This window comes from Procambarus clarkii, chromosome 83, assembly GCF_040958095.1.
Source record: "Procambarus clarkii isolate CNS0578487 chromosome 83, FALCON_Pclarkii_2.0, whole genome shotgun sequence".
NCBI classification, from domain to species: Eukaryota; Metazoa; Arthropoda; class Malacostraca; order Decapoda; family Cambaridae; genus Procambarus; species Procambarus clarkii.
The window spans coordinates 19,408,423-19,480,511 of NC_091232.1; the positions used below are offsets into that span (position 1 = coordinate 19,408,423).

At 41.5% G+C, this 72,089-nt stretch overlaps 1 protein-coding gene and 1 non-coding gene across 2 annotated transcripts; both read left to right on the forward strand.

The window, feature by feature from the left end:
• Window positions 1-19,623: 19,623 nt before the first annotated feature.
• LOC138358468 (coiled-coil domain-containing protein 42-like) lies at window positions 19,624-42,415 on the forward strand. The gene is made up of 2 exons (XM_069316462.1): window positions 19,624-19,726; window positions 42,078-42,415. Exons 1-2 carry the CDS (start codon window positions 19,624-19,626, stop codon window positions 42,413-42,415), a joined length of 441 nt encoding a protein of 146 aa, XP_069172563.1.
• A 4,314-nt stretch (window positions 42,416-46,729) lies between these two features.
• Window positions 46,730-46,918, forward strand: LOC138358498 (U2 spliceosomal RNA). Its single transcript, XR_011225425.1, has one exon. It is a non-coding gene; the product is annotated as a U2 spliceosomal RNA (small nuclear RNA).
• Window positions 46,919-72,089: the final 25,171 nt, after the last annotated feature.

Consider the following 72,089-nt stretch of genomic DNA (forward strand, 5'->3'; position numbering starts at 1 on the left):
TTGTCAGCCCGAAGTATCAGCAAGATAGAGCCTGCTGTCACTTCTCGAGGGGCTTTTGAATAGCTGTGTTGCAAATGCCACTTGATGAACAATAACGTAACCATTCGCTGTGGTGTAACTTAGTCTGTGATATTTTTCTTTGATTTGCAATATTGCGTCATCAGTGGGCACACCTGTGTTCAGGTTAGTTCAGTATGCAGCCTCACAGCAAGGGTTGCTATTTAGCTGTTTGTTATCGTGCCACTGGATGGACATTAACGTAACGTAAACTCGGTAATGTAGTAGTTAGTCTCTTGTTATTAATAAATTGTTATGTTATAGAAAACGGTCTTTGATGTCAACCCTTCAACCATATTATTCCACCATATTTCTGCATATTACGATTAAATGTTGATGTGATCTTGATATGGCGGCTGTTCTTGGGAATTCGAATTCCAATTCATAGCGCCACATCAAATATAAATATTTGATTGTGAGAACCCGTCGGTTACCCTTTATTAGTTTTAACGTCCTGTTTAACTAGGAGGAACCAGTGGCCTATTGTGGACAGGTTTTCACCCCTGGTGATGGAGACCTGGCGGTTTGCTCCCGCTTTTCCTTTTTCTATTGGACTCATGCTTAACTGCCGTAAGCAGCCTTTAAACTTGTAGTCCACCTCCTAAGGGAGGTAGGCGTAGAAAAAAATCTCACAGTAGGATGATCGCCTTTGCAAAGCAAACAGCATGGTGTCTCTGACGTGCTGATAGAATAATGGTGATCAGCTGAACAGAAGCTACACTTCTAAATACTCTGGTTACATTTGCTGGTGGAGTGGGTGTACTCGTAGCACCGGAGGCACTGGTTGACCATGTGGAAACGTTCCATCTTCACACGGAATGGAGGAATGTGAATATCGAAGCTGTAAACACCATTTCTGGTAGCCAGAGTAGCCGAATCAATGGTCTGGAAGGTATGCTTCAAGGAGCAATATCTGTTGAAGAAGTTAGCTTTATGGAGCTGTAAGCCCGGGTTGGATTCAGTAAAGTCGGTCATGAATGCGCTTTCATCTGCTAGATCTTTATCAGCGATCCATTGGCTGAGATCGTGAACAATAACAGAGCGTGCAGCCAGGTACTGACGTGGGAAATTGAGACGGAGGTGATGTCTGAGAAAAGTGGAGATGTAGAACAGAACTTTGTCATCTTCCTCATCACTATAAAAGTAGCAGAGGATGTCCGTGCTTTCCTGTCTGATGTCGTTAGGTGTCACTCCCGCAACTTTTTAAATACCTTCAGGAGGGATGTCTTGGAGAACGGGTGCTCGTCAAGGAGCGTTCCCCGGATCCTGTAGCGTTTGTGGCCCATGGTGAACTTCCTGGTGGCCGATGGGTCTCTCTCTCAAAGACTACACGTCACTGGAGATGGCCTCCCGTCTCTACCCGGCATAAAACACCAAGTTAGGAGTGGGGTCTGACCATCTAGAGAGACGCAAGTCTTCTGCCAATTATTTACCCACCCTGCAGCGCTAGGTGCGAGAGCGATCGTGATCTGTGATGTGATCGTGATCTGATCTCCTGGAAGGAGAGGTATTTAAATTTTCTATATTTAAATTCTTTTTAGTTTTATTTTAATCTCATAATTTATTTTGTAAACAATCGTCAGACTGTATGTATTAAGTTGTAAGTACAGACATAAATACGTTTGGTATTCTGTAAGTTCGTGACGCAGCCATCACGTTTTCTCCATAGTGAATGGAGGAATTAAATACGATTCTTTCTGTTTCGGATAAATCTAACTTAATTCTATTTGGTAAATTACACACAGCAACGAAAAGTATCTTTATCTGGTGTATACTTAATTAATTAAATGATATATACATTAAATTGAACGGGGGAGGGGGGAATTTTTCCACAGCTTGCAACATAACATACTTATAGCATAACACAATACTCCACGATTAAAACATATCGCACGACATCCTATATTGAATATATAAAACTGAACATATGGTGTCACGCATTACAAAAATCATATGATGCCCCAAAACAAACTTCACATATTATATCAAACAATACACCACCTTAATCTGTGATTTTCACTGACTGTTGGCTGTATTATAACTGCTTGATAATTGTTATTGGTTTAGCTTACATGACTGCCAGACCCAGCATTGATCATTATCGTCTTGTACCGTGTATGGGTACTGTTGATACGAATCTGTATGATCTGGGATGGGTTGATTAGATAGGATCACTCCTGTTGCAAGATCCCACATTTTTTAATTGGTTCCAACTACCCTCCTCACTCGTCTGGGTGACTTGTAATTGGTACTGATCTGTTCTTATTTAAGGAATTATCACAGTTGTTGGTTTAACAGAATCTACAGGAGGCGATGAGTTAAACTCCAGTACTAGACCTCTCATTAATTTTCCTCATGCAGAAGGTATGAGATTTATTCCTTGCATTCTCTTTTTCGAGAGAAAGTAATTGTTGTAATAGTCAGATCCACCAGAACACCAGTGTCCTTGATGTAGTTAGAATGGACTTACAGTTCATCCAAATTTCACCCCATTTTTTCGAAGATGTCTTGCGGTCGCCCAAGACCGCATGACGTGTAGATCAGACAGGATTTTGTCAACAACAATGGCATACACCAGTAGTGTGTACCTACCAAGACGGACATATGGCTTCCCCCACACCATAAGCCTGGAGTCCTGAATTAGTAAGAAACAAAGAAATGTTTAATGTTACCTGAGTAATGGGGGATTAATTTAATGCCTTCTGTCACCCCCATTGGTGATGAATGTCTAATGGAAGTTTTTATCAAACAACTTTCTAATATTTTTCGACTCTTTTATGACTAATTAATTATGTTTGTTGAAAGGTTTCAACTGCATTAGCCTTGAACAACAAGGCATTATTATTATTTTTTTGTATTATTATTTTCTACCACAAACGTGGCCACACATTTACAATGCTAACCACATATATACATTTGTTTCTGTCCTCCATGGACAGGGTTAGAGATGTGTTAAACATATAGTTCAAGGGTTTATTGAACAATCAACCACAGAAGGTGATTTGGTGCTTTTAAAATGCTAAGCTAACCTACATACGTAAATACATAGATACACAGATTTACGTATGCCCTACATAAAGGGTTCGCTGTGTCTTTTACATAGTGTCATTAATGTGCATTTACAAAGGTGAAATGTAATTCTGATCAGCTTCCATATGTACTTTATACACATACATATACATACACACACACACATATATATGTACACATACATATATACATATATACACATGCATTCACATACATTTGTCTCTTTTACTCTGACAGAGTGAGATAGCTGATAGAGAAACTAGTGTGCAATTAAGCACTTAATCACTGAAGGTGATGAAGGTGATTTTACAAGCTCAGGTTATATAGTTACATCACATACATACATTATATAATTGATACATTACATGGTTAATCTTGGGTACAAGTCCAATCTATCATCAAGTGTTCCAGTACTCATATAGTAATTACACAGTTCAGCATACCTTAGCCCACGAGGGCGAAAGTCAGTCAGTATGGGACATTCAACAATATAATGTTCATGAGAGTGCATGTTTTCTCTTTCACAAAGTTGACACATTGTGTACAAGACATTTGGGTTTTGAGAAAGCTGCCAGATACGTCTATATCCCAGGCGTATTCTGGCCACTATAACATCACATTGCCGGGTTCTTGTTCTATTAGTCCCATATGTGAATGTCTCCTCACAATATCTATCATAATATTTAATGCTACAACTTTCAGGTCTTTATGAATTTGTTAGGTCGGTGAGATCTTCATTAGATATTTGTTTAAGTATTCTCTTTGTCACTGCTAATGAAACACCCATATCAATATCTACCACTGGTTTTCTGCAGGCTGTCTTTGCAAGCATATCAACAGTGTTATGCCTTAAGATGCCAACATGTGATGGTATCCATAGGAATTTAATTTCAAATCTGTTTTCTACTATTAATATTATTGTCTACCTTACAGTATTTGCTGTAAGGTAGCACCAGCATATTCACACTTGCTGTGTCATAAGTTGGCAAGCATCTAGTGCCCCGTAGCAAGTGCTGTACACGACTGATATGGTTTGATAATCTGGGTAGGTAAAGCCTCTGTATATTGAATGGTCCTGCTTGTAAAACAAATAGTTCCATCCAACTGTGGCACTAACTGGAGACTCAAGCTTCCAGTGTACGGATAAAACAACAGGTAAAGATTGGAACACACGAGAGTTTCCCATGCTACCTTGCTTCCCTTTAAAATGTGCTGCCTTAGGATTGTAGTTAGCGTGGGTTTGTCAGGGGTCACCTGACTGAGTTTGTCATGTGGCTTAATTTTGTCAAAGGTTCGCAAGATTGATAGCTGGTTTTAGACACTTTAGCTTTTCTCTCTGGGTAAGAAACGCTTTATTAAGGTGTGAGCAAATAGTTGTTAGAATGTCAGTAGATACTTTTCACTGTATAATTAGTTTTAAAAACCTCTCAGCTTCAATTGTGTTGATATATGTACAGAGGGAACTTAATAATGACTCCACCTCAAAACGAAAACTCTGTATGGACTCTGCAATGTTGGTTGGTGGAGGCAAGTCTAGCAGGTGGAAAGTAAGATGGTCATAAATAGTTAAGCATTATTATGTTTCCACCTTAGTAACTTGATTATTTTATGGTGACTATCATCGATGTGGTTTATATTTACTATCACAGACTTAACTTCCACTTCCAGAGGCTCTTTCAAGTAGGTAAACTTAGTTATATTACTTATGTTAGTTTGGGAATTATATATGTGGAGGGATTCCCCAAATTCCTTCCAGTTTCGCCAAGTTTCTTTTCAACGGTGGTTAAATTAGATGTGGGGAGGATTTACATTCTGTTATGCTTTAATATTATTTAATTTATGGAACTTGGCTTGGACATTATCCTTATACTGAGCCAAGTTGTATAGAATATGATCTAACTGAGTAGTTACTGACTTGTCAACTGGGACTTTCTTCATATAGTTTGCAGCTGCATGGTTCACTTCCTGGAACATGTTTTGTGCTACTTGTGAATTACTGTCCAGTAACGCAAGACTCATTTTATGATCAGTTGCTAACTGTTCGCACTTATGTAATTACCATGTCAAGTGGCCCTTAACCCATCAGTGTAACAAATAGGTGGGGGATGAGGCTCGTTACATATAAATAAGATAAAGCTGAATTGTGAGTACTCGTCTCCTCGAGCACTCGCCCAAGTTCCTGTACAGTGACGGACTGGGTCTAAAAATAATGGCTGCCAGGAGACAAAGGGGCCACCCACAACTATTAGGCGGTCATTTAATTTTATAAGAAAAAATACGTAAGTGGGAAAAGGTACAATCATTTTTTTTTAATTAAATGTATAATTTTTAGTAATTATATTGCGCTCTGGTTGTCACTCCAGGTGAAGCGAACTCTGCAAACTAAGTCTGATTCTGGTCTGTCTTCCTGGCTACCGGCTATCCTTCTCTGTCTCTTAGTAATATGGACTTAGAGTCCATATGTATATATATATATATATATATATATATTAGTATATTTTGGTAGCAGTCTTTCCTGTAGACATATATTATTAAATATGACCGAAAAAGTAAGATTAATAATTCTAACACGAATTTTCTCAATCTTTCGTACATTACGCTTCACTGTTGGAGGTAAATCAAAAATCACTTCTCCAAAATTCATTTTTATTTCTAGTCTGATGCGACACGGGCGCGTTTCGTAAAACTTATTACATTTTCAAAGACTTCACAAATACACAACTGATTAGAACTTACGTATCTCTGATTTTATATCTACATTTGAGTGAGGTGGGAGGGGTGATGTGGCATTAACACAAGACAGAACAAGAGGGGATATTAATAGGGTATTAAAAGTATCAACACAAGACAGAACAGAAACAATGGGTATTCAATAGAAGTGTTTGTAGAAAGCCTATTGGTCCATATTTCTTGATGCTTCTATATTGGAGCGGAGCCTTGAGGTGGGTAGAATATAGTTGTGCAATAATTGGCTGTTGATTGCTGGTGTTGACTTCTTGATGTGTAGTGCCTCGCAAACGTCAAGCCGCCTGCTATCGCTGTATCTATCGATGATTTCTGTGTTGTTTACTAGGATTTCTCTGGCGATGGTTTGGTTATGGGAAGAGATTATATGTTCCTTAATGGAGCCCTGTTGCTTATGCATCGTTAAACGCCTAGAAAGAGATGTTGTTGTCTTGCCTATATACTGGGTTTTTTGGAGCTTACAGTCCCCAAGTGGGCATTTGAAGGCATAGACGACGTTAGTCTCTTTTAAAGCGTTCTGTTTTGTGTCTGGAGAGTTTCTCATGAGTAGGCTGGCCGTTTTTCTGGTTTTATAGTAAATCGTCAGTTGTATCCTCTGATTTTTGTCTGTAGGGATAACGTTTCTATTAACAATATCTTTCAGGACCCTTTCCTCCGTTTTATGAGCTGTGGAAAAGAAGTTCCTGTAAAATAGTCTAATAGGGGGTATAGGTGTTGTGTTAGTTGTCTCTTCAGAGGTTGCATGGCTTTTCACTTTCCTTCTTATGATGTCTTCGATGAAACCATTGGAGAAGCCGTTATTGACTAGGACCTGCCTTACCCTACAGAGTTCTTCGTCGACTTGCTTCCATTCTGAGCTGTGGCTGAGAGCACGGTCGACGTATGCGTTAACAACACTCCTCTTGTACCTGTCAGGGCAGTCGCTGTTGGCATTTAGGCACATTCCTATGTTTGTTTCCTTAGTGTAGACTGCAGTGTGGAAACCTCCGCCCTTTTCCATGACTGTTACATCTAGAAAAGGCAGCTTCCCATCCTTTTCCGTCTCGTAAGTGAAACGCAGCACGGAACTCTGCTCAAGTGCCTCCTTCAGCTCCTGCAGATGTCTGACATCAGGTACCTGTGTAAAAATGTCGTCAACATACCTGCAGTATATGGCCGGTTTCAAGTTCATGTCGCCTAAGACTTTTTGCAGAGATACGTAAGTTCTAATCAGTTGTGTATTTGTGAAGTCTTTGAAAATGTAATAAGTTTTACGAAACGCGCCCGTGTCGCGTCAGACTAGAAATAAAAATGAATTTTGGAGAAGAGATTTTTGATTTACCTCCAACAGTGAAGCGTAATGTACGAAAGATTGAGAAAATTCGTGTTAGAATTATTAATCTTACTTTTTCGGTCATATTTAATAATATATGTCTACAGGAAAGACTGCTACCAAAATATACTAATATTAAAGTTCACGACCCAGCAGCAAGGAATCAAGCCTTCACGATAAAATATCGCCAGGATTTGATTCGTGATCAGATATACAAGGCAGAGAATGAAATCAAAGACAACAAAACGCAACTACTTCATGCTACAAACGAGTGGAGAAATAGCAACATCGACCATAGTATCCGTACCCGCATTGAACAACACCTCGACATCCTCACAGACCAACATCACCTCAGCACTGAAACAAGGATTATCAAGAAACTAACAACATTATATGGAGGACCTATGGCAATTCCACGACCAAGAGATGGCTTCCTGAACCTTGCAGGAATTAACCTCACTGAGGATCAAGTCACTCTCCTAAATCTGGGCATAAACTGTCATGTTATGTCCAGACCGAGTGAAATGGCCCGGAAAGTAGAGTTGGAAATTCTGTTGGACGACATATTCGACCTCGAGACACAAAAGAAGGTCACTACCAAAGATACCTTACAAGCAGAACTTATTGCAGAAGGAGGAAAGAATCGAGGCAACTACAGAAGCACCATACTGTCCCCCGAGCTTAAAGCAGCAGCTAAAAGCCTTCGTGAGAACAAGGAGATAGTTGTCAGGAGAGGTGACAAGTCGCCAATATATGTCATTCTTAAAAAAGACGAATATCTGGCGAAAATGAACATCATACTTTCTGACCAAACTAAGTTCCAAAGGGTAACGAAGGACACTACAGCCGAATTAAAAGCAAAGGTCAACAAACTGATCGAAACTGTGAACGCCAAGAAATCCGGACTCCACCTGCCAAAGATCATTGGGGAATATAAACCTGGATATGCGTATGGAAATGTCAAGACGCACAAGCCTGGAAACCCACTTCGGCCAATCATTAGCCAGATACCCACACCCACGTACAGACTGGCGAAGCGACTCAACGGCCTGCTGACTCCTTATGTTCCTTGCGCCTTCAGCCTGAAGTCTCCAAAGGAATTTGTGGACTTACTGCGGGGCACACGGGCCACAGGGATAAGAGCCTCGTTGGACGTAGAATCGCTGTTTACCAACGTACCTGTGGACGAGACAATCGGAATGATAGCCGACAGAGTGTATCGTGATCCAGCCTGTACTCCTCTTGACATGCCAGAAAGTATTCTGAGGAAACTACTCCAAGCTTGTACTAAAGAGGCACCCTTCTTGAGCCCGGATGGGCACATGTATAAGCAAGTAGATGGGGTCGCCATGGGTTCTCCCCTAGGTGTCCTGTTTGCAAACTTCTACATGGGTACCATCGAGCAAAAAGTCTTAGTCGACATGAACTTGAAACCGGCCATATACTGCAGGTATGTTGACGACATTTTTACACAGGTACCTGATGTCAGACATCTGCAGGAGCTGAAGGAGGCACTTGAGCAGAGTTCCGTGCTGCGTTTCACTTACGAGATGGAAAAGGATGGGAAGCTGCCTTTTCTAGGTGTAACAGTCATGGAAAAGGGCGGAGGTTTCCACACTGCAGTCTACACTAAGGAAACAAACATAGGAATGTGCCTAAATGCCAACAGCGACTGCCCTGACAGGTACAAGAGGAGTGTTGTTAACGCATACGTCGACCGTGCTCTCAGCCACAGCTCAGAATGGAAGCAAGTCGACGAAGAACTCTGTAGGGTAAGGCAGGTCCTAGTCAATAACGGCTTCTCCAATGGTTTCATCGAAGACATCATAAGAAGGAAAGTGAAAAGCCATGCAACCTCTGAAGAGACAACTAACACAACACCTATACCCCCTATTAGACTATTTTACAGGAACTTCTTTTCCACAGCTCATAAAACGGAGGAAAGGGTCCTGAAAGATATTGTTAATAGAAACGTTATCCCTACAGACAAAAATCAGAGGATACAACTGACGATTTACTATAAAACCAGAAAAACGGCCAGCCTACTCATGAGAAACTCTCCAGACACAAAACAGAACGCTTTAAAAGAGACTAACGTCGTCTATGCCTTCAAATGCCCACTTGGGGACTGTAAGCTCCAAAAAACCCAGTATATAGGCAAGACAACAACATCTCTTTCTAGGCGTTTAACGATGCATAAGCAACAGGGCTCCATTAAGGAACATATAATCTCTTCCCATAACCAAACCATCGCCAGAGAAATCCTAGTAAACAACACAGAAATCATCGATAGATACAGCGATAGCAGGCGGCTTGACGTTTGGGAGGCACTACACATCAAGAAGTCAACACCAGCAATCAACAGCCAATTATTGCACAACTATATTCTACCCACCTCAAGACTCCGCTCCAATATAGAAGCATCAAGAAATATGGACCAATAGGCTTTCTACAAACACTTCTATTGAATACCCATTGTTTCTGTTCTGTCTTGTGGTGATACTTTTAATACCCTATTAATATCCCCTCTTGTTCTGTCTTGTGTTAATGCCACATCACCCCTCCCACCTCACTCAAATGTAGATATAAAATCAGAGATAAGTAAGTTCTAATCAGTTGTGTATTTGTGAAGTCTTTGAAAATGTAATAAGTTTTACGAAACGCGCCCGTGTCGCGTCAGACTAGAAATAAAAATGAATTTTGGAGAAGTGATTTTTGATTTACCTCCAACAGTGAAGCGTAATGTACGAAAGATTGAGAAAATTCGTGTTAGAATTATTAATCTTACTTTTTCGGTCATATTTAATAATATATATATATATATATATATATATATATATATATATATATATATATATATATATATATATATATATATATATATATATATATATATATATATATATATATATATATATATATATATATATATATATATATATATATATATGTTTCATTGAATATGACCGCATATTCTGTATTTATTATTTTCTGGTTTAGGGCTTCTATCCCTCTAACTATTTTCTTAGCATCAGGGCTTAATTGGAATAGGAGTTCTCCAAAACTCATTTTCGTACTTTTAAGGTGAAGAAAAGAAGTGATTTACTATAGAGTGTATTACACTTATTTGTATAATTTGCACGACGTTTCGAACCTCCATGGTTCATTCTCAAGTGAACAGATCTTACAATACTAGTTGATTTTATACCCGCATTAGGTCAGGTGATAATACAATGAAGGTGAAAAACATGGGGGGATACATAAGGGATAAACATAGGGGCTGCAGAAGGCTTATTGGCCCATACGAGGCATCTCCTATCTAAACACAAAGATTAATCCAGTGTAATTGGCCTGTTATGTTGGACATTGTCTTCTGTGTTGGCATCGATATGTTCTTGTCTTGTCCTTACTCTCATGGTGGGTAGAGTAAATAGTTCCGTGATTTGGGTGTTCATGGTAGGTCGCTCTATTCTTATGTGAATTGCCTCAAGAATTTGTAATCTTCTTGAATCTTGGGTTTTGTCTATTATGCAAGTATTCTTGTTCAACATTTCTCTTGTTAGAGTAATGTCATGGGCTTGTCTCATGTGATTCCTAGGGGCACCAGATTGAAGATGGCATGTCAAACGCCTCGTCAGCTTGGTCGACGTCATACCTATGTACTTACATTGAAGGTTACATCCTTCGTGGGGGCAAGTGTACATGTATACAACGCTTGACTGCTGTAGAGGGTTCTCCGTCGGCTTCGGGCTGTTTTTGATAAGGAGTTCGGAAGTCTTCTTGGTTTTGTTGAATATTATCAGGTTTATGTTTTGGTTAGGAGTAGTGCTTTTTACTCCTTTACGGATTATTTCTTTCATTATTCTTTCCTCTTTTATATGTTCACTGTGCATGGTTGATTTGTAATATAATTTTATTGGGGGTGTTGTGGTTTCTGTTCTAGGTTCTGAATTATATCAACGGTCCAAGTGTCTTCTTATAGCAGCGCTGTAAGAAGCGCTGCTATAAGAAGACACTTGGACCGTTGCAACCTCTGAAGAGACAACTAACACAACACCTATAACCCCTATTAGACTATTTTACAGGAACTTCTTTTCCACAGCTCATAAAACGGAGGAAAGGGTCATGAAAGATATTGTTAATAGAAACGTTATCCCTACAGACAAAAATCAGAGGATACAACTGACGATTTACTATAAAACCAGAAAAACGGCCAGCCTACTCATGAGAAACTCTCCAGACACAAAACAGAACGCTTTAAAAGAGACTAACGTCGTCTATGCCTTCAAATGCCATCTTGGGGACTGTAAGCTCCAAAAAACCCAGTATATAGGCAAGACAACAACATCTCTTTCTAGGCGTTTAACGATGCATAAGCAACAGGGCTCCATTAAGGAACATATAATCTCTTCCCACAACCAAACCATCGCCAGAGAAATCCTAGTAAACAACACAGAAATCATCGATAGATACAGCGATAGCAGGCAGCTTGACGTTTGCGAGGCACTACACATCAAGAAGTCAACACCAGCAATCAACAGCCAATTATTGCACAACTATATTCTACCCACCTCAAGACTCCGCTCCAATATAGAAGCATCAAGAAATATGGACCAATAGGCTTTCTACAAACACTTCTATTCAATATCCATTGTTTCGTGTTCTGTCTTGTGTTGATGAAATTAATACCCTATTAATACTCTTGTTCTGTCTTGTGTTGATGAAATTAATACCCTATTAATGCCACATCTTGTTCTGTCTTGTGTTAATGCCACATCACCCCTTCCACCTCACTCAAATGTAGATATAAAATCGGAGATGCGTAAGTTCTATTCAGTTGTGTATTTGTGAACTAAAGTCTTTGAAAATGTAATAAGTTTTACGAAACGCGCTCGTGTCGCATCAGACTAGAAATAAAAATGAATTTTGGAGAATTGATTTTAGATTTACCTCCAACAGTGAAAAGAAATGTATGAAAGATTGAGAAAATTCGTGTTAGAATTATTAATCTTAAAAAATTAAGACCCTTAAAAGAGATGGTAATTTCGGAGTATTTTATATACACCAAAGATCACCACCTCCCAAGAGCACTAGAGCAAGTGAGGGGTCATTTATATGTTTATTTCATCAAGTCCCTGTTAATATGGGAAGAACACTGTGTCTATGCTTAAGGCACAACTCTCCTAAACACGAGAGTGAAGTATACAACTTTAGAACACTTTCCCACCAGGAGACTCGAACCCTCGCCAGCACAGAAGCCTTCCAGCAACTGGCATAACAGGTACGCCTTAACCCGCTCCACCACCTGCTCAGACCCTTAAAAGACATGGTAATTTCGGAGTATTTATATACACAAAGATCACCACCTCCCAAGAGCACTAGAGCAAGTGAGGGGTCATTTATACGTTTATTTCATCAAGTCCCTGTTAATATGGGAAGAACACTGTGTCTATGCTTAAGGCACAACTCTCCTAAACACGAGAGTGAAGTATACAACTTTAGAACACTTTCCCACCAGGAGACTCGAACCCTCGCCAGCACAGAAGCCTTCCAGCAACTGGCATAACAGGTACGCCTTAACCCGCTCCACCACCTGCTCAGACCCTTAAAAGAGATGGTAATTTCGGACTATTTATATACCCCAAAGATCACCACCTCCCAAGAGCACTAGAGCAAGTGAGGGGTCATTTATACGTTTATTTCATCAAGTCCCTGTTAATATGGGAAGAACACTGTGTCTATGCTTAAGGCACAACTCTCCTAAACACGAGAGTGAAGTATACAACTTTAGAAAACTTTCCCACCAGGAGACTCGAACCCTCGCCAGCACAGAAGCCTTCCAGCAACTGGCATAACAGGTACGCCTTAACCCGCTCCACCACCTGCTCAGACCCTTAAAAGAGATGGTAATTTCGGAGTATTTATATGTATATAAATACTCCGAAATTACCATCTCTTTTAAGGGTCTGAGCAGGTGGTGGAGCGGGTTAAGGCGTACCTGTTATGCCAGTTGCTGGAAGGCTTCTGTGCTGGCGAGGGTTCGAGTCTCCTGGTGGGAAAGTGTTCTAAAGTTGTATACTTCACTCTCGTGTTTAGGAGAGTTGTGCCTTAAGCATAGACACAGTGTTCTTCCCATATTAACAGGGACTTGATGAAATAAACGTATAAATGACCCCTCACTTGCTCTAGTGCTCTTGGGAGGTGATATATATATATATATATATCTATATATATATATATATATATATATATATATATATATATATATATATATATATATATATATATATATATATATATATTATATATATATATATGTCGTACCTAGTAGCCAGAATGCACTTCTCAGCCTTCTATGCAAGGCCCGATTTGCCTAATAAGCCAAGTTTTCATGAATTAATGGTTTTTAGACTACCGAACCTAACCTAACCAAACTTTTTTGGCTACCTAGCGTAACCTAACCTATAAAGATAGGTTAGGTTAGGTAGGGTTGGTCAGGTTCGGTCATATATCTATGTTAATTTTAACTCCAATGAAAAAAAATTGACCTCATACATAATGAAATGGGTAGCTCTATTATTTCATAAAAAAATTAAAATATATTAATTCAGGAAAACTTTGCTTACTAGGCAAATCGGGCCTTGCATAGTAGGCCGAGAAGTGCGTTCTGGCTACTAGGTACGACATATATATATATATATATATATATATATATATATATATATATATATATATATATATATATATATATATATATATATATATATATATATATATATATATATATATATATATATATATATATATATATATATATATAAATATATATATATATATATAAATATATATATATATATATATATATATATATATATATATATATATATATATATATATATATATATATATATATATATATATATATTATGTCGTACCAGCCAAACGACACCGTGCAATGCTGCATAAAGAAAATGAGGGAAGATTATCTCTACCTTAACAGAATCTGCTCACCTTGTGCAGGTTAGAAGAGCTTTATCTCCAAGCAAACGTAATACTGTTGGAGGAAGGATTCATGCCCGTCATGTTAGTGGTGATGGTGGAGTCAACGCCTCAAGCAGCACTATTGTACACCAGTGGAATGATAGTAGCAATTTTGTTCCACAAATACCAACATTTGATGCTACAGATGTAGGTGTGTTACGGCCCTCTTGGGTCGCAACTGGGTTCTTTCTCTGATGTTATTAGAGTTAGGGTATCCGGCCCAAAGTTAGTAGTGGCTTTCAAGGGGTGTGTTCCGTAACACAAGTAAATTAACCCTCAAACCGCTCGGGGCCCAAATGGAATTCACACCCACAGGCGCAACAAAAAAAAAATTCCAAAAAATTCTTTCGTCTTATAGAAGTGTTCATTTTTGTTCCCTGATCACGGAAAAAATAACAAAAAAATCGTAGGTGGCATATTTTAGCCGCAATAGGGTGGGGAAGTATGGCAAAAAAAGGGGCGTTGGCAGAGCCTTCGCCAGACGAGGTCTACTCCGCCCGAGCTGTCAGACGGCAGTTGCCACAAATATATTATTACCTAATTATTTCAATGTCTCTGATTGATTTTTTCTTAGTTTTTTTGCAGTAATATTATTCCATACAGTGAATTGTGGTATATTTATATTATAAAATGTGTGAACCATCGCTGTACTCAAAATTATGGTGCGCATATTAGTGATTCAATTATTATGTTCATAAAACAATAAATAAATAGTTTTGCTGTTGTTACACTATATACACAGGTTATATATAAGTATCTGCATGTTTTGTACACCATAACGAACTACTAAGTTGGTCTTGTGAGTCAAAAAGCAACGAGGAGTGAAACACCAAACACCAGCGAGCCACTCACTGCCACTCCCTCCCTCAACACCACCTCACTCACCCTCATTCACCTCCCACAATACTCTTTTGTATTTATTCACTATACACAGACGTTATATATACGTATTTACATGTTTTGTTCACCATAACTGTACATCTAAGCTTGTATGGTGAGTGAAGGCCATAAGACGTAGTTACTCACACAGTCAGCTGATCGGCGGCCGCCCTCAAGGCCAGACGCACTAATATTTGTCATCCAACAATATTGTTTGTGGTGTTATTACGCTATATACACACATTTTATATAAGTATCTACCTGTTTTATTCACTATACCTGAACAAATAAGCTGGTATGGTGCCCAAAGACCATAGTGGCCATCAGTAAACACCATGCCAAGTCGTGCAGGCGACGCTCCTCCCTCACCAAAATGGCGGCTCCCAACCTACTCCTCTCGCTGTTTTCTCACACTATACACACATTATATATAAGTATCTACATTTGTGTTCACCAAATCGAACCACTAAGCTGGTATGGTGAGTGCAGTCAATAAATGGTGGCCACACACAGTCAGAAGACGACGCCACAACCCTCCCTTCCACAGCCTTACTCCTCCCTCCATGGAGCACAGCACTAAATATCACCACAATCCTGCTATTATCAGAATCCTGGTCAGTTTTATCACAGTCAGGGACATTCAGTAATACTATCACTGCTAAATAATAGCAGTATAATTTATATTATGGTATTTGTAGACGATGCTGTGGTCACAAGCTGAACAGCGGTGCTGTGAGCTCGTGCTGCTTTACCCCTGTTACCTAGCAGTAAATAGGTACCTGGGAGTTAGTCAGCTGTCACGGGCTGCTTCCTGGGGGTGGAGGCCTGGTCGAGGACCGGGCCGCGGGGACACTAAAGCCCCGAAATCATCTCAAGATAACCAAATGTGCGTGCACCAGCCTTGGTGGCTTGCTCAATACTGACGCTGTAACACCCAAGAATGTTGGCCTGGATTTTTTTTCTAGGTGGCATCTGGCAACTATCGGTCATGGCTGTACTATAGCTGCCCCTATCCCAGGCGGGGCGTTTAAATTATAGCGCTAGACACGAAATCATATATAAATGATGTGCGCGGTTCGGTTTTGTCACTGATATCATTTATATATGATATGCGCGGTTTGAGAGTTAAAGGGGAAGGGATACAATTACACTAAATTAAATATATTATTACACCACCACCAAAAATAAATGTATAAGCAGTCACACGCGGGGTATAAAGTATAATGTACAATGACTTGTCTTCCTCTGAAGACACAGGATGCTCTGCTTAACGGTGCTCAAGACGAGCAGCCCTGGTTCTCTTCTTGTGGCCTCTCGACGAAGCCTTAGATTCTCTTAGCGAGTCTACCCCGGCCACAGGCCAGGCAAATCACAGTCCCACTGGGTGCACCGTCATGGAGGCCGTCAACCACAAATCCAGCCTGTAGCTGGCAGGTTCCAATCAGCTACGCTGCGTAGGCCACTCCACGACCGATACTAGGGTTGCGAGCCCTAGGCAGGAGCCTCGTGTGATTCTGCTGATCACCCTCCTCTCGCTACACCCCAGTGGCTAGTCTTCTCCACCAGTCAGCCCCGGGTACGACAATTCTTCAACTGCCACCTCACAGGCAGGCTAACACAACAGTGTTCATCCGGGGGGTGACTCACAGCTTCTACAGCAAACACGTGGAGATACTATGGCTGCCTTGGGTAGACTGCCCCACCGTCTAATACAGCAGTCCCAGGTCGACTCTGTAATCAGACACGTCATCAGTACTAGTTACACTCTAGGGCACCTCACTTACTGGCTTAGACACAAACGTCCACCTATAAACTCCATAGATGGCGTTGCTGTCTAAGCGTCACCTCACCAGAGGTCAGCAGTGGCTGTGTTACGAGCTGATTAAGACGGGAAACCAGCCCCTGTGGCCGGTATATCCTGTCCTCACTAGATGGCACCGTCCATTTGGAGGGGGTTTCGGGAGCTGACTCACAGATGGCGTGGACGTCACTGCTCCGTGCTACGACGCTGGGCTCGGGACTGTAACAAGGTGTTACTGACCTTTTCCCAATAATGGTGAAGATATGTCCAAAATTAACTATTTTACAGCAAATTTTGATGAGATGTTAGTGATGATGTCACATAATTCTGAATACGAATAGATACGTGGCAAAACTCTAAAGGAGAGAACGTCAGTTCATTCTCACTTGCAGCGTTGGAAAGATTCAACTGTAGCATAATTGTATGTTTTTCTTGCCCTATACATGATGAAACATTAAGAAAACATGTCATACAGAATTATTGGAACAAAGACAGTCTTGTTCCATCCTCAGTTCTCGGCAGGTATATGTCACGTGGCAGAATTCTGCTAATTCTCAAGTGTCTGCATTTTGAAAATAGTAATAATGATATTGCAAACTGTAGACTGCAGATAGTGAGACACGTGTTCAGTGATATGAAGGGAAAGTACAAAGATTTCAGTGAACCAGGCCAGCAGGTAGTGATTGACGAATGGCCTGTACTCTTCAAGGGCCGTCTGGCCTTCAGGCAGTATATTCTTTCTAAACATCGCCGATTTAAACTCATATTCTTTGTTGTGTGTGAGTGTGAAACAGTCATGGTAACAGATATGATACTTTATGCTGGCACAGATGTAGACATTCCCTGTAACGCTCCACTTGGGATTTCCAGGTAGTGTGGTAAAGACGCTGATGGCTCCACTACTGAACAAGAGGCACATTATATATTTATGATATTAATTATTGATATTAATTACAGACAATTATTATGCCAGTCCCATGCTGACAAGGTTCCTACTAGATCATAATACTGGATTTTGTGACACAGTTAAGTTACGAAGGCGAGAAATTTCTGTTTGATCAAACTGTTGCAGTAGGTGAGTGTCAGCTAAGAAAAAGTGACAGAATTTTAGCAGTGAGGTGGAAAAACACACGTGAAGTGAACATGCTGACGACTGATCTCACTTGCGACATGGTTGACAGTGGCAAGTTTGCCATACACCAAAACGAAAATTGTATACATCAAACTGTGGCTTGAACTATAATGTAAATAAGCGTTTGGTTGACAAATGTGACATGATGATTGGTGCTGTGGAATATGTGCAGAAAAGTGTCAAGTGGACAAAGAAAATGTTCTTCACTATGTGGATGCCACTGTGCTGAACAGTTTCAACATGTATTTAGTGACAAAAATAACAACAATGTGTGTGTTCAGTCTAGAAGTTGTCACAGTTGCTTGTTAAGTTTGGACAAGACGTTCATGTTGGAACAACAGGAGTGGCCTCGCTATCAATGCCTCATGCTGCTCCAATGCAATGCCTTCTTGTTGCTAACAAGAAGTCACCTGCATGTGGGGCTGCTACTGCTGTGAGGCGAGCAATGTCTTGTTGTGTTATTGCAGCACCCAGGCACTCTGCAGTGCCTGGGTGCAATGTCTACAATGATCCAGTGTCTCGGTATACACCCCAGCTGGATTGCTTGTTTTTGATGGTGGTGGTTGAAGTGACTGGCCTGCACGAGAGGCCTCCCTTGGTGGCACAGTGTATTAAATTGGAATTGAGTACACCTGCCAGCTGACCTAAGTAGCAGGTAGCATTTCCTTCACAAAACTGTCGGATGCCGAGGAGGAGGACAGGAAGGCTGGTGCAGCGATTTTCGCACTTCGAGGCCCCCCCATGACTTACGGGGAGAGTGGCTTTTTTCCTCTCTTAGTAAATGAGAGAGAGGTTGTGGGCTTTTTCTAGTATCGATTTCTGTAAGAGGTCATATTAACCTAGTTTTTGGCTACTGTAGAATGGTGAACACCTCAAAAAGTAGGTTAACCTGGGGAGGGACAGGCATCTGGTGATGAGGTAAAATGCATCATGAGCATCAATATCCTCAATCCTCCCATTCATCTTTTCAAAGTCGGCGATTTTCTTATCAAGGGCCTCATCGATGGCTTTCAACCCTAGGGGAGCTCCTAGGAGTGTGCTGTCTTCAGGTTCAGTTATATGGATATTTGGCAGAGCACCTTCTATTCTCTCTATGATGGCCTGGTTGGAACATATTACTTCGCACTTAAAAGGGTTCAGGATGAGGCCAAAAATTGCACCCTGCTCCTCGATTACTCTGATGTCCTCCAGGAGGGAGTCTTGGGAACCAGCTAGGGTACCATCATCCAAGAACCAGATGTTGAAGAACCTTGTAAGTATAAAGAGAGCTTGGTACAAAAGGATTAGGAATGGGGAAGTCAGTTTAGAATTAGAATTCGTCCAACTGGTTAGAAACGTTAAAAAAGAGATAAGGAGAGCAAAATGAAACTTTGAAGTTTGCATTGCAGGCCAAGCAAAGAGAAATCCTAATTTTTTTTCTGTTATATCGAACAAAGATTAAGGAAAGGAGATGTCTATTAAAATTCTGAGACAGGTCAGACAACTGATAATGACGAAGAGATGAGTAGTATTTTTAATAAATATTTTATCTCTGTATTTACTAACGAGAAATTGAACATTATGCCTTCAGCCAAAAAAGTCTAAGTGGGTGCGGAAGAGAAGAGGTTGACTAGTTTAGTAGTTACCATGGAGGATGTTATTAAACAAGTAGTGAAACTGAAGCCCAACAAATCCCCAGGGCCAGACGAAGTGTTTGCCAAGGTGCTTAAGGAATGCAAAGAGGAGAGAGGCGAGCCATTGTCTACCATCTATATAAATAAAAATGGAAATGTTCGTGTGTTCATAGTCGCTAATCTCTGAAAATTCATCACCGATTGCTTTGAAATTTTCACACAACGTTCCATTTGCATCCGAGCGGGTTTTTTATATACATACTACATAGATGTCACGTCTGTTACGGTAAAAATCTGACTTTGATTAAAAACTGTGTTTTTCATGTGTTTATCATGTGAGGGAAATCTTCGAAACCTCTTTACCGATTGCTTTGAAATGTTGACACAACGTTACATTCGAATAGGCGCGTATTTTTATATACGTACTATGTACATGCCTCATCTGTGACAGGAGAAATCATGCTTTTTTGAAAAACAGCACCAGCTGTTGGACGTAATAGCAACACACGCTTTAATCTCCAAAAGTTCTTCACTATTGCTTTGAAATTTTGACACAACGTTCCATTCGATTACGGGCATGTTTTAATATACTACTATATAGATGCCACACCTGTGACAGGTAAAAACATGCATTTTTTAAAACAGTACCATCTGTTGCACGTAATAGTAACACATGTTATACTAAATATATTACGATTTCATTTTAATGTTTCCGATTGCATTGACAAATTGAATTTTCATTTATTTTGATTTACTTTCATTTTTATTTAATTATTTTGAGTGCCAATGCTTTGAAATTGAGTTGTGTTGTTAACCTTTCATTTCGTGAGTATAAGTATAGATGTCACTCCTGCAAAAGGTAAAAACATGCTTTTTTTTTTAAAAAACAGCACCATCTGTTGCACGTAAGAGCAACACACACTGTTCTAAATGTGTTACGATTCCATTTCAAGGTTTTTTATTTCATTGATAAATTGAATTTTCATTGATTTCGATTTATTTTCGTTTTGATTTATCTATTTTGTGTGACACTGCATTGGAATTGAGCTGGGTTGTTTACCATACCGCTCATTTTGTATTTTTTTTTTTTTCATTTCACTTTGTAACTGTTTTTCTTATATTTCATTGATGGGAACATCAGACCATTTGATGATCGAAATTATCTGATGGGAACATCAGATCATTTGGGAACACAATGGACGACGGAGTGGGGATTGGTGGGGAAGACGAGGGAACAGGGGTGGGGGGGGAGGGGGGTAATGGTGTGGAGTATGGGGGGACGTTGGAGTTGGGGATGGTTTGGACGAGGGGACAGAGGATTGGAGAATAGTGGGGAGTACAAGGGGACAGGGAAGTGGAGGATGGTGGGGAAGACGAGAGGATGAGGAAGGTGGGAATAGTAGGGAGAACGAGGTCATGAGGAAGTGAGAGATGGTGGGGGAGGACGAGGGAAGGGGGGATGGTGGGGAGGACTAGGGGACGGGGGAGTGGAAAATGGTTAGGAAGACGAGGGAACGGGGGAGGGAGGAGTGATTGGGAGGACGAGGTGAACGCGGGAGAGGGAAATGGTGGGGAGTACTGGTAGACAGGGGAAGGTTGCTGTGGCTCAGCAACGCATGTCCACAGCAATGCGTGGCCGGGTACAGCTAGCATTTAATAAATCATTAGAGACAGGCAGAGTGCCAGAGTCATGGAAGGTTGCTAGTGTGGTACCAATTTTGATGAAACGAGATAAAGAGGAGGAGGATTTTGACACTTGCCTCAAACTTTCGGCCAATTAGCCTAACATCTTTTGTGGGAAAGTTACTTGAATCGATAATTGCAAATACAATTCGTCTTCACCTTGAAAAACATAAATTAATAAATTATTCACAACATGGCCGTTCATGTTTAACAAATTTGCTATAATTTTATTCCAGCATAGTTGAGGTTGTTGATAGTGGTAAGGTTTATGATGTTGTTTACCTTGACTTTAGCAAAGCTCTTGATACAGTGCCACATTAAAGATTGATTAAAAAGATAGAGGCTCATGGTATTGGGGGTGCTATATTAAGTTGGATTCGGGCATCGCTATACCAAAGGAAACAGAGAGTTAGTATAAATGGGGGATTCTGACGGGTAAAGTAAAAGTTGTTCAATTTGTTTATAAATTTACTTATGAAATGGATATAGAAAGGGCTGCAACTGGTCCAAGTTTCAGCATCATACCCTAAACAGAAAAGGAGAAAAAAATACAGAACGTATTATGCAACGAATTTTCAACATTTTCAAAAAGTTGCAGGGAACACATGTGTCAACTAAAATCATATCTATAAACTCAGATATCACATTAGCATGTAATAAAGGATTTATAATTGGGGTTTTAGCCAAAAAGTGTTTAGTGCAATAATATAATTATTCAAAGTTACCCTTCCAAAAGTATGCAATATATAATGTTTATAAATTTTTATAAAATCAACAAATGGACTTTGGAATAAAATATCTCAATAGGTTTGTAGAAGCACAAACTCTACATATAAGGTGTAATTTGCATGTAAATTGATTAATAAATGAAAGGTGAGAAACACCTTGAAGTTGTAAATTACTTACCTGAGTAAAATAAGATCAAAGTTCGGCCACCTGTAGCCGAGTTTGACATCGACCTATTTCGTTCATAATTGGCACCCTTGCAGATAGGCATCCATTGAGTAAGGTGTGCAAGTTCCATGCACATCCCTTGATAACAAACGAAAAAAAAATAGTAAAAAAAAAAATAAAAAATTATATATATATATATATATATATATATATATATATATATATATATATATATATATATATATATTTAAATATATATATATATATATATATATATATATATATATATATATATATATATATATATATATATATATATATATATATATATATATATATATATATATATATTATTAAATATGACCGAAAAAGTAAGATTAATAATTCTAACACGAATCAAACGTCAAGCTTGACGTTTGCGAGGCACTACACATCAAGAAGTCAACACCAGCAATCAACAGCCAATTATTGCACAACTATATTCTACCCACCTCAAGACTCCGCTCCAATATAGAAGCATCAAGAAATATGGACCAATAGGATTTCTACAAACACTTCTATTCAATATCCATTGTTTCGTGTTCTGTCTTGTGTTGATGAAATTAATACCCTATTAATACCACTTCTTGTTCTGTCTTGTGTTGATGAAATTAATACCCTATGAATACCACATCTTGTTCTGTCTTGTGTTAATGCCACATCACCCCTTCCACCTCACTCAAATGTAGATATAAAATCGGAGATGCGTAAGTTCTATTCAGTTGTGTATTTGTGAACTAAAGTCTTTGAAAATGTAATAAGTTTTACGAAACGCGCTCGTGTCGCGTCAGACTAGAAATAAAAATGAATTTTGGAGAATTGATTTTTGATTTACCTCCAACAGTGAAAAGAAATGTACGAAAGATTGAGAAAATTCGTGTTAGAATTATTAATCTTACTTTTTCGGTCATATTTAATAATATATGTCTACAGGAAAGACTGCTACCAATATATATATATATATATATATATATATATATATATATATATATATATATATAACTCACACCCCAGAAGTGACTCGAACCCATACTCCCAGAAGCAACGCAACTGGTATGTACAAGACGCCTTAATCCACTTGACCATCACGACACGACAAAATGAGGTGATAGCCGAGGCTATTTGAACCACCCCACCGCCGGCACTCGGATAGTTATCTTGGGCATAGCATTTTACCAAATCACCTCATTCTTAGGGGCACACGTGAGGAACACAAATGCGAACAAGCCAGAATGGTCCCCTGGACAATATGCAACTGAAAACTCACACCCCAGAAGTGACTCGAACCCATACTCCCAGAAGCAACGCAACTGGTATGTACAAGACGCCTTAATCCACTTGACCATCACGACCGGACAAAATGAGGTGATAGCCGAGGCTATTTGAACCACCCCACCGCCGGCACTCGGATAGTTATCTTGGGCATAGCATTTTACCAAATCACCTCATTCTTAGGGGCACACGTGAGGAACACAAATGCGAACAAGCCAGAATGGTCCCCTGGACAATATGCAACTGAAAACTCACACCCCAGAAGTGACTTGAACCCATACTCCCAGAAGCAACGCAACTGGTATGTACAAGACGCCTTAATCCACTTGACCATCACGACCGGACAAAATGAGGTGATAGCCGAGGCTATTTGAACCACCCCACCGCCGGCACTCGGATAGTTATCTTGGGCATAGCATTTTACCAAATCACCTCATTTTGTCCGGTCGTGATGGTCAAGTGGATTAAGGCGTCTTGTACATACCAGTTGCGTTGCTTCTGGGAGTATGGGTTCGAGTCACTTCTGGGGTGTGAGTTTTCAGTTGCATATTGTCCAGGGGACCATTCTGGCTTGTTCGCATTTGTGTTCCTCACGTGTGCCCCTAAGAATGAGGTGATTTGGTAAAATGCTATGCCCAAGATAACTATCCGAGTGCCGGCGGTGGGGTGGTTCAAATAGCCTCGGCTATCACCTCATTTTGTCCGGTCGTGATGGTCAAGTGGATTAAGGCGTCTTGTACATACCAGTTGCGTTGCTTCTGGGAGTATGGGTTCGAGTCACTTCTGGGGTGTGAGTTTTCAGTTGCATATTGTCCAGGGGACCATTCTGGCTTGTTCGCATTTGTGTTCCTCACGTGTGCCCCTAAGAATGAGGTGATTTGGTAAAATGCTATGCCCAAGATAACTATCCGAGTGCCGGCGGTGGGGTGGTTCAAATAGCCTCGGCTATCACCTCATTTTGTCCGGTCGTGATGGTCAAGTGGATTAAGGCGTCTTGTACATACCAGTTGCGTTGCTTCTGGGAGTATGGGTTCGAGTCACTTCTGGGGTGTGAGTTTTCAGTTGCATATTGTCCAGGGGACCATTCTGGCTTGTTCGCATTTGTGTTCCTCACGTGTGCCCCTAAGAATGAGGTGATTTGGTAAAATGCTATGCCCAAGATAACTATCCGAGTGCCGGCGGTGGGGTGGTTCAAATAGCCTCGGCTATCACCTCATTTTGTCCGGTCGTGATGGTCAAGTGGATTAAGGCGTCTTGTACATACCAGTTGCGTTGCTTCTGGGAGTATGGGTTCGAGTCACTTCTGGGGTGTGAGTTTTCAGTTGCATATTGTCCAGGGGACCATTCTGGCTTGTTCGCATTTGTGTTCCTCACGTGTGCCCCTAAGAATGAGGTGATTTGGTAAAATGCTATGCCCAAGATAACTATCCGAGTGCCGGCGGTGGGGTGGTTCAAATAGCCTCGGCTATCACCTCATTTTGTCCGGTCGTGATGGTCAAGTGGATTAAGGCGTCTTGTACATACCAGTTGCGTTGCTTCTGGGAGTATGGGTTCGAGTCACTTCTGGGGTGTGAGTTTTCAGTTGCATATTGTCCAGGGGACCATTCTGGCTTGTTCGCATTTGTGTTCCTCACGTGTGCCCCTAAGAATGAGGTGATTTGGTAAAATGTTATGCCCAAGATAACTATCCGAGTGCCGGCGGTGGGGTGGTTCAAATAGCCTCGGCTATCACCTCATTTTGTCCGGTCGTGATGGTCAAGTGGATTAAGGCGTCTTGTACATACCAGTTGCGTTGCTTCTGGGAGTATGGGTTCGAGTCACTTCTGGGGTGTGAGTTTTCAGTTGCATATTGTCCAGGGGACCATTCTGGCTTGTTCGCATTTGTGTTCCTCACGTGTGCCCCTAAGAATGAGGTGATTTGGTAAAATGCTATGCCCAAGATAACTATCCGAGTGCCGGCGGTGGGGTGGTTCAAATAGCCTCGGCTATCACCTCATTTTGTCCGGTCGTGATGGTCAAGTGGATTAAGGCGTCTTGTACATACCAGTTGCGTTGCTTCTGGGAGTATGGGTTCGAGTCACTTCTGGGGTGTGAGTTTTCAGTTGCATATTGTCCAGGGGACCATTCTGGCTTGTTCGCATATATATATATATATATATATATATATATATATATATATATATATATATATATATATATATATATATATATATATATATATATATATATATATATATATATATATATATATATATATATATATATATATATATATATGAATATATATCCTGCACATACATATTACAGTTATTACCAACCATCAAATTATAACACTAAAACTTACTAACCTATTGACATTGGTCCGAATTAGGGGTCCTCAAGGTGGACCTGCATTGGGCACTTGTAGGCACTTGCATGATTACTGGATCACCTTCCTCAGGAGCCTGTCTCGGCTTGTTGGAGGGAGGGAAGTCTAGGAAGGTGTGTGAGGAGGGTCTAGGAGGGTTGAGGAAGGTGTGTGAGGAAGGTTCAGGTGGTGTGTGAGGAATGTTGAGGAGGTGTGGTGCGCCACCATTTCTTACTGGATATTATTACTCTTCGCGCTAAAGCGGCTTTCTTTTACTGATAAAGACGGCGACAGAGTGCCAGATTTGCTGCTCTTATCTTCTGGCACTATCTCTTTATAAGAGTTTGTGCAGTAGTCGAAACAAAGCGCTATTCCAGGAACGATAATGGAGCGCGCGTCAGAATAGTTCGCACCCTATCAGACACACGAGGTGACTGGGGGCTGCGACCTCCCCTATAGCACAACAAGGGATGAGAAGGTTGCCAATGAGTGTATATTTACTCCTTATGCATACATCGATATTTACGACGTTATTATGAAAAATTTGACATTTAGAACGTATGACGCAATACTCTTGGCGCGCCACAGCCGCGGGGCACCGGGTTCTGCACAATTACGCATGGAAATGTACCATAAATACTTTAATTTATATCATAACATTATCGGGTTTGCGCCGAAGTGTTGCCAGAATGTTGTAGTATTTTTATAAATTTTTCAAAAAGATTTGATTTTTTCCGATTTTTTGCGTTTGATTAGCCCCCTTAAATCAGACTGAGAAAAGTGGAGTACCTCAAGGCTCGGTCCTGGGACCTCTGTTATTTATAATATATATATAAATAATTTAGATTCAGTTTTGGGCAGCAACTTTTGCAACTTTCCCGATGATACAAAAATCGGAGGGAAATAAACACAGAAAAGACTCACTATTACTCCAAGACGATCTAAAAAGGGTTTAGAAATGGTCCAGAGATTGGCAGATGCAGTTTAATGCCAATAAATATAAGGTTTTGATGCTAGGTAATGATGAGTTACAAGATGCGAGCTAGATGGTGTTGAGATTGCGAAGTCGGATTGTGAAAGGGATCTGGTAATTATGATTAGTAAAAAATTTAAACCCAAAAATCAATGCATAAATGTTCGTAATAAGGCCAATAGGACATTGGGATTTATTAATCGAAGCATTACTAATATGACACCTGGTTTTGTAATGCAGCTATATTTTGCTCTGGTTAGACCCCATTTAGATTATGCAGTTCAGTTTCGGTCGCCGTACTAAAGAATGGAGATAAATTCACTAGAACGCGTTCAGCGTAGGATGACAAAGTTAATCCCACTAATTAGCAACCTGTCACATGAAGAAAGATTGATAAAGCTTAAATTACATCAATACTCTTAAATTATATACTCTAGCAAGGCGAAGAATTACTAGTGACATGATGGAGGTGTACAAGTGGATGAATCTACATAACAAGGGGGGATATTAATAGAGTAGTAAAAGTATCAACACAAGACAGAACACGAAACAAAGGGTATAAATTGGATAAGTTTAGATTTAGGAAAGACATGGGTAAATACTGGTTCGGTAACAGGGTTGTTGATTTGTGGAACCAATTACCACGTAACTTGGTGGAGGTGGGGTCCCTCGATTGTTTCAAACGTGGGTTGGACATGTACTCACCTAATTGTACTAACCTAAATGTGCTTGCGGGGGTTGAGCTTGGTCACTTTGGTCCTGCCTCTCAACTGTCAATCAACTGGTGTACAGGTTCCTGAGCCTACTGGGTTCTATCATATCTACACTTGAAACTGTGTATGGAATCAGCCTCCACCACATCACTGCCTATTGCATTCCATTTTTTAACTACTCTGACACTGAAAAAATTCTTTCTAACGTCTCTGTAGCTCATCTGGGTACTAAATTTCCACCTGTACCCTTGTTCGTGTTCCACCCGTGCTGAAGTGTTTTTCTTTGTCCACCCTGTCAATTCCATTGAGAGTTTTGTAGGTGGTTATCATGTCTCCCCTTACTCTTCTGTTTTCCAGTGACGTGAAGTTCAGCTCCTTTAGCCATTCCTCGTAGCTCATACCTCTCAGTTCCTGGACGAGCCTGGTGGCATGCCGCTGAATCTTCTCTAACTTTGTCGTGTGTTTAACTAGGTATGGACTCCAGGCTGGAGCTGCATACTCCAGGATTGGTCTGACATAAGTGGTAAACAAGGTCCTGAATGATTCCTTACACAAGTTTCTAAAGGCAGTTCTTATGTTGGCCAGTCTAGCATATGCCGCTGATGATATCCTTTTGATGAGGACCTCTGGGGACAGGTTCAGTGTGATATCATCCCCCAGATCTTTCTCTCTATTTGACTCTTGCAGGATTTCACCTCCCAGATGGTACCTTGTGTTCAGCCTCCTGCTCCCTTCGCCTAATTTCATTACCTTACACTTTCCTGAGTTGAACTTTATCAGCCATTTTTTAGACCATTCTTCCAGTTTGTCCAGGTCATCCTGTAGTCTCTGTCTGTCTTCATCCGTCTTGATTCTTCTCATAATTTTTGCATCATCAGCAAACATTGAGAGGAACGAGTCTATACCCTCTGGAAGATCATTTACATATATATTAGAAACAGGATGGGTCCAAGTACTGAGCCCTGTGCAACTCCGCTGGTGACATCTCGCCACTCTGATGTCTCCTCCCCTCATCGTTACTCGCTGTTTCCTGTTGCTTAAGTACTCCCTTATCCACTGGAGCACCTTCCCTTTTACTCCTGCCTGTTGCTCCAACTTTTTTAACAGCCTTTTATGGGGTACTGTGTCAAAGGCCTTCTGGCAGTCCAGGAAAATGAAGTCGGCCCACCCTTCACTTTCTTGCCTAATTTTTGTTGCCTGGTCATAGAATTCTATTAAACTTGTAAGGCATGATTTATCATCTCTGAACCCATGATGGTGGTGCGTTACAAAGTTATTTCCCTCCAGATGCTCTACAAGCCTTTTCCTCATGACCTTCTCCATCACCTTGCATGGTAAACAAGTTAGGGAAAGATTCCTGTAGTTCAGTGCCTCTGGCCTGTCACCCTTCTTGTGTATTGGGACCACGTTAGCTGTCTTCCATCTTTCTGGTAGGTCTCCTGCTTCCAGTGACCTGTTATATACCATAGAGAGTGGCACACTTAGTGTTTCTGCACCTTCCTTTAGTATCCATGGTGAGATTCTGTCAGGCCCAACAGCCTTTGTCACATCCAGCTCCAGCAGACTTCTTTTGACCTCATCACTGGTGAGGTCAAATTCCTCCAAGGTTGCTTGGTTTCCCTCATTTAGTGCAGGAGTAAAAGTTCTATTGTGAAGACCTCCTGGAATCTTAATGAGTTCTTCACACACCTCCTTTTCATTCTCTGTGTATCTGTTCTCCCCTTTTTTTCAATTTCATCACTTGTTCCTTCACCACTGTTTTCCTCCTGATGTGGCTGTGGAGAAGCTTTGGATGGGTCCTGGCTTTACTTGATATGTTATTTTCATACTGTCTCTCTCTGCTTCTCTCCTCACTCTGAGGTACTCATTTCTGGCCCTCTGGTATTTCTCCCTGCTCCCGGGTGTTCTGTTATTTCTGTAGTTTCTTCATGTTCTTTTACTCAGTTGTTTCGCTACCTTGCATTCCTAGTTGAACCATGGGTTTTTCTGTTATCTTTCGTTTTTCTCTTTTTGGACCGGGATAAATCTGTCTGCTTCCTGGCACTTCTGGGTGACAAAATCCATCATGTCCTGCACATTCTTGTCTCTAAGTTTTGTTTCCCATGGTATTCCCCTGAGGAAGGTCCTTATCTCGTCATATTTTCCTCTTCGGTAATTTAGCCTTTTCCCCTCCGATCCCATCCTTGGATAGGTTATCCCTACCTCCACCAATTACTCAAAAGTCAGTACACTGTGGTCACTCATTCCTATGGGGGCTTCAACTTTGACTTCCCATATTTCTGACTCGTTCAGGGTGAATATCAAGTCAAGTCTAGCTGGTTCATCATTGCCTCTCACTCTTATGGGTTCCCTGACATGCTGGCTCAGAAAGTTCCTTGTTGCCACTTCCAAGAGTTTAGCTCTCCAAGTATCTGCACCACCATGTGGGTCCCCATTCTTCCAGTCTATCTTTCCATGGTTGAAATCGCTCATTATTAAGAGTCATGAGCCATTCCTGCAGGCAACTGAAGCTGCTCTCCTTATTATACCTGGTTGATGTGGTTCTGGGAGTTCTTCTACTCCCCAAGCCCGGCCCGAGGTCAGGCTTGACTTGTGAGAGGTTGGTCCACTAGGCTGTTGCTTGGAGCGGCCCGCAGGCCCACATACCCACCACAGCCCAGTTGGTCCGACACTCCTTGGAGGAATAAATCTAGTTTCCTCTTGAAAATGTCCACGGTTGTTCCGGCAATATTTCTTATGCTTGCTGGGAGGACGTTGAACAACCGCGGACCTCTGATGTTTATACAGTGTTCTCTGATTGTGCCTATGGCACCTCTGCTCTTCACTGGTTCTATTCTACATTTCCTTCCATATCGTTCACTCCAGTACGTTGTTATTTTACTGTGTAGATTTCGTACTTGGCCCTCCAGTATCTTCCAGGTGTATATTATTTGATATCTCTCTCGTCTTCTTTCTAGTGAGTACATTTGGAGGGCTTTGAGACGATCCCAATAATTTAGGTGCTTTATTGCGTCTATGCGTGCCGTATATGTTCTCTGTATTCCCTCTATTTCAGCAATCTCTCCTGCTCTGAAGGGGGAAGTGTGTACTGAGCAGTACTCAAGACGGGACAACACAAGTGACTTGAAGAGTACAACCATTGTGATGGGATCCCTGGATTTGAAAGTTCTCATAATCCATCCTATCATTTTTCTGGCTGTCGCAATATTTGCTTGGTTATGCTCCTTATACGTTAGGTCGTCAGACATTATTATTCCCAAATCCTTTACATGCTGTTTTCCTACTATGGGTACATTTGATTGTGTTTTGTACTCTGTATTATGTTTAAGGTCCTCATTTTTACCGTACCTGAGTACCTGGAATTACCTGAGTAACTGGAATTTATATTAATGGTTGCCATGTTGTTCCTATCAAACTCCTGTCTAGGTCTTCTGTCATTTAGGGGAGGGGTGTAAATGACTGCCACTATTATCTTAGGTCCACCCATTGTTATAGTTCCTGTTATGTAATATCTGGACCCGTCACAACCCGAAATTTCCATCTCATCATAACCCCAGTCCTTCCTTATTAGCAGAGCCACTCCTCCACCTCCTCTCCCTTCCCTCTCTTTCCTTACTATATAGTAGTCCCTTGGAAACACAGCAGCTGTTATGACTCCTGACAATTTTGTTTACGTGAGTCCTATTATATCAGGGTTTTCTTTTTGCGCCATTTCTGCCAGTTCACTTGCTTTATTGGTAATCCCATCATTGTTTGAGTGCATTACCTTGAAGCTCACTTTCTAATATCCAATTTCACTCTCACTCCCAACAAGTGTAGGAAGCTCTTCCATGGTCATTGATACTTGGGTAGGCTCATCCTCCTGTGAGGTAGTTGCCAGGGGTTCAGGGGGAGGTGGAGTGGGGGATGGAGGGCTTAGGTCTTGCTCAAGCCTGTTTGGGACAGGAAGAAGTCCTGGGGGTGAGGGGGCCGGGATTGCTTGGGGAGAGGCCACGCCCTCCTGTGGTCTAGGTGACAGGGGTTTGGGGGAGGTGGAGTGGGGGATGGAGGGCTCAGGTCTTGCCTGGGCCTTCCTGGGGCAGGAAGAAGACTAGGGGTGGGAAAGCAGAGGATACTCGGGTAAGGGGAGAGGGAGGATTTGGGTGGTATGATGGGCATTGTGCAGGGGCAAGGAAGGGATTGTGTTGGGGGTTAGGGGGGCCTTATTGGGTGGTGGGCTGGGGTGTTGCAGTCCCCTCATGGGTTCCTGAGTTGCTGGATTGGGGTACCCCACTCCCCTCTCGGATTGCTGGGTTGGAGGCTGAGGTTCCCTGTCTTCCTTCTCTCTCCCTGTGCTTTTTCCTTGCATCTGCTGCCCATACTATCTCGTCCCTGGTCATGTCCCTCTGAAGATATACCTCTTTGTAACTCCATGCATATCTCAGTTTGCTCTTCTTTACTAGGATGTCGTCTTTGATGAGCTCGCTCTTGAATACTACCTTGATCATTCTCTTTTTGTCTCTATTGTACTGGCCTGTCCGGAAAAACTGGTCTATGTCTTGTTCAGCCCCTTCCATTCCTATCTCCTTTAATATCCCTGCCACTGCAGCTTTGTCTTTAGTCCTCTATTCCTCCCTTTTATGGAACCCTCATGTTCCTTCACACCTATCACTACTACAGCTCTTTTCCTTTCCATTAGCTGGCTCGTGCATCTAGCTGCCTCCTGTGAGGCTACTGCTTTCATTACAACTTCCTTGACTGTGGACATGGCATCTGGGTTCCTCAGTATTTCAGCAAAGGTTGGACTAATTGTAGGGGTCCCTGCCATTGCTACATCTCCTGGCATCTGGGGGTTGGTCCCCTGGGCCAGAGTCTGATGAGGGCCTGTTTTTAGGCTTTTTATCTCCTCTTGTGCTGCACGTAGTTCTATCTACATATAGTTTCCCTCAAGTCCTTCAATTCACCACTGATTTCTTTCCATGCCTTAGCAATCATCTCCATGTGTGTCTCGTCCAGTCCCTCTCCTCCAGCTTTGTTCTGTTGTCTTACCATCCAACCCATTCTCGCACTTTCTTACAGTCAATATTGACTTATTAAATAAGTGCATATGTGACATACTAATTTATTGTGAATATTTTAGTTTACCTTGAAGAGCTTCATAGAAAACATCGACCATACCTAACCTTCTTAGTATGTCAGGATAAGCATCTCATTGCTTCGTAATTACAGTTATTACTTATCCTATACCTATAATAGGTTAAGTAATTACTGTAATTAAGAAGCAATAAGATGCTTATCAAGATGCAAACTAAGAAAGTTAGGTAAAGACGGTAAGGTAAGTTGTTTTCTATGAAGCTTTCCAAGGTAAACTAAAATACTCACAATAAATTAGTATGTCACATATGCACATATTTATTAAGTCAATATTGACTATACGAAGGTGCGAGAACGGGTTGCACCATCCTGCTTAACCTGTGTGTGTGTGTGTACTCACCTAGTTGTGTTTGCGGGGGTTGAGCTCTGGCTCTTTGGCCTGCCTCTCAACTGTCAATCAACTGGTGTACAGATTCCTGAGCCTACTGGGCTCTATCATATCTACATTTGAAACTGTGTATGGAGTCTGCCACCACCACAACACTACTTAATGCATTCCATTTGTTAATTACCCTGACACTGAAAAAATTCTTTCTAACGTCTCTGTGGCTCATCTGAATACTAAGTTTCCACCTGTGTCCCCTTGTTCGTGTTCCACCCGCGCTAAAGAGTTTGTCTTTATCCACCCTGTTAATTTCCCTGAGAATTTGTAGGTGGTTATCATGTCTTCCCTTACTCTTCTGTTTTCCAGGGTTGTGAGGTTCAGCTCCCTTAGCCTTTCCTCTTAGCTCAATCCTCTCAGTTCCGGGACCAGTCTGGTGGCATACCTCTGAATCTTCTCCAACTTCCTCTTGTGTTTAACTAGGTATGACCTCCTGGCTGGAGCTGCATACTCCAGGATTGGTCTTGCATAAGTGGTATACAGGGTCCTGAACGATTCCTTACACAAGTTTCTAAAAGCAGTTATTATATTGGCCAGTCTAGCATATGCCGCTGATGATATCCTTTTGATGTGGGCCTCTGGAGACAGGTTCGGTGTGATATAGACCCCCAGATCGTGTGTGTTTGTACTCACCTAGTTGTGTTTGCGGGAGTTGAGCTCTGGCTCTTTGGTCCCGCCTCTCAACCGTCAATCAACAGGTGTACAGATTCCTGAGCCTATAGGGCTCTATCATATCTACACTTAATACTTTGTATGTAGTCAGCCTCCACCACATCACTTCGTAATGCATTCCATTTGTCAACCACTCTGACACTAAAAAAGTTCTTTCTAATATCTCTGTGGCTCATTTGGGCACTCAGTTTCCACCTGTGTCCCCTTGTATTAAATAGCCTGTCTTTATCTACTCTATCAATTCCCTTAAGAATCTTGAATGCGGTGATCATGTCCCTCCTAACTCTTCTGTCTTCCAGCGAAGTGAGGTTTAATTCCCGTAGTCTCTCCTCGTAGCTCATACCTCTCAGCTCGGGTACTAGTCTGGTGGCAAACCTTTGAACCTTTTCCAGTTTAGTCTTATCCTTGATTAGATATGGACTCCATGCTGGGGCTGCATACTCCACGATTGGCCTGACATATGTGGTATACAAAGTTCTGAATGATTCTTTATACAAGTTTCTGAATGCTGTTTGTATGTTGGCCAGCCTGGCATATGCCGCTGATGTTATCCTCTTGATATGTGCTGCAGGAGACAGGTCTGGCGTGATATCAACCCCCAAGTCTTTTTCTTTCTCTGACTCCTGAAGAATTTCCTCTCCCAGATGATACCTTGTATCTGGCCTCCTGCTCCCTACACCTATCTTCATTACATTACATTTGGTTGGGTTAAACTCTAACAACCATTTGTTCGACCATTCCTGCAGTTTGTCTAGGTCTTCTTGAAGCCTCAAACAGTCCTCTTCTGTTTTAATCCTTCTCATAATTTTGGCATCGTCCTCAAACATTGAGAGAAATGAATCGATACCCTCCGGGAGATCATTTACATATATCAGAACAAGATAGGACCGAGTACAGAGCCCTGTGGGACTCCAATGGTGACTTCACGCCAATCGGAGGTCTCACCCCTCGCCGTAACTCTCTGCTTCCTATTGCTTAGGTACTCCCTTATCCACTGGAGCACCTTACCAGCTACACCTGCCTGTCTCTCCAGCTTATGTACCAGCCTCTTATGCGGTACTGTGTTAAAGGCTCTCCGACAATCCAAGAAAATGCAGTCCGCCCAGCCCTCTCTTTCTTGCTTAATCTCTGTCACCTGATCGTAGAATTCTATCAAGCCTGTAAGGCAAGATTTACCCTCCCTGAACCCATGTTGGAACCCACTTGGAACCCAAGTCAGTGTCAGACCATGGAGGAAAATTGAAACAGGAATTTCCTGAAGTACTTTCGTATACTTTCTAATACATCTTCAGAAGGAGTGATTTTACAGGTCGAGTACTGGACATAAATAGGCAGGAGAGAATGGTGGAGTGAGGTGAGGTACAATACGTAGACACTGCAGACGGCCTATTAGCCCATCCGATGCATCAACCACACATATACCCAACACATGGATAATTATAGCATAAAATAGTGAATATTTACAATGAATTAGTGAGACAAATGTGTTCGAATATCCTACTTAAATCGCCCTTTAATTGATCTATTAAAAATGGATCTAAGTTATATGAACCACTGCTAATGTTCAAATTACTTTATTTTGTGATCTGTATCAAAGCAGATTCAATTATGTTTCTGTTATAGGTGCTTTTACAATTCGTTATTGAAGAAGCCAGCTCTCAATCAATTTGGTGAGCATCTTCTTACAGATGAACAAACAAAGCATTAGACAATTGGCCATGTCCTTCTGAAGATGTATTAATATACGAAAGTACTTAAGGAAATTCCTGTTTCAATTTTCCTCCGTGGCCTGACACTGTCATATATATATATATATATATATATATATATATATATATATATATATATATATATATATATATATATATATATATATATATATATATATATATATATATATATTTATATATATATATATATATATATATATATATATATATATATATATACATATACATATATATATATATATATATATATATATATATATATATATATATATATATATATATATATATATATATATGTATATATATATATATATATATATATATATATATATATATATATATATATATATATATATATATATATGTATATATATATATATATGTGTATATATATATATATGTATATATGCGGAAAATCCACAGAGAAATATGAAATGAGGTGAACGTTTCGGCTTTGTTAAAGCCTTTGTCAACACCAGACTGACTAAGTCAGTCAGTCAGTCGGAGTCAGTCTGGTGTTGACAAAGGCTTTAACAAAGCCGAAACGTTCACCTCATTTCATATTTCTCTGTGGATTTTCCGAATAAAATGATCAGTGTTTTGTGATCGTCAATTGCATATGTATATATATATATATATATATATATATATATATATATATATATATATATATATATATATATATATATATATATATTTTTTTTTTTTTTTTTAAAGTTTGTGAGGGTACCACCTCTGGTGCCAATGTGGGGACCCATAGCCTCGGAGAAGAAAATAAAAAGTATTCAGAGGAGACCTTGTGGTTTCTCACTGAACACTAATATTATCTTCTCCAACCACCCCCATTCTTTTGTATGTACACATATATATTTACTTTATTTGAACTTTGTTACAAAAAAGGAGTTACATATGGGTTACAAAGATGGTATCATAGGTTGTCGAGTTCCTCCAGCTCCTCAGATGGCGGGCAGGAACCCTGGATGCAGAGCGCATTTCCCCTCTGTATCGCCACACTGAGGCGCTGGAAAAGAAAGCTTGCAGCTCTTGGGTCCCTTGTTGTTTCAATGAGCCTAGAACCCAGTTCCTTAAAAAAACTGGTAGCACTTTTACCCCAGGCGCCGAGAAGTGTTTGCAGGCGGCTTGACGTTTGCGAGGCACTACACATCAAGAAGTCAACACCAGCAATCAACAGCCAATTATTGCACAACTATATTCTACCCACCTCAAGACTCCGCTCCAATATAGAAGCATCAAGAAATATGGACCAATAGGCTTTCTACAAACACTTCTATTCAATACCCATTGTTTCTGTTCTGTCTTGTGTTGATACTTTTAATACCCTATTAATATCCCCTCCTGTTCTGTCTTGTGTTAATGCCACATCACCCTTCCCACCTCACTCAAATGTAGATATAATATCAGAGAGACGTAAGTTCTAATCAGTTGTGTATTTGTGAAGTCTTTGAAAATGTAATAAGTTTTACGAAACGCGCCCGTGTCGCGTCAGACTAGAAATAAAAATGAATTTTGGAGAAGTGATTTTTGATTTACCTCCAACAGTGAAGCGTAATGTACGAAAGATTGAGAAAATTCGTGTTAGAATTATTAATCTTACTTTTTCGGTCATATTTAATAATATATATATATATATATATATATATATATTTATATATATATATATATATATATATATATATATATATATATATATATATATATATATATATATATATATATATATATATATATATATATATATATTTATGTATATATATATTATTTATATATGTTATTTATATATATTATTTATATATTTATGTATATATATATATATATATATATATATATATATATATATATATATATATATATATATATATATTTATGTATATATATATTTATATATATATATATATATATATATATATATATATATATATATATATATATATATATATATATATATATATATATATATATATATATATATTGGCTGTTGATTGCTTGTGTTGACTTCTTGATGTGTAGTGCCTCGCAAACGTCAAGCCGCCTGCTATCGACTGTATCTATCGCGCTCGTGTCGCGTCAAATGATAATAAAAAAAAAGCCCACCTCAAGACTCTGCTCCAATATAGAAGCATCAAGAAATATGGACCAATAGGCTTTCTACAATCACTTCTATTCAATACCCATTGTTTCTTGTTCTGTCTTGTGTTGATGAAATTAATACCCTATTAATGCCACCTCTTGTTCTGTCTTGTGTTGATGAAATTAATACCCTATTAATGCCACCTCACCCCATCCACCTCTCTCAAATGTAGATATAAAATCGGAGATGCGTAAGTTCTATTCAATTGTGTATTTGTAAACTAAAGTCTTTGAAAATGTAATAAGTTTTACGAAACGCGCTCGTGTCGCGTCAAATGATAACAAAACCCACCACAAGACTCCACTCCAATATAGAAGCATCAAGAAATATGGACCAATAGGCTTTCTACAATCACTTCTATTCAATACCCATTGTGTCGTGTTCTGTCTTGTGTTGATGAAATTAATACCCTATTAATGCCACCTCTTGTTCTGTCTTGTGTGGATGAAATTAATACCCTATTAATGCCACCTCACCCCATCCACCTCTCTCAAATGTAGATATAAAATCGGAGATGCGTAAGTTCTATTCAGTTGTGTATTTGTAAACTAAAGTCTTTAAAATTTGTAACAAGTTTTACGAAATGCGCTCGTGTCGCGTCAAATGATAATAAAACCCACCTCAAGACTCCGCTCCAATATAGAAGCATCAAGAAATATGGAACAATAGGCTTTCTACAATCACTTCTATTCAATACCCATTGTTTCGTGTTCTGTCTTGTGTTGATGAAATTAATACCCTATTAATGCCACCTCTTGTTCTGTCTTGTGTTGATGAAATTATTACCCTATTAATGCCACCTCACCCCATCCACCTCTCTCAAATGTAGATATAAAATCGGAGATGCGTAAGTTCTATTCAGTTGTGTATTTGTAAACTAAAGTCTTTGAAAATGTAATAAGTTTTACGAAACGCGCTCGTGTCGCGTCAAATGATAATAAAATCGATAGATACAGCGATAGCTGGCGGCTTGATGTTTGCGAGGCACTACACATCAAGAAGTCAACACCAGCAATCAACAGCCAATTAATGCACAACTACATACATATATATATATATATATATATATATATATATATATATATATATATATATATATATATATATATATATATATATATACATATATATATATATTTATATATATATATAGATATATATATTTATATATATATATATATATATATATATATATATATATATATATATATATATATATATATATATATTTATATATTTATATATATATATATATATATATATATATATATATATATATATATATATATATATATATATATATATATATATATATATATATATATATATATATATAACTTTAGAACACTTTCCCACCAGGAGACTCGAACCCTAGCCAGCACAGAAGCCTTCCAGCAACTGGCATAACAGGTACGCCTTAACCCTCTGCACCACCGCTCATACCCTTAAAAGAGATGGTAATTTCGGAGTATTTAAATACCCCAAAGATCAACACCTCCCAATTTAATAATAATAAATAAATGGGGTATTCAATAATAAATGGGGTATTTAAATACTCCGAAATTACCATCTCTTTTAAGGGTCTGAGCGGTGGTGCAGAGGGTTAAGGCGTACCTGTTATGCCAGTTGCTGGAAGGCTTCTGTGCTGGCTAGGGTTCGAGTCTCCTGGTGGGAAAGTGTTCTAAAGTTGTATACTTAACTCTCGTGTTTAGGAGAGTTGTGCCATATATATATATATATATATATATATATATATATATATATATATATATATATATATATATATATATATATATATATGTATATATATAAATTTTCTCGATCTTTCTTACGTTTCTTTTCACTGTTGATGGTAATTCAAAAATCACTTCTCCAAAATTCTTTTTTATTTCTATTCTGACGCGACACTTGAGCGCGCTTCGTAAAACTTATTACATTTTCAAAGACTTAAGTTTACACACACACACACAACTTTAACTGAATAGAGCTTAAACATCTTCGAGTTTTTATACCTACATTTGGGTGAGGTGACATGTTACAATAGTTTTGGATGAGGTGAAAATAAACTTTTAACACAAGACAGGACACGAAACAATGGGTATTAAAGGTAGGTAACTGCAGAAGGCCTATTTTTATTGGCCCATATTTCTTGATGCTTCTATATTGGAGCGGAGTCTTGAAGTGGGTAGAATATAGTTGTGCATTAATTGGCTGTTGATTGCTGGTGTTGACTTTTTGATGTGTAGTGCATCGCAGACGTCAAGCCGCCTGCTATCGCTGTATCTATCGATAATTTCTGTGTTGTTTGCTAAGATTTCTCTGGTGATGGTTTGGTTGTGGGAAGAGACTATATGTTCCCTAATGGAGCCCTGTTGCATATGCATCGTTAAACGCCTGGAAAGAGATGTTGTTGTCTTGCCTATTTACTAAGTTTTTTGAGGCTTACAGTCCCCAAGAGGGCATTTGAAGGCATAGACGACCTTGGTCTCTTTATATATATATATATATATATATATATATATATATATATATATATATATATATATATATATATATATATATATATATATTATATATATATATATTATATATATATATATATATATATATATATATATATATATATATATATATATATATATATATATATATATATATATATATATATATATATATATATATATATATATATATTGTGACGATAATCTCTTTCAAGAGAGATTGAGCCTGCTCTTCTCTACATAAAGTTACTTATATATATATACAACAATAAGATGCTACCTTCAAGATACGTCTACCAGTAGCACAAAACGTTTTGACCAGGAGGCAAACGTACCCAAAACTCCCCCCTACTCCACACTCCCTCCATGCCGGCTCTGTCATCAACCAGCAAACTACCATTCCCAGCCTGCCTGCTTCTGATTGGTGACCCGCCGACTGCACACCTGCACCTCTGCACCTCAGCGCCCTCTACTTAGTCGATGTCTGGGCTTGTACCAGTCATTGAAGTTAGAATATCTTGAGCTCTCAAACTGTGAACAACTAACTGATATAAGCTCTGTCTATCAGGTGGATGTTTCTCAGCTAGCGCTTTATTCTCAGCACCTGTTTAATCACTTTTCTGTCTTTATATTATAGAGTAACGTCATTCCTGTTCTTAATTTTTATGTTATATTTTTTGACTTGTTTGTTTCCACTGTACATATCCAAGGGATTCTTTTGTTCATAATTTGTTTTCAAAGTTAATTAAAGTTGCATTGTTCATACTATGTGTTTTGCGTGTCTTCCCCTAATTTACCACAGAAAACAACCAAGCAGTCTATCTTTTTTTGTAAATGTGACTAGGCATTGACACCAGCCATTAAGAGGACTGCCGAACATCTACACTCCTACACTTTCCCGTCACATTTAATGAGAACCTGTCCGGGATCCTCACTCAGGTACTAGTACAAGAACATCAATTTGTGGTAAGTGTACTTGGCTTTGATACAGTTGCTCTTCAATATTTTCATTACTTTTAATATTTATATAGTGCTGTGTGTATTGTTCATCCCGAGAGTAGCATATTGTGAGTGTTGGATAACTTTAGATTACGTGGTGACTGAAGGCCTCAGTTTTCTGTCAATTGGTCATCCCTCCCTCCGTGTTATTACTCGTGTTTTCCACCTTTTGTCCCTAGGATATTTCTCAATCTCAGAGAGATCATCATTTTGGTACCCTGGTACTTTGATTTGTCTTCGGGTCAAAGCACCCTATCTTCTGCAATCCGACCGAAGGAGGATACAGAGGGCCATAGTTCCTCTAGCACGGACTAAGTTGTTGAGTTGGGACCTCAACAGCAGTTCTCGTCACCAGTTGACACTCGCACCCCTACACGTTGGTCAGAGATGATGATATTTACTTAGGTAGGGAATTAGCTTTCTTTTTTCAGAGCATAAAGTTCACTAATTCTGTAAGTATCATATTTCATTTAGTGGGAAAACCCTTGCTTATGTCCTATAGAGACTCGGCCAGGTATGCCTACATTCTTGGACTACCTTATTCACTTTTGAAACAATTAAGTGTTTCATTTGTTTTAAAAACTATCGGTTTCATTTATTTAGTAGGATTTTCTTGCCCTTATTCTCTTACACTGAGTACCGGGTACAAGATTTCCTGCGCTTTTGATTGACTAATCATTTACCCTACTAAAATTAACGTTAATTGTTATCGATTAAAATTCCACAGGATAGTTACCAGTTGCCACGTTATCCTGTTACTGACACTTCCATATCACAAATATATTCGTTGTACATTTATTTGCTATTTTTCACCATGTTTCGTCTCCAAACATTTCGTAACGATCCAGCAGGTGAAATAGGGAACTTAAGTCGTGCCAAGAAGACCGAATTACAAACTCTTGCACACGAGTATCAACTAGATGTTCCCCATGGAGCCAACAAAAATGACTTGCACACTTTAATATTGGATCACCTCTTAGATGAAGGGAAGATTGACTCTGAAACTCACGAAAATTATTTTAGTGCAGATAGACATGCTCTGACAACTATAAAACTAAAGCTCGAACTTGCAAAGATCGAGCGGGAACAACAAAAAGACGCTCTACAAATAAGGAAAGAAGAAGCGGCCATAAAGGAAGAAGAACAAGAACGTGAGTCGGCTCTAAAGAAAGAACAACAAGAACGCGAGGTGGCCCTAAAGGAACACGAGATGGCCCTAAAGAAAGAAGAGACGGCCCTACTCCAAGAGCGTGAGCGAGTACAGCTTGAAGCAAGACAACGTTACCTGGAGATGCAATGCGAGCATGATAAGAAGTAAGCCGATATGGCTATAGCATGTCGTCAACAAGAACTCGCGTTGGAAACTACATACCACACTCAGCGCCAACAAGCTACCTTTAGTCTTCCCGTAAGTTTCAATGTGTCCCATGCAAGTAAGTTAATGCCACCATTCGTTGAGACAGTGATCGATGTCTTTTTTACCACTTTTGAGACCCTAGCTAAAAAACTTAGCTGGCCTGCAGATCAATGGTCTACCCTTCTAAGAGTGCATCTCACAGGTAGAGTTGCAGTTACTCTCAGTACCTTAGCGTCTGAGAATGACTACCAGACCCTGAAGCAAGCAGTTTTGGACACCTACCTTCTCTCCACCAAAAGCTACAGACGAAAATTCCGTGATTATCTAAAGGCAAGTACCACCACCTTTTTAGAATTTGCCTATACAAAGAAAAGATATTTCATGAAATGGCTGGAAGCAGCACATGTCTCTACATTTTCAGAATCGTCAACCTCATGCTAGTTGAGGAATTCTTGAGACGTGTTCCCCCTTCCGTCCGTTTATATTTAGCAGACAAAGAAGAAACCGACTACATCAGATGTGCGAAGTCAGCTGACACCTACAACCTCATCCACCGGCTTACACCAGAACCACTTTCCAGTAAGAAGTCTTGGTATAGTTATGATGAAGTGAGTGCCGATCAAGCGAGCTCTCAATTGTATTGTAAGTATTGCAAACTCTAAGGACATACCATAGATAAATGTGGGAAGGCTCAATACAAAGGCAATGAAACTCCTAAACCCAAACCGACTCCTCCTAAGTCAGGTAAACCTGTGATGAATGTTGGTGTTCCTGTTAATGATCTTTCTCTCTTCAGCAAACACCTGTATCCTGGAACTGTCTCTGTCAGCAGTACAGATTCGGAGGGACGTTTCAAATTGAAGATCTTGAAGGACACAGCGGCTCTTCAGTCCATAATAATGAAATCAGCTGTGCCTAACGTCACCTACACCGGGGAAACCGTCCATATCACTGACCTCACTGCTACCACTCTGTATGCACTCAGCAGAGTCCACCTGGATTGTCCTTTTGTGACCGATGAAGTCCAAGTCGCCATCAGGGAAAAGCCTTTTCCCATGTCTGAAGTGCAACTTCTCCTGGGCAACGACTTGGCAGAAGATCTGCAACCGTCCAGCCTGATCATCATTGACAAACCCCAGGTGTGTAACTCTGTAGTGGACAATCCCATCTTTAAGTATGCTTCAGCAGAGGTCCAAGAAAGTGATGAAGTTTCTCCTCCGGTTTTGGTGACCACCCGTGCACAAGATGCACGCCATCAACCAGCTGACTCTACTGCTACCGCTGTCCCTCAAGATCCTCAGAATCTACCACCGAATCTTACTAGTTTGGAGTTCCGTAAGTTACAGGGGGAGGATCCATCATTAACACCATTATTCCTCCAGGCTGAGACTCAACCTGACAGTATCCCTGGGTTCTTCCTAGAGAATCAGTTGCTCTACCGCAGATACAGACCAAGTAAGCTGAAGGAGGATGACGATTGGGCAAATGTCGAACAACTAGTGGTTCCCACCAGCCTACGGCCCATATTCTACACCTGGCCCAAGGAGCACTTTCTCACTATGGTTTTAACAAAACCTACCACGGAATCAGAAAAGACTACTACTGGCCAGGTATGGTTAAAGACGTCAAAAGTTACGTGCAACAGTGTTATACATGTCAGATGGCAGGTAAACCTAACATCTCTATTCCTAAGGCACCGTTGAATCCTATCCCAGTGCCTTCGGAACCTTTCCACAGGCTCATCATAGACTGTGTTGGTCCTTTACCCCGGACTAGTTCTGGCAATGCCTATATACTAACTATCCTGTGTCCTACCGCCAGATTCCCCATAGCAGTTCCAGTAAAGAACATTACGGCTGCTACTGTGGTGAAAAAACTATTGAAGATCTTCACCCAGTATGGATTTCCAAGAGAGGTTCAAAGTGACTGTGGCACCAACTTCACCAGTGATCTCTTCTAGAAGACACTGGAAGAGTTCAACATCACACAGGTATTGTCCAGCCCCTATCATCCTGCTTCACAGGGTTCTCTTGAACGTAGTCATCAGATTATTAAAGCACTCCTAAAGAAATTTTGCAATGAAACATTAAAGGACTGGGATAAACAGCTTGACCTCATTATGTGCATTTTTGAGAAGTCTCCCCAATGAGTCTCTAGGAGTATCTCCTTATGAGATGCTCTACGGACGTAAGTGCCGCACTCCTCTCAAAGCTTTTAAAGGCTCTCTACGTAATGCCACCTTCAGTGACCCTCAGAATGCGCCCCAGTTTCTTCAAAACTTAAAACACATTCTAGAGAGAGTACGTAAATTTGCTAATGACAATGTATTGAAAGCTCAGGAGAGGATGAAGACTAATTTTGAACAAAGCAGCAAACTAAGGAAATTTAAACCAGGAGATTTCGTGTTGGCATATTTTCCTATCCCAGGTTCTCCATTACAAAACAAGTTTTCAGGACCTTACCGCATCAAGGAGTGCAGAAACAACCACAACTACGTTCTTGAGACTCCAGATAGGTGGCAAGAAGACCCTGCTTTGCCACGTCAACCTCCAGAAGCAGTATCAAGGTACTCCTCCCACTGTGTTGGTATCTTTATCCACATTTAAAGGTCCATACCTCCACAGTGAGACCTTCCCTGCTTCTCCTCCCGAAAGCACTAACACTGAGTCAGTGCCTTCCAACTCGGAAATCCTAACTGATCTTCATATCAATTTACAGGACTATGATAGTGCTCCTTTGCTCTGTTCTAATCCTATTCTCGCCTCGCCAGATATCACGAAGCCTTTCATCCTTCATGTCGACGCCAGTGGTACCGGAATCGGGGGCGTCCTACTACAACAACGAAGCGAGGAGGTTCTACCTGTTAGCTACTACAGCTACAAGTTAAAACCTCACCAGAAGAACTACAGCACTATCGAAAAGGAACTTCTCTCCATCGTCCTGAACTGACAGCACTTTGAATCGTACCTACAAAGTGCTCGGTCTACCACCATCTACTCGGACCACAATCCCCTACGCTTCCTGCAGCAAGCCCAATTCAACAATCAACGACTTCTACGATGGGCTTTGTATCTGTAGAATTTCAACCTGGAGATCTTCTACATCAAGGGTTCTGACAACATCATAGCAGACGCCCTCTCCAGAGTCTATGAGGCAGAGGCAGCTACACCTACCACTCTACCATCTGAAGACGTAACTTCACCCATTAGAGCAGGCTTCGGGGGAGAGTTGTGACGATAATCTCTTTCAAGAGAGATTGAGCCTGCTCTTCTCTACATAAAGTTACTTATATATATACAACAATAAGATGCTACCTTCAAGATACGTCTACCAGTAGCACAAAATGCTTTGACCAGGAGGCAAACGTACCCAAAACTCCCCCCTACTCCACACTCCCTCCATGCCGGCTCTGTCATCAACCAGCAAACTACCATTCCCAGCCTGCCTGCTTCTGATTGGTGACCCGCCTACTACACACTTGCACCTCTGCACCTCAGCGCCCTCTACTTAGTCGATGTCTGGGCTTGTACCAGTCATTGAAGTTAGAATATCTTGTGCTCTCAAACTGTGAACAACTAACAGATATATGCCCTGTCTATCAGGTGGATGCTTCTCAGCTAGTGCTTTATTCTCAGCACCTGTTTAATCACTTTTCTGTCTTTATATTATAGAGTAACGTCATTCCTGTTCTTAATTTTTATGTTATAATTTTTGACTTGGTTGTTTCAACTGTACATATCCAAGGGATTATTTTGTTCATAATTTGTTTTCCAAGTTAATTAAAGTTTCATTGTTCATACTGTGTGTTTTGCGTGTCTTCCCTTAATTTACCACAGACAACAGCCAAGCACTCTATCTTTTTTGTAAATGTGACTAGGTATTGAAACCAGCCATTAGGAGGACTGCCGAACATCTACACTCCTACACTTTCCCGTCACAATATATATATATATATATATATATATATATATATATATATATATATATATATATATATATATATATATATATATATATATATATATATATATATATATATATATATATATATATATATATATATATAGTACGCATCCATCAGTCTCAGGAGACTATGGAGTTGCGCTCTGATGTCGGCCTGGAGCGCCGACAAGGCAAATCTGGCCTTGAATAGTAGGCTGAGAAATGCGTTCTGGCTACTAGGTACGACATATATATATATATATATAATTATATATATATATATATATATATATATATATATATATATATATATATATATATATATATATATATATATATATACGCCAGTGGTAGATCTAAGTGTAGTATCTGTTCTTATCAGCTTAATATCTGATACGATCCCCATGTGGGATCCTCGATATTAAACTGATTTTTGCAACATGGCGAAGTGCTAGGAGCTTGCTCCACCTTTGCCGCTGACCGGCCCGGTATTGCAGTACCTCTGGGATCGGTCATATATATATATATATATATATATATATATATATATATATATATATATATATATATATATATATATATATATATATATATATATATATATATATATATATATATATATATTTTTTAGACACTCAACCCACCAGGGGACTCGAACACTGGCCAACAAGGTGGCAGTTGCATGCTGTATCCACTACGCTATACTTCAAAGCGTCATATACTGCTTTGAAGTATAGCGTAGTGGATACAGCATGCAACTGCCACCTTGTTGGCCAGTGTTCGAGTCCCCTGGTGGGTTGAGTGTCTAAAAAGTTATAAACTTCAGCTACTGGAATAGGGTAGTCTGTGCATATATATATATATATATATATATATATATATATATATATATATATATATATATATAAATATATATATATATATATATATACATATATATATATATATATATATATATATATATATATATATATATATATATATATATATATATATATATATATATATATATATATATATATATTGGTAGGAGTCTTTCCTGTAGACATATATTATTAAATATGACCGAAAAAGTAAGATTAATAATTCTAACACGAATTTTCTTTATCTTTCTTACATTTCTTTTCACTGTTGATGGTAATTCAAAGATCAATTCTCGGAAATTCATTTTTATTTCTAGTCTGATGCGACACTTGAGCGCGTTTCGTAAAACTTATTACATTTTCAAAGACTTTAGTTTACAAACACACAAGTGAAACTGAATAGAGCTTCCACATCTTCGAGGTTTATATCTACATTTGGGTGAGGTGGATGAGGTGAAAAACGAACTTTCAACAATGGGTATTCAATGGGTATTAAATTCCAACACAAGACAGAACACGAAACAATGGGTATTGAATGGGTATTAAATTCAAACACAAGACCGAACACGAAACAATGGGTATTGAATGGAAGTAATTGTAGAAAGTCTATTGGTCCATATTTCTTGATGCTTCTATATTGGAGCGGAGTCTTGAAGTGGGTAGAATATAGTTGTACATTAATTGGCTGTTGATTGCTGGTGTTGACTTCTTGATGTGTAGTGCCTCGCAGACGTCAAGCCGCCTGCTATCGCTGTATCTATCGATGTTGTTTGCTAAGATTTCTCTGGTGATGGTTTGGTTGTGGGAAGAGATTATATGTTCCTTAATGGAGCCCTGTTGCTTATGCATCGTTAAACGCCTGGAAAGAGATGTTGGTGTCTTGCCTATATACTGAGTTTTTTGAGGCTTACAGTCCCCAAGAGGGCATTCGAAGGCATAGACGACGTTGGTCTCTTTTAAAGCGTTCTGCTTTGTGTCTGGAGAGTTTCTCATGAGTAGGCTGGCCGTTTTTTTGGTTTTATAGTAAATTGTCAGTTGTATCTTCTGATTTTTGTCTGTAAGGATAACGTTTCTACTAACAATATCTTTCAGGACCCTTTCCTCCGTTTTATGGGCTGTGGAAAAGAAGTTCCTGTAAAATAGTCTAATAGGGGGTATAGGTGTTGTGTTAGTTGTCTCTTCAGAGGTTGCATGGCGTTTCACTTTCCTTCTTATGATGTCTTCCACGAAACCATTGGAGAAGCCTTTGTTGACGAGGACCTGCCTTACCCTACAGAGTTCTTCGTCGACTTGCTTCCATTCTGAGGTGTGGCTGATAGCACGGTCGACATAACCGTTAACAACACTCCTCTTGTACCTGTCTGGGCAGTCACTGTTGGCATTCAGGCACATTCCTATGTTTGTTTCCTTAGTGTAGACTGCAGTGTGGAAAACTCCGCTCCTTTCCATGACTGTTACATCTAGAAAGGGCAGCTTCCCATCCTTCTCCATCTCGTAAGTGAAACGCAACACAGAATTCTGCTCAAATGCCTCCTTCAGCTCCTGCAGATATCTGACATCAGGTACCTGTGTAAAAAAATTTCCTTTGAAAAATATTCTAAGGAAACTACTCCAAGCTTGTACTAAAGAGGCACCCTTCTTGAGCCCGGATGGACACATGTAAAAGCAAGTAGATGGGGTCGCCATGGGTTCTCCCCTAGGTGTCGTGTTTGCAAACTTCTACATGGGTACCATCGAGCAAAAAGTCTTAGTCGACATGATCTTGAAACCGGCCATATACTGCAGGTATGTTGACGACATTTTTACACAGGTACCTGATATAAAAATGTACCTGGCCTGTAGTTCAGTGCCTCTTGCCTGTCTCCCTTTTTGTATATTGGGACCTCATTTGCCGTCTTCCATATTTCTGGTAGGTCTCCTGTCTCCAGTGACCTACTATACACTATGGAGAGTGGCAAGCAAAGTGCCTCTGCACACTCTCTCAGTACCCATGGCGAGATCCCGTCTGGACCAACAGCCTTTCTAACATCCAGATCCAGCAGGTGTCTCTTGACCTCCTCTATCGTAATTTCGAACCCTTCCAAGGCCGCCTTGTTTACTTCCCTTTCTCCTAGCACAGTGACCTCATCTTGTTCTGTTGTGAAGACCTCCTGAAACCTCTTGTTGAGTTCTTCACACACCTCTTTATCATTCTCTGTATACCTTTCCTCGCCTGTTCTAAGTTTCACTACCTGTTCTTTCACTGTTGTTTTCCTTCTGATGTGACTGTGGAGTAGCTTTGGTTCGGTCTTGGCTTTGTTTGCTATATCATTTTCATAACTTTTCTCTGCCTCTCTTCTCACCCTGACATACTCATTCGTGGTTCTCTGGTATCTCTCTCTGCTTTCAGGTGTTCTGTTATTCCGGAAGTTCCTCGAAGCCCTTTTGTTCCGTTTCTTTGCTTCCATACATGCCCTATTATACCATGGATTCTTCTTTTGCATCTCGGATTTTTCCTTATGGGCCGGGATGTATCTGCTTACTGCCTCCTGACACTTTTGGGTGACATAGTCCATCATATATTGTACAAATTTAGCTCTGAGGTCTGTGTCCCAAGGTATTTCCCTTAGGAAGCTTCTCATCTCCTCATAATTTCCCTTTCGGTAGGCCAGCCTTTTGTTTCCTAGTTCTTTTTTGGGGAAGATAATTCTTAGCTCTACCAGGTACTCAAAGTTCAATACACTGTGATCACTCATTCCCAAGGGCGCTTCCATATTGACTTCCCTTATATCCCACTCATTTAGGGTAAATATCAGATTAAGCATTGCTGGTTCATCTTCTCCTCTCATTCTTGTTGGATCCTTGATGTGCTGGCTTAGAAAGTTTCTTGTTGCCACGTTCAGCAGCTTAGCTCTCAATGTTTCTGGTCCTCCATGTGGGTCTCTGTTCTCCTAATATATCTTCCCATGGTTGAGGTCTCCCATGATTAGTAGTCCAGATCCATTTCTGCTAGCAACAGAAGCTGCTCTCTCTATTATGTTAATGGTGGCCATGTTGTTTCTATCATACTCCTGTCTGGGTCTTCTGTCATTTGGTGGTGGATTATATATGACTACGACTATAATTTTTTGCCCTCCAGTAGTTATTGTACCTATTATGTAGTCACTGAAACCTTCACATCCCTGAACTACAATCTCAAAATCCCAGCCTTTTCTTACCAGCAGGGCTACACCACCACCACCTCTTCCTTCTCTCTCTTTCCTCATAACATAAGAGTCCTGTGGGAACACTGCATTTGTTATGGTTTTCGTTAGCTTTGTTTCTGTGAGAGCTATTATGTCTGGGTTTTCCTCTAGTACCCATTCTCCAAGTTCATTTGCTTTATTTGTAATTACATCTATGTTAGTGTACATTGCCTTGAGGCTCACTTTCTTCTGTCCCTTCTCAAATCTCCTCCTTGGTGAGTGTTCCCTATGAGTGTGTATGTATGTGTGTGTACTTACCTATTTGTACTCACCTATTTGTGCTTGCAGGATCGAGCATTGACTCTTGGATCCCGCCTTTCCAGCTATCGATTGTTTACAGCAATGACTCCTGTCCCATTTCCCTATCATACCTAGTTTTAAATGTATGAATAGTATTTGCTTCCACAACCTGTTCCCCAAGTGCATTCCATTTTTCCACTACTCTCACGCTAAAAGAAAACTTCCTAACATCTCTGTGACTCATCTGAGTTTCCAGTTTCCACCCATATCCCCTCATTCTGTTATTATTACGTGTGAACATTTCATCTATTTCCACTTTGTATATTCCCCTGGGTATTTTATATGTCCCTATCATATCTCCTCTCTCCCTTCTTTTCTCTAGTGTCGTAAGGTTCAGTTCCTGCAGACGCTCTTCATATCCCATCCCTCGTAACTCTGGGATAAGCCTTGTCGCAAACCTCTGAACCTTCTCCAGTTTCTTTATGTGTTTCTTCAGGTGGGGGCTCCATGATGGCGCGGCATACTCTAAGACGGGTCTCACTTAGGCAGTGTAAAGCGCCCTGAAAGCCTCCTCATTTAGGTTTCTGAATGAAGTTCTAATTTTCGCCAGTGTAGAGTATGCTGCTGTCGTTATCCTATTTATATGTGCCTCAGGAGTTAGATTAGGTGTCACATCCACTCCCAGGTCTCCTTCTCGAATCGTTACAGGTAGCCTGTTCCCCTTCATTGTGTACTGTTCCTTTGGTCTCCTATCAACTGATCCCATTTCCATAACTTTACATTTACTGGTGTTAAACTCCAGTAGCCATTTCCCTGACCATCTCTGCAACCTGTTTAAGTCCTCTTGGAGGATCCTACAATCCTCGTCTGTCACAACTCTTCTCTTTAATTTGGCGTCATCCGCAATCACTGACATGTAAGATTCCACTCCTGTAAAATATCATTTACGTAAATTAGAAAGAGGATTGGTCCCAGCACCGATCCTTGAGGTACTCTACTTGTTACTGTTCGCCAGTCCGACTTCTCGCCCCTTACCATTACCCTCTGGCTCCTTCCTGTTAGGTAGTTCTTCACCCATACTAGGGCCTTTCCGCTTACTCCTGCCTGCCTCTCAAGTTTGTATAGAAGTCTCATGTGCGGTACTGTATCAAAGGCCTTTTGGCAGTCAAGAAATATGCAGTCTGCCCAGCCTTCTCTGTCCTGCCTTATCCTTGTTACTTTATCATAGAATTCTAAAAGGTTTGTTAGGCATGATTTCCCTTTCCAGAACCCATGTTGGTGCTTGTTTACAAACCCAATGCTCTTCAGGTGTTCAACAAGTCTTAGCCTAATTATTCTTTCAAGTATTTTGCAGGGGATGCTTGTCAGTGATACGGGTCTGTAGTTAAGTGCCTCCTCCCTATCATCTTTCTTGAAAATCGGTACGACATTTGCCTCCTTCCAGCAACTGGGCAATTCTCCCGACATAAGTGACTCATTAAAGATCATTGCCAGAGGCACGCTGAGAGCCTGTGCTGCCTCTTTAAGTATCCACGGTGATACTTTGTCTGGTCCAACAGCTTTATTTGCATCCAGTGTTGTCAACTGTTTCATTATCTCCTCTGCTGTCACCTCTATATCTGATAGTCTTTCATCTTGGGTAATCGCTTCTAACAATGGGAGCTGCTCAGGCTCGATTGTGAACACTCCATGGAAATTTGCATTCAGTACCTCGCAGATTTCCTTGTCGCTTTCTGTATATGCCCCTTTTGTTTTCCTCAGTCTTGTCACTTGGTCATTTACCGACATCTTCCTTCTTATATGGCTATGTAGTAATTTAGGTTGCTTTTTCGCTTTGACTGCAATATCATTCTCATAATTTCTTTCCGACACTCGTCTTATGTTAATGTAATCATTCCTAGCTCTGTTACAACTAATCCTGTTGTCCTCTGTCCTTTGTCTTCTGTACTTCCTCCACTCCCTCCTGCTTCTCACCTTTGCCTCCTGACACTGTTTATTAAACCATAGGTTATTATATTCCCTCCTGCTTTTTTCCTTTATAGTTGGAATAAATTTCTCTTCAACCTCCTTCCATTTCAATATGACTTGGTTCATCATACCTTGCACTGTTTTTCCTCTAAGTTCTTCCTCCCACTGCACTTCTCCCAGGTAGTCCCTTGTCCTTTTGTAGTCCCCTTTTCTGTAATCAAGTCTCCTTTTCCGGACCTCTTGTCCTTTGGTCACACTTTTAAGCTCCATCATGTAGTCAAAAGCTAGGACACAATGGTCACTGGCTCCTAGTGGTATTTCATGTTCCAACTGCTCGATGTCTTCTACATTCTGGCTGAAAATGAGATCTAATAGGCTGGGCGTATCCCCTCCTCTTTCCCTAGTATCTTCCTTCACATGCTGTGTTAGGAAATTCCTGTCAATAACGTCTACCAGCTTCGCTCCCCAGGTCTCCTCCCCGCCATGGGGATTCTTCGTTTCTCAATCTATCTCTCCGTGATTTAGGTCCCCCATTACCAGCAGCTTCGCTCTCATTCTATGCGCTATAGTTGCTGCAGTTCATCTATATATGTCTTGTTGCTGTCCTCGTACTCCTGCCTGGGACTTCTACTGTTTGGTAGGGGATTGTAGAGTATCAAGATTACAATCTTCTTCCCATCCACTGTCAGAGTTCCATGTATGAAGCGCGTGCTTTCATTGGTACCCGGATTTTCCAGCTCATCAAACTTCCATTTTCGCTTTATTAGGAGTGCCACTCCTCCTCCCTGTCTCTGTGTCCTTTCTTTTCTTATCACCTGGTACCCCTCTGGAAAGATTTCATCCGAGATCATGCCATTTATTTTAGTTTCCACTATTGCCACTATGTCTGGGTCTGCCTCACTAACTCTTTTTTTTATCTCTTCTGCTTTATTGGCTACCCCATCAGCATTGGTGTACCAAACCCTGAGACTCTACTTGCAAACTCGGGTGTCAGAGTTCCCCCTTTCACCGGGGGTCTGGGGGAAACTGGGGGGAGTCTGGGGGGCGAGTGGGGGCTGTGAGGGTGCTAGGGGGGTGCCTGGGAGTGCTTAGTAGGCGAATGGGGTCTGGGCATCTAGGTGGGTAGGAAGGGCATAATGGGTCTGAATAGCATCAGCATTGGTGTACCAAACTTGAGACTCTTCTTGGAAACTCTGGTGCCAGAGTTCCTCCTATCACCGGGGGCCTGGGTGGGACTGGGGGGTGTCTGGGGGAGGGGGGCGAATGGGGGCTGTGGGGGTGTCTAGGGGGGTGCTGCGGGGGGTGCCTGGGAGTGCCTGGTAGGCAAATGGGGTATGGGCATCTAGGGGGGTCGGATGGGCATAATGGGTCTGAAAATTAGGGAGGGTCTGAATGGCATTGGGGGATTGAGAAATAGAGTGAGACTAAGAGTCAGATAGAGGTTGAGAGGTTGGGGGGGAGAGGGATATTGAGGACAGAGGGCTGAGAGGAGAATGGAGCATGGGTGCTGGGAGTGGAAGAGAGGGTGTATTAGTTAAGGGGGAATCAGGGGTAGGTGGGGGTTTTGGGGTAGAAGAGGGGAAGAGGGAGATGGGGGAAGGTGTTAGGGGGTCACAAGGTGAGGGGGTTAAATGGGTAGGGTTTGGGGGTGAGTGTAAGAGGGGTGCAGTGGAAGCTGGGATGGAATTGAAGGGAATGGAGTAGAAGGGGCAGGGGAGTAGAAAGGGGTAGTAGGGGAAGGGGGGATGGGAAGGTGGGTTTGGGGAGGGCATGGCTTAACCCACTGGGGTCGTTGACAGGTGTGATGTAGCAGGGACAGGGGAATCGTTGGTGAGGTGCAAATGTGGAAGGGACAGGGGGGTTTTGGGGTGATGAAGCAGGGGGGGTTTTGGGGGGCTGAGGCAGGGGGAAGGTATAGGAGGGCTGAGTTGGGGAGGATGCGACCTGGGAGGTGGCCTGGGAGGTGACCTGGGATGTGACCTGGGAGATGAGACTACTTGAGAGGCTAGTTCGGGGTTATGCTTGCCATCTATTCTTGTGGGCTATTTGCTCATCTTTCGTCATAAACCTCTCTATAAACACATTGTAATGGGTTTCACTTCCTCTGAGTAAATGCTTGTTCCTCATTATGTACTCCACAGCCTCCTCATTGGAGAATTGCACCAGAACAGGTCTATTCTTGGTACAATTGTAAGGTCCAACCCGCCGGCTGATATCCACCTCGTGTTCTGCCATTCCTGCTCCAATACATCTCAATATCTCATGCAATTCATATTTTTCCGTCTCTATTCTCTGTTGTCTTGTTGGTGCCCCAGATTCAAATAATCCATGTATTATAATAGACCATCTCCTCACTAATTCATTGTCATGCTGGTAGCCTGTCCCCTGGGGATTCTCCATCCCAACCGCAGTCACTAACCCATCCCCCACTAATCCTCTGTCCTTAGCCATGCTGTTAATCCTTCCTAATTCGTTTGTGATCCGAGCACACTCCCTCTCCCAGTCCTCTCTTCCCTTCCTAATCTCTTCCTGAATATAGAGCATAAGTTCTTGTTTCTGCCTCTCTACCGCATCCTGTATTTGCTGAAATAACTCGCTTTTAATCCCTTGGATTAGACCCTCCATCCAATCACTCCTTCTCTCTACAAATTTCCCTATTAATTTGTCTATAAATCTGTCCTCCTCCTCATCCCTGCTGGTGATTGACCTTGAACCCCTTCCTGATCTTGTCATTGCTGTAACAACCTAGCCAAAAAGGCACTCCTCAATACCTTGCACAATCTGCAGCACAAACAGGCGAGAAAGTACTCCACACGGCTGGTCAAGATGTGAGGTCGCTGCGTCCCGCGTCACAGCTGGTGAGGTCACTAGCAAGGCTCCGGCTCTACAATTTCACAATACCACGATGTACTCAACACTTATTTTCAGTGGTGCTGTTTCTACTGTTTTTCTTCAACAGTAGAAACAGCATTTGTGTGTGTGTGTGTGTGTGTGTACTCACCTAGTTGTGCTTGCGGGGGTTGAGCTCTGGCTCTTTGGTCCCGCCTCTCAACCGTCAATCAACAGGTGTACAGGTTCCTGAGCCTATTGGGCTCTATCATATCTACACTTGAAGCTGTGTATGGAGTCAGCCTCCACCACATTGCTTCCTAATGCATTCCATTTGTCAACCACTCTGACACTAAAAAAGTTCTTTCTAATATCTCTGTGGCTCATTTGGGCACTCAGTTTCCACCTGTGTTCCCTAGTGCGTGTGCCCCTTGTGTTAAATAGCCTGTCTTTATCAACCTTGTCGATTCCCTTGAGAATCTTGAATGTGGTGATCATGTCCCCCCTAACTCTTCTGTCTTCCAACGAAGTGAGGTTCAATTCCCGTAGTCTCTCCTTGTAGCTCATACCTCTCAGCTCGGGTACTAGTCTGGTGGCAAACCTTTGAACCTTTTCCAGTTTAGTCTTATGCTTGACTAGATATGGACTCCATGCTGGAGCCGCATACTCCAGGATTGGTCTGACATATGAGGTATATAATGTTCTGAAAGATTCCTTACACAAGTTTCTAAAGGCGTTCTTATGTTGGCCAACCTGGCATATGCTGCTGATGTTATCCTCTTGATATGAGCTTCAGGGGACAGGTCTGGCGTGATATCAACCCCCAGGTCTTTCTCTCTCTCTGACTCTTGAAGTATTTCATCTCCCAAGTGATACCTTGTATCTGGTCTCCTGCTTCCTACCCCTATCTTCATTACATTACATTTGCTTGGGTTAAACTCTAACATCCATTTGTTCGACCATTCTTGCAGCTTGTCCAGGTCTTCTTGAAGCCTCAAGCTGTCCTCCTCTGTCTTAATCCTTCTCATAATTTTGGCGTCGTCAGCAAACATTGAGAGTAATGAGTCTATACCCTCTGGGAGATCATTTACGTATATCAGAAACAGGATAGGTCCAAGCACAGAGCCCTGTGGGACTGAACTGGTGACTTCACGCCATTCTGAGGTCTCACCCCTCACCATAACTCTCTGCTTCCTATTGCTTAGGTACTCCCTGATCCACTGGAGCGCCCTACCAGTTACTCCTGCCTGTTTCTCCAGCTTATGCATCAACCTTTTATGGGGTACTGTGTCAAAGGCTTTCCGACAGTCCAAAAAAATGCAGTCCGCCCATCCTTCTCTTTCTTGCTTAATCTTTGTCACCTGATCATAGAATTCTATCAAGCCTGTAAGGCAAGATTTACCCTCCCTGAACCCATGTTGATGGGTTGTCACAAAGTCTCTTCCCTCCAGATGTGTTACTAGGTTTTTTCTCACAATCTTCTCCATCACCTTGCATGGTATACAAGTTTACGACACTGGCCTGTAGTTCAGTGCCTCTTGTCTGTCACCCTTTTTAAATATTGGTACTACATTAGCAGTCTTCCATACTTCTGGTAGGTCTCCCGTTTCCAGTGACCTACTATACACTATGGAGAGTGGCAAGCAAAGTGCTCCTGCACACTCTTTCAATACCCATGGTGAGATTCCATCCGGCCCAACAGCTTTTCTCACATCCAGCTCCAATAGGTGCTTCTTCACCTCAGCTCTTGTAATTTCGAACCTTTCCAAGGTCACCTGGTTTGCTACCACCTCTCCTAGCACCGTGACTTCTCCCTGTTCTATTGTAAAGACCTCCTGGAACCTTTTGTTGAGTTCTTCATACACCTCTTTGTCATTCTCTGTGTACCTGTCCTCGCCCACCCTAAGTTTCATCACCTGTTCCTTCACTGTTGTCTTCCTCCTGATGTGACTGTGTAGTAGCTTTGGTTCGGTCTTGGCTTTATTAGCTATATCATTTTCATACCTTTTCTCAGCTGCTCTTCTCACACTAACATACTCGTTCCTGGTTCTCTGATATATCTCTCTATTCTCTGGTGTTCTGTTATTACGGAATTTCCTCCATGCCCTTTTGTTCAGCTCCTTTGCTTTCATATATTCCCTATTAAACCACGTATTCTTCCTTTGCTTCTCTGTTTTTTCCTGTTGGGCTGGGACAAACCTGCTTACAGCCTCCTGACATTTGTGGGTGACATAGTCCATCATGTCTTGTACGGACTCTATCAATTGGGCTCTATCATATCTACACTTGAAACTGTGTATGGAGTCAGCCTCCACCACATCACTTCCTAATGCATTCCATTTGTCAACCACTCTGACACTAAAAAAGTTCTTTCTAATATCTCTGTGGCTCATTTGGGCACTCAGTTTCCACCTGTGTCCCCTAGTGCTTGTGCCCCTTGTGTTAAACAGCCTGTCTTTATCAACCCTGTCAATTCCCTTGAGGATCTTGAATGTGGTGATCATGTCCCCCCTAACTCTTCTGTCTTCCAACGAAGTGAGGTTTAATTGTATGTGTGTGTGTATGCGTGTGTGTGTGTGTGCGTGTGTGTGTGTTTATTGTGGGAGTGGCACAGTGGGGGATGGGGTTAACCGGTGGAGGGATGGAGGGAGAGGGGGTGAAAGGGAGTGAGGGAGAGGGAATTAGGGGGAGAGAGAGAGAGAGAGAGAGGGAGAGAGAGAGAGAGAGAGCAAGAGAGACCCTGGGGGCGAGGGCGCTACGGCCCTCTCGGGTCGCAACTGGGTTCTTACTCTGATGTTGTTAGAGGAAGGGTATCCGGCTCCAAGCCAGTAGTGGCTTTCAAGGGATGTGATCTGTAACGCAAGTAAATTAAAGGGGAAGGGAAATAAAGTCAAAACTTAATATAATATAATTATCACCGTCACCAATAAATAAGATATAGACGATTACACGGGAGGGGGGTATAAACACTATAATACACGATGTAGTCTTCCTCTGAAGACCCTGGACGTTCACGGTGCCAAGCTCTTGGTGCTCTCGTGGCCTCACGACAAATCTTTCGAGAATCTTGAGTCTACCCCGGCCACAGGCCAGCCAAAACACAGTTCCACTGGGGGCACCGTCGTGGAGGCCGTCAACCACAAATCCAGCAGATAGCTGGCAGGTTCCAAATCAGCGACGCTGGTTAGGCCACTCCATGAGCGATACTAGGGTCGCGCCCTAGTCAGGAGCCTCGTGTGATACCACAGATCACTCTCCTTTCCACAACTCCCCAGTGGTTAAGCGTCTCCACCAGTCAGTCCCGGGTATGACAATCCTTCAACTGCCGCTTCACAGGCAGGGTAACACCACAGTGTTCATCCGGGGGGCGACTCACAGCTGCTGCAGCAAAACACTTGGTGACGAGACGGCTGCCTTGGGTAGACTGATCCAACTTCCATTACAGCAGTCCCAGGTCGACTCTGTAATCAGACACGTCATCAGTAACAGGGACACACAAAAGCACCTCACTTACAGGCTTAGACACAAACGCCCGACGTATCCACTCCATAGATGGCGTTGTTGTCTGAGCACCACCTCACCAGAGGTCAGCAGCGGCTGTGTTGTGAGCTGAACAGGACTGGAAACTGGCCCTCGTGGCCAGTACACCTCGTCCTCACCAGGCGTTGTCGTCCATTTGGAGGGGGTTTCGGGAGCTGACCCACAGATGGCGCGGGCGTCACTGCTCCGTGCTCGGACGCTGGGCTCGGGTCCGTAACACCTCCCCAACAAAAAGAATTTGGTTTGGGGTTCTTTAAAGAGAAACACAAACCAAATTAGTACGGGGACACAACTCCAAATGGACTCATGTACACTGTAAACTGGAATGGCGAGGCTGTCTCGTCCACAGAACTGTCCTAAGGAGAAACCCTGGCACAAAGGGAACATGAAGATAGAAGGCAATGACCTGCCTGATGTAATCGTCCACATCTCTACTGCGATGTCAAGCAGGGGCATAGTCTCACATCTCTCGAGTAAGGATTGGTATAGACACGACCTGGGACGACTCGACACTTCCCTGTGTCGTGGCACCGATGATGGCTGGTCACAGACGGCATTTCTGGTGCCGGTCTGGCGGTCCTTCAGGGAGACGGGAACCTGGAATACAGGGGTTGGATTATTTAGAGTGACAGCGACAGTGGACAAGTCGATACTTACAGCACACTCGCCTACTAGGCCCACACCTAGTCCCAACAGGGCTGTTCGTACATCGAAGATGGCATTCGCTCTGCCACCGTCAGGTCGACCAACGTTTCGCATAACGCTGAATCCAGGCTCAGCAATCACGCGGGGGGTGTCAACCTGTCGGAAACAGTCACTGATATTATCTCTCGTACCTCCTGTATCTACCATTACCTTCCAGGTCCCTTCTTCAACTGCAACACTCACTGTGCACATCTCCAATCCCTGGGACCTCTTCTCGATGTTCAAGGGAGCCATCATCTGTCGGGTCGTCCACTGGTCCTTACTGAGAACACACACGAGAATAAAACAAAACACCGCTAAGAAACGTTTGGCTAACTTAGGGATAAGCTTCCTGAGCCTGTCATGTCCATAGCCGGCTATATCCACTAGCCTAGTTTGGACCGAAGAGGGCACTAGAACCTTCGTACATACCTCACATACCTCCGACGTCTGGGGAATCTCTGGCCGGTTCAATGAACGCTGTACCTTGCCATACTGCAAGTACACATCCGCCTTCGCTCCAGACTCTGGGGTATCCGTGGGTGCTTGCACACTAGCCCTCTCGTCTTGCTCAGTCGCTTCTGTCATCGTAACCGTATGTTCCTCGTCGGGAGAAGAATCAGGAGACTCTGCTATAATGCTGTCGATCTGCGGGTGAGAGGAAGGATTAAATATATTATTTAATTCCGGATCTGTCCGTACCTGGATATTACCACTACCTGCTGTTACCTCAGACCTTGCTGTTCCAGCTGACTCGTCCACAATCTTGGGATGATTGGTGCTCCAATCTGTCACCAAGTCGTTGGCTAGTATCACGTCAATCCCAGCTATAGGGAGGGTATCGACTACTGCCAACGCACATGTGCCACTGAAGTAAGGCGAGTTGAGATGTACTGGCACTAAGGGGGCAACATACTGCGTCCTAGGAAACCCAACCAGGACAACCTGTTGTCTCCCGTCCACACTTACTCCCTCGGGCAACGAGTTTTTCACGATCAGGGACTGGGCTGCTCCACTATCTCTGAGCACTACAACAGATCTACCAGTGTGATCACTCGTTACATACCCGCTTGAAGTGTGAGGGGCGAAAAAACTTGGTCCTTCCTGCGTAGTCGTAGACTGGCTTCCTGCTGGAGATGTCACACAGCTCATCAACATCACCTCCCTACGAGCGCCGTTACCTCTTTTGCCTCGGCACATAGCAGCTACATGCCCTTTCTGCCCACAAGTCCAGCATACCATATTCCTCCTCGGACTCCGGTGTTTCGGACTGCTAGGACTGATCCTTCGAGGGCTACTTGGGGGCGTCTTCTTAGCGCTTCGTGGGACGGGAGTCTCCTCTTCGTCACGAGGTTTGTCAAACCGGCGTTGGTAATTCCTCGGGACGTACTTAGCAGAAGGCCTATGCGTCAGGATGTATTCCTCAGCCATGGTGGCTGCCGCACTCAAGGTCTCCACCTGCTGCTCCTCTAAGTACGTCTTCAGGTCTCCAGACAAACAATCCTTGAAGTCCTCCAACAGTATGAGCTGCTCGAGGTCTTCTTTGATCTCCACCTTCCGAGAGGCATACTATTCCTGGAAAAGTCGCTCCTTGATAGTGGCGAATTCGGTGAAAGTGTGCTCTGAGGTCTTTTTCAGGTTTCTGAACTTCTGCCTGTAAGCCTCGGGTACCAATTGGTACGCCATGAGCACGACCTTCTTCACCTTGTCATAATCGCCGGAGTCGTCAAGGGATAACGTGGAGAAGGCGATTTTGGCCTTCCCAGTCAAGACTGACTGTATCATGATGGCCCAATTCTCCCTTGGCCACTCCAAAGAGGCAGCGACTTTCTCGAAGGCCGCGAAGAACTTCGAAACTTCCTTCTCGTTGAACTTCGGGACCATTTTGATGTTCCTCACCGGATCGAAACTACTTGTTTCCATTCTTTGCCTCCCACCACCTAACCGCAATACTTCTAGTTCATGTTGTCTCTGTCTTTCTTTTTCTTCTCTCTCTCGCTGTTTCTCTTCCCTTTCTCGCTCTTCTTTTCTTTCTTCTCGTTCTAATTCTAAACGCCTTATCTCTAATTCTTTTCCCAATCTCTCTCTTTCCATTTCTAATTTCTTATCTTCTCTCTTTCTCGCTTCCTCTTCTCTCTCTTTAGCGATTTCTAGCTTTTTCCATTCTATTTCACGATGGATCTCTAGTTCACGCATTTTCACAGTAAGTACACTTATATTTAGTTCACTCTCATCACTTTCGACATCACTGCCTTTATCTTCCTTTTCAGTGGAAGCTACTTCTTCACTTTCTTTTGTACCTTGTGCCTCGCCTTCCTGTTTCTCCTCGGCCTTCAAATGCTTGTGTACCTTCGACAAGATCTCCACACGGGAATCACTGGCACGTATCTTTATCTCCAGGTAGGCACTAACTAGTACAAGTTCCTGTTTGCTCAGATATTTTAATCTTGCAAGACAGTCCTCTCTGTTCAGAAAAGCCTGAACATCGTCCAGATCATCGATGGTAGCTTTTTCTGCCATTGTCACAGATGGAACACTTAGCACTTAACACACCGCTTTCACGTTAGCACTTAACGCACCGAGCACTGTTCTACGTCAATATTGCACTTTATCGCACCTGGCGCCTCACTTGCCAATATTGCACGTAATTACTCCGGGCACTGCACTACACAATATTGCACTTTAATCACAGCGAGCACTTCGCTCTACAATATTGCACTGAATCACTGAGCACCGCACTACACAATATTGCACTCAATCACAGTGAGCATCGCACTGCACAATATTGCACTTAGTCACTCCGAACACCGCCCAGGACGTATAACGTCCTAATCGTCACACACAGGGGGAATTATTTACAGGGATTACGCCACTTCACCACCCCTGTCAAACATACTTGACAAGGGGACGGATCCCACTGGGGATGCCAATTATGTTACGGCCCTCTCGGGTCGCAACTGGGTTCTTACTCAGATGTTGTTAGAGGAAGGGTATCCGGCCCCAAGCCAGTAGTGGCTTTCAAGGGATGTGATCCGTAATGCAAGTAAATTAAAGGGGAAGGGAAATAAAGTCAAAACTTAATATAATATAATTATCATCGTCACCAATAAATAAGATATAAACGATTACACGGGGGGGGGGGGGGGGGGGTATAAACACTATAATACACGATTTAGTCTTCCTCTGAAGACCCTGGGCGTTCACGGTGCCAAGCTCTTGGTGCTCTCGTGGCCTCACGACGAATCCTTCGAGAATCTTGAGTCTACCCCGGCCACAGGCCAGCCAAAACACAGTTCCACTGGGGGCACCGTCGTGGAGGCCGTCAACCACAAGTCCAGCAGATAGCTGGCAGGTTCCAAATCGACGTTGGTTAGGCCACTCCACGAGCGATACTAGGGTCGCGCCCTAGTCAGGAGCCTCGTGTGATACCACAGATCACCCTCCTTTCCACAACTTCCCAGTGGTTAAGCGTCTCCACCAGTCAGTCCCGGGTATGACAATCCTTCAACTGCCGCTTCACAGGCAGGGTAACACCACAGTGTTCATCCGGGGGGCGACTCACAGCTGCTGCAGCAAAACACTTGGTGACGAGACGGCTGCCTTGGGTAGACTGATCCAACTTCCATTACAGCAGTCCCAGGTCGACTCTGTAATCAGACACGTCATCAGTAACAGGGACACACAAAAGCACCTCACTTACAGGCTTAGACACAAACGCCCGACGTATCCACTCCATAGATGGCGTTGTTGTCTGAGCACCACCTCACCAGAGGTCAGCAGCGGCTGTGTTGTGAGCTGAACAGGACTGGAAACTGGCCCTCGTGGCCAGTACACCTCGTCCTCACCAGGCATCGTCGTCCATTTGGAGGGGGTTTCGGGAGCTGACCCACAGATGGCGCGGTCGTCACTGCTCCGTGCTCGGATGCTGGGCTCGGGTCCGTAACAGAGGGAGAGAGGGACAGCGAGGGGGAGAGAGAGGGAGAGCGAGGGAGAGCCTGGAGACGAGGGAGAGATGGAGAGCCTGGGGGCGAGGGAGAGAGGGAGAGCGAGGGAGAGAGAAAGGAGGGCAATCAGGAGGCTTGTGGACAGAAGGTCCGTCCCGGGGGTGAGGGGTGAGGTTGGCTGTAGGTTGGTTTGTGTGTGTGTGTGTGTGTGTGTGTGTGTGTGTGTGTGTGTGTGTGTGTGTGTGTGTGTGTGTGTGTGTGTGTCTTTTTACATTGGCGTGTTATGGTGAGGGGGGAGGGGCTAGTCGGTGGCGGTGTAATGTAACACACAGGTGTGAAAAAACTAGTGCCAAGCTGAGACTCTCGAGCTAATTTTTCATATTTTAACTTAAATCCAAAGCTAATTATTATATTAGGAACACTGTACACTGTGTATGACTGACTTTGAGAGACATTGATCTCCAAGTACGCATCCCAAAGCACTACTAGGTGATTTATGAAGTGATGTCCGCCTTAATTGTTGATGTCCCTGAAGGCCAGAGCTCTTCTCCACGTGGTGGTCCAAATTCTTCCCTTTTCAGTGCACTGATGCCACTGTCTTACCACAAACTCGTTCTTTTTCAATTTTTTCTTATCTAACGTTATAAGAATTCACTATGATACTCTATCACTGCATTGCTGTATCCGTCATATGACCAAAACTATGTTTTGGGCTCACTGGTATGTAAATTTTCCGAGAATACTGAATTAATTCGTGGACCGCTATCCCACACTTGTGTCTTCCCTGGCTGCCTGACTAACATGTATATGAGTGGGATTGGGTGGTTATAAATAGGAGCTGCCTCGTATGGGCCAATAGGCCTTCTGCAGTTACCTTCATTCTTATGTTTTTATGTTAAGCTGGACTTATGTGACTTGTTTAGTGACTAAGCAGAAAAAGAGAGGAGCAAATGGATCATCCTGTTCGACGTTGTCACGTGAGTCAGATTCATATCAGCCAAAAAGTAGCTTTAGATCAGTAGTGTAAAAGGAGACAAATTGGGGAAAATTTTTTCAGAAACGGTTGGGCACTTCCATGCCGACTTGACCCTGGCGGGTGGATTCGACCAACCCGCTATTTTTGGGTGGTTAGGTTAGGGCACAGTCAGCGCGCTCCTGGTTGGCTGGCGGGGTGGGGTGGTCCATTTTCCCCTGGGGTCCCGGGGGGACCACCACCCAGGGTGTACCTGAGGAACTGGTGCCCTATCCTAACCTGTTTTCCTGTACGATTTGTCTCGTGCATGTAAGATAAGTCTAAGGCCTCAAGAAGGGGTCTCTACTTATGAGAGGTACCGAGGATGAATGTTCAATCGTTGGAAACCAAAAAAATACACTGGTGAAAGGGATATAAACGTTTTTTGGAGTATTTAATGGCACTAGTATATGTGTGCGTGTGCGTGTGTTTTTTTTTTATGTAAATACATTATATCTGTTTTTTTTTAATTCCTGCTGAGAAGTGTATCTGAAATAAAGGGTTTTGTCTTCACATTTGGTAAGGTTTCAATAATCAGGTAAAAAATAAAATGAGAAAGACTCGAGTTATAATTTTTCATCAGTTACTACAGATTATTGTCCCCATTTTCTCTATATTCCGTTTCACAGAAAACATCTTCACGGGCGGTCCAGTCCCGTTTTCGTCGAGGGGGAAACTAAGATAATTTACAGAAAAAAATATATGCAAGTTCCATTTTTATTTCCAAACACTGGATAGTTTAATTATTAAGATCGGGGGTTTGCTTATTATTCAGATCTGGAAACAACAACGTATTATGATTTCATGTTTTTTTTTTCATCCAAACATATGGAAACAAGTATTTATGTTTTAATTTTAGAGGAAAGAACATTATCAAATATTTGTTTTGTTTGTTTTTGTTTTGTTTTTTCATAGGAAAGAGCAAACATCAGAAAAGACATAATTCATTCATTCATTCATTCAGTATTATAGATATCCCACCCACCGGTAAATTAAAAACATTATTTATTTTCATCGTTAGTTCTTTTTTATTTAACAAATAAAACCTACAATACACAAAACTACAATAATATATATATATATATATTTCATTGAATATGACCGCATATTCTGTATTTATTATTTTCTGGTTTAGGGCTTCTATCCCTCTAACTATTTTCTTAGCATCAGGGCTTAATTGAAATAGGAGTTCTCCAAAACTCATTTTCGTACTTTTAAGGTGAAGAAAAGAAGTGATTTACTATAGAGTGTATTACACTTATTTGTATAATTTGCACGACGTTTCGAACCTCCATGGTTCATTCTCAAGTGAACAGATCTTACAATACTAGTTGATTTTATACCCGCATTAGGTCAGGTGATAATACAATGAAGGTGAAAACATGGGGGGATTCATAAGGGATAAACATAGGGGCTGCAGATCATAAGAAGTCAGGTTAAAGTACTTTAACCTGACTTCTTATGATCTTACCCAGGACCAACGAGACCTCTTAAATCTTGGTCTAAATTGTCAATTCTTATCTAAACCAAAGATGCATAAAAAACGCCTGGAAATCGAAATGCTTCTGGACGATATCCATAAGCTAGAAGACAACAAAAAAGTCATCACCACTGACACACTTCAAGCTGAACTACTTGCAGAAGCAGGGAAAAAACGAGGAACATATTCATCTACAATCTTAACCCCACGACTCAAAGAAGCAGCGAAACAACTAAAAAATCTGAAAGACGTAACAATAAGAAAAGCCGACAAAACAGCAGCATATGTATTGATTCCTACCCATGAATACATGAACAAAATTAGCGACATCCTAAGTGACGACTCCAAATTTCAACGAATCACGAGGAACCCCGTAGAAGACCTTAAGCGGAAAGTAAACAAAACAATTACAGCAATCAACGCAAAGAAAGGTAGTGTGCATTTCAATAAACTTCAAGGCGACTATGGCTTAGGATATGCCTACGGCAATGTTAAGACGCATAAACCAGGTAACCCACTACGCCCTATAATCAGCCAAATACCAACCCCAACTTATCACCTGGCAAAGAAACTCAATGAACTCCTAACTCCATACACTCCAAGTAAGTTTAGTCTACAATCATCAGCAGATTTCCTAGAATTGATCAAATCTACCCAGCCCGATGGAATCATCGCTTCCCTGGACGTTGAATCCCTTTTTACCAACGTCCCAGTCGACACAACCATACGAATGATACTGGACAGAGTATACAGAGACGAGAGCACCCCCAAATTAGACATACCTGAGCCACACTTGAAAAGTCTTCTCGAAGCATGTACAAAGGAAGCCCCTTTCATCAGTCCACAAGGAGACATGTATTTACAAATAGACGGAGTAGCAATGGGCTTCCCCTTAGGAGTTTTATTTGCTAATTTTTAAATGGGAACCATCGAAGATAGGGTCTTCAGTAGCAGACAAAAACCAACTGTATACTGCCGTTATGTAGATGACATATTCGTAATAGTAAAAGACTCAGATGAACTAATTGACCTAAAAAGACACCTAGAGAGAGAGTCAGTACTCCGATTTACACATGAAAATAGTGAAAATAACAGTCTGCCATTCTTGGATGTACTAATAACAAAAACAGGAACCTCTTTAAGCACCAACGTATATACCAAGCCCACCAACATAGGATTATGCCTGAATGGTAGAAGTGAGTGCCCCCAAAGATACAAAGCCAGTGTTCTCAATGCTTATATTCGTCGAGCGCTTACCCACTGCTCTGAATGGAGCAACGTGAGTAGAGAGTTTGAAAGAGTAACTCAGGTATTGGTGAACAACGGATATAGCAACGCGGAAATAAACGCTGCTATAAGAAGACACTTGGACCGTTGGTATAATTCAGAACCTAGAACAGAAACCACAACACCCCCAATAAAATTATATTACAAATCAACCATGCACAGTGAACATATAAAAGAGGAAAGAATAATGAAAGAAATAATCCGTAAAGGAGTAAAAAGCACTACTCCTAACCAAAACATAAACCTGATAATATTCTACAAAACCAAGAAGACTTCCGAACTCCTTATCAAAAACAGCCCGAAGCCGACGGAGAACCCTCTACAGCAGTCAAGCGTTGTATACATGTACACTTGCCCCCACGAAGGATGTAACCTTCAATGTAAGTACATAGGTATGACGTCGACCAAGCTGACGAGGCGTTTGACATGCCATCTTCAATCTGGTGCCCCTAGGAATCACATGAGACAAGCCCATGACATTACTCTAACAAGAGAAATGTTGAACAAGAATACTTGCATAATAGACAAAACCCAAGATTCAAGAAGATTACAAATTCTTGAGGCAATTCACATAAGAATAGAGCGACCTACCATGAACACCCAAATCACGGAACTATTTACTCTACCCACCATGAGAGTAAGGACAAGACAAGAACATATCGATGCCAACACAGAAGACAATGTCCAACATAACAGGCCAATTACACTGGATTAATCTTTGTGTTTAGATAGGAGATGCCTCGTATGGGCCAATAAGCCTTCTGCAGCCCCTATGTTTATCCCTTATGTATCCCCCCATGTTTTCACCTTCATTGTATTATCACCTGACCTAATGCGGGTATAAAATCAACTAGTATTGTAAGATCTGTTCACTTGAGAATGAACCATGGAGGTTCGAAACGTCGTGCAAATTATACAAATAAGTGTAATACACTCTATAGTAAATCACTTCTTTTCTTCACCTTAAAAGTACGAAAATGAGTTTTGGAGAACTCCTATTTCAATTAAGCCCTGATGCTAAGAAAATAGTTAGAGGGATAGAAGCCCTAAACCAGAAAATAATAAATACAGAATATGCGGTCATATTCAATGAAACATGTTTGAAAGAAAACCTGCTGCCAGTATACACCAATATATATATATATATATATATATATATATATATATATATATATATATATATATATATATATATATATATATATATATATATATATATATATATATATATATATATATATATATATATATATATATATATATATAATATAGATATATATATTATTGTAGTATATATTATTGTTATTATATATATATATTATTGTACTCCCCTTTAAGGAAGGTGGTGGTAGGAGAAAAGCACACAGAAACTGTATTGGAGGGGATCTAAACATTCCCTCTAATGCGTTATGCGTGGTTTCCTCCGAGGCTATGGATCCCCCTTCTTCCAGCTAGAGGTGGTACTCCCTTCCTATTTATATATATATATATATATATATATATATATATATATATATATATATATATATATATATATATATATATATATATATATATATATATATATATATATATATATATATATATATATGATTAAGGCGTCCCTGTACATACTAGTTGCGTTGCTCCTGGCAGTATGGGTTCGAGTCACTTCTGGGGTGTGAGTTTTCAGTTATATATATATATATATATATATATATATATATATATATATATATATATATATATATATATATATATATATATATAACTATATATATATAATATATATATATATTATAGTTTATTTTGGTAGCAGTCTTTCCTGAAGACATATATTATTAAATATGACCGAAAAAGTAAGATTAATAATTCTAACACGAATTTTCTCAATCTTTCGTACATTACGCTTCACTGTTGGAGGTAAATCAAAAATCAATTCTCCAAAATTCATTTTTATTTCTAGTCTGACGCGACATGGGCGCGTTTCGTAAAACTTATTACATTTTCAAAGACTTTAGTTCACAAATACACAACTGAATAGAACTTACGTATCTCCGATTTTATATCTACATTTGAGTGAGGTGGAAGTGGTGATGTGGCATTAACACAAGACAGAACAAAATGTGGTATTAATAGGGTATTAATTTCATCAACACAAGACAGAACAAGGGTATTAATTTCATCAACACAAGACAGAACACGAAAGAATGGATATTGAATAGAAGTGTTTGTAGAAAGCCTATTGGTCCATATTTCTTGATGCTTCTATATTGGAGCGGAGTCTTGAGGTGGGTAGAATATAGTTGTGCAATATTTGGCTGTTGATTGCTGGTGTTGACTTCTTGATGTGTAGTGCCTCGCAAACGTCAAGCCGCCTGCTATCGCTGTATCTATCGATGATTTCTGTGTTGTTTACTAGGATTTCTCTGGCGATGGTTTGGTTGTGGGAAGAGATTATATGTTCCTTAATGGAGCCCTGTTGCTTATGCATCGTTAAACGCCTAGAAAGAGATGTTGTTGTCTTGCCTATATACTGGGTTTTTTGGAGCTTACAGTCCCCAAGTGGGCATTTGAAGGCATAGACGACGTTAGTCTCTTTTAAAGCGTTCTGTTTTGTGTCTGGAGAGTTTCTCATGAGTAGGCTGGCCGTTTTTCTGGTTTTATAGTAAATCGTCAGTTGTATCCTCTGATTTTTGTCTGTAGGGATAACGTTTCTATTAACAATATCTTTCAGGACCCTTTCCTCCGTTTTATGAGCTGTGGAAAAGAAATTCCTGTAAAATAGTCTAATAGGGGGTATAGGTGTTGTGTTAGTTGTCTCTTCAGAGGTTGCATGGCTTTTCACTTTCCTTCTTATGATGTCTTCGACGAAACCATTGGAGAAGCCGTTATTGACTAGGACCTGCCTTACCCTAGAGAGTTCTTCTTCGACTTGCTTCCATTCTGAGCTGTGGCTGAGAGCACGGTCGACATATGCGTTAACAACACTCCTCTTGTACCTGTCTGGGCAGTCGCTGTTGGCATTTAGGCACATTCCTATGTTTGTTTCCTTAGTGTAGACTGCAGTGTGGAAACCTCCGCCCTTTTCCATGACTGTTACATCTAGAAAGGGCAGCTTCCCATCCTTTTCCATCTCGTAAGTGAAACGCTGCACGGAACTCTGCTCAAATGCCTCCTTCAGCTCCTGCAGATGTCTGACATCAGGTACCTGTGTAAAAATGTCGTCAACATGCCTGCAGTATATGGCCGGTTTCAAGTTCATGTCGACTAAGACTTTTTGCTCGATGGTACCCATGTAGAAGTTTGCAAACAGGACACCTAGGGGAGAACCCATGGCGACCCCATCTACTTGCTTATACATGTGCCCATCCGGGCTCAAGAAGGGTGCCTCTTTAGTACAAGCTTGGAGTAGTTTCCTCAGAATATTTTCTAGTATGTCAAGAGGACATACCCACACCCACGTACAGACTGGCGAAGCGACTCAACGGCCTGCTGACTCCTTATGTTCCTTGCGCCTTCAGCCTGAAGTCTCCAAAGGAATTTGTTGACTTACTGCGGGGCACACGGGCCACAGGGATAAGAGCCTCGTTGGACGTAGAATCGCTGTTTACCAACGTACCTGTGGACGAGACAATCGGAATGATAGCCGACAGAGTGTATCGTGATCCAGCCTGTACTCCTCTTGACATACCAGAAAATATTCTGAGGAAACTACTCCAAGCTTGTACTAAAGAGGCACCCTCCTTGAGCCCGGATGGGCACATGTATAAGCAAGTAGATGGGGTCGCCATGGGTTCTCCCCTAGGTGTCCTGTTTGCAAACTTCTACATGGGTACCATCGAGCAAAAAGTCTTAGTCGACATGAACTTGAAACCGGCCATATACTGCAGGTATGTTGACGACATTTTTACACAGGTACCTGATGTCAGACATCAGCAGGAGATGAAGGAGGCATTTGAGCAGAGTTCCGTGCTGCGTTTCACTTACGAGATGGAAAAGGATGGGAAGCTGCCCTTTCTAGATGTAACAGTCATGGAAAAGGGCGGAGGTTTCCACACTGCAGTCTACACTAAGGAAACAAACATAGGAATGTGCCTAAATGCCAACAGCGACTGCCCAGACAGGTACAAGAGGAGTGTTGTTAACGCATATGTCGACCGTGCTCTCAGCCACAGCTCAGAATGGAAGCAAGTCGACGAAGAACTCTCTAGGGTAAGGCAGGTCCTAGTCAATAACGGCTTCTCCAATGGTTTCGTCGAAGACATCATAAGAAGGAAAGTGAAAAGCCATGCAACCTCTGAAGAGACAACTAACACAACACCTATACCCCCTATTAGACTATTTTACAGGAACTTCTTTTCCACAGCTCATAAAACGGAGGAAAGGGTCCTGAAAGATATTGTTAATAGAAACGTTATCCCTACAGACAAAAATCAGAGGATACAACTGACGATTTACTATAAAACCAGAAAAACGGCCAGCCTACTCATGAGAAACTCTCCAGACACAAAACAGAACGCTTTAAAAGAGACTAACGTCGTCTATGCCTTCAAATGCCCACTTGGGGACTGTAAGCTCCAAAATACCCAGTATATAGGCAAGACAACAACATCTCTTACTAGGCGTTTAACGATGCATAA

Excerpts from the sequence above, each read along its gene's own strand:
- LOC138358468 (XM_069316462.1), top strand. The coding sequence starts at position 19,624 with ATGGAGGATGTTATTAAACAAGTAGTGAAACTGAAGCCCAACAAATCC. Across the intron at positions 19,727-42,077 it reads GGAATGCAAAGAGGAGAGAG|ATGAAGGGAAGATTGACTCT; the intron begins GCGAGCCATTGT and ends ATCACCTCTTAG.